Source organism: Triturus cristatus, chromosome 4_2, assembly GCF_964204655.1.
Source record: "Triturus cristatus chromosome 4_2, aTriCri1.1, whole genome shotgun sequence".
NCBI classification, from domain to species: Eukaryota; Metazoa; Chordata; class Amphibia; order Caudata; family Salamandridae; genus Triturus; species Triturus cristatus.
Genome location: NC_140586.1, coordinates 946,535,708 through 946,607,796, shown reverse-complemented (window position 1 = coordinate 946,607,796; position 72,089 = coordinate 946,535,708). Strand labels below are relative to the sequence as shown.

The following is a 72,089-nucleotide window of genomic DNA, read 5'->3' as shown; positions in this document are numbered from 1 at the left end:
AGCGGGAGAGCTGTGTGCCCCCCACAAATAATTTTAAAAAGCCCCAGGTGTGTTGGTCCCCGGGGCTTGGGGGGCCTTTGAAGCCCCCAACACAGTTTAAAATTAGCCCCGGGGGTGGCGGTCCCCGGGGCTGGGGGGGCTATGTGCCCCCCAACTATTTAATCAAGCCCCGCGGAGGTGGCGGTCCCCAGGGCAGTGTGGGGGGATTGGGGCCCCCCCACACATTTTGTTCACTGCCCCCGGGACCTGGCCCACCTGGGGGCATCATTACCACCGCGCTTCGTTTTTTTTATTTTCGCCGACGGATCCGCGGATCCTCTGCACATCTCGTCGATTTTTAGAAAACATAAAATGCTTTTTTTGGACCTGGGGCTCCTTGTGCGGTAGTTTTTTGGCTTTCTTGTGCATCGGTTACCGAGGCACAAGATGGCTGCCAACACCTCCTCGTTTGGAGTGATGACAGCCAATTAGCATAAAGCTCATGGTCGGGAGGATGCACAGATCCACCGCGGCCATAGATATCGAAACTTTTATTTTTGGATTTTCTCAGCAACTACTGAACGGATTTACACCATTTAAAAACAAGCATTGGCATAGCCAATAGGTCTCGCTTTTGGGACCTTGTAAGTATATTTACTTTTGCTATAATCGCGGCACGTAAAGCGTGGGTGCCGCGATTATAGCAAAAGTAAAGAAATAGAAAAATCAAAAAGAGTAAAGAAATAGACCAATCAAAAAGAGTCTGCCTGTACCAAAACCCCGACGTCTCAAGGCTGGATTCTTATCGATGTCAAGAGGCTGTTTTTGTTTTAAAATGTGATGCTGTTCACCTACTTGTGTTAGTGGAAGTCACTATCAGTGTAACGCAGAGCCAAGGGGAGGGGTGGCCCTGCCTCTTCCAAGCGCAGGACAGGCACACCCTTGGCCCAGGATTAGTTCCAGCATGGCCCACGCTGCGGGAGTGAGAGCAGCGCTTTATAGCGCTAGATGGTCTTGCAGCTGATGGTGCCTCCAGGCACGAAGAGTCCTGGGACCTGTAGTCTCCCTGCACAACAACAACTACAGAGGCTTGCGCTGTGGGAGTGAGAGCAGTGCTTTTTAGCACTAGATGGTCCTGCAGCTGCCGGTGCTTCCTGGCACAAAGAGTCCTGGGACCTAGAGTATCCCCCCCACAACAACAATTATTGCGTACCGCGCAGCGGAAGTGAGGAGCTGACCAGAGCGCCCCACTAGTTTTGAAAATTGTGCGTATATTCATCAACCGGCACAAAAGTTATTGGGAAAACAAAAAACGCTTTTCCTATGGAAACTAGGTCCTAACTATAACTACCTACTGGCGCCCGCCAGTAGGTAATATATATATATATATATATATATATATATATTCACTGAAAAAACCATAGGTTTCAAACATGTTATAGTTAGCGGAAATTTTACTGATAAAAAACCAATGAAATTCCCCCGTTATAGCTAGTGCAGGCAAATAACTCACGCGACCGCAATCCTCTGCTGATGACATATGTGTCTTTATGAAAAAAAAATATTTGTAATTTATGTATAGCTAAAAATTTATGGAAGAAGACATGGGCAAATAAGTGTCTAAATACAGTATTAGCATCAGCAGAGGATTGCGGTCGCGTGAGTTATAGTTGCCTGCACTAACTATAACGGGGGAATTTCATTGGTTTTTTATCAGTAAAATTTCCGCTAACTATAACATGTGTGAAACCTATGGTTTTTTCAGTGAATTTGCAAGGTTTTTTAAATGCTAATTCCTAACTATAACATGTGTGAAACCTATGGTTTTTTTCAGTGAATTTGTACGGTTTTTTAAATGCTAAGTTACTTTACGCCATTCGTGGCGTGCGCGCCCACCTAACGCAGTTCGTTCCGTGCGCGCACGGTGCGCTTCGCAGTTAGTGCCGTGCACGCACGGTGGGCACGCGGTGCGCTACGTGCACCGCGTGCCCACGTTACGCTAGATGGGCCATGTACGCACGATGCGCTTCGCGCACCGTGCGGACACGGAGGACATATGATGCGCTTCGTTGTGAAAGGTAATATTTTAATTTTTCACTATTAATTTTTACCGTACGCGTACGGTAAGCGTAATCGGCGAAATTATCGAAAAAATGAAAATTCTGTTTTTGGCTTTAGGGGAACTTTGGGGAATCCCTCAACATGGCTAGGTGCTAAGGAGCTGTCTAAACAGCCCCTTTACATGTTTTTGCTCTTTGTTTTTTTAACCCCCTCTCAGAGTGCGAGAGAGAAAATGGCGGCCGCTACTTCCTGGTTTCGACCGATTCGAATGTTTACTAAGATCTAACAGCCAATCAGAATCGCGCTCGCGCACGTCACCGTACGGTAAGCGCACCGTAAGCGCACCGTAAGCTGGCTCAGATATATATTGATTTAAAGGCTATTTTCTCAGAATCTACTGAACAGATTTACACCAAACCTACAAAAGGCACTTCCTTGACCTGTAGACTACCTCTCTGCCAAATTTCAAGGAACTCTGTTCAGCCGTTCGGGCTGTAGCTGTGTCTAAAGGTCCTATGGAAAAATGCATGGGAAAAACACGTTTTGGGACCCCCCTTTTATCTCAGCCCCCGCTTGACGAATCCCCCCGAGACTTTCAGGGTAGGAGCGGAGCATAGCGCCCCATTAGTTTTGAAAATTTCGCGAGGATTCGTCTACCGGCGCCAAAGTTATTCAAAATAGAATGTTGCGGTTTTCCTATGGAAACAGGGTCCTAACTATAACTACCTACTGGCGACCGCCAGTAGGTAATATATGAGAGGGAGAGATGTATATATATATATAATAGTGAGGACTTATATAATTTCCTATAATACATACTGTCTAAGTTCTTCTTGTTGGATCTGCGCTCTGTCCTTTTCTGTGTTGGCAGTGATTTAAATATGTCTTTTACATCTTAGTTTTTTATGATATGACGTAATATCTAATTGGTGCTCTTATCTTTGTATCAACCCTATGAAATTTGTACATTTTATTCTGTACTCACGTTATGATCTAAGTGTCTCTCTCCGCATATTTGTTCAGGCTTGAACAAATCTTACCTACTGCCTCATTCAATTTTTGAAGTAATACGTTTTTTACTTTTGGCACATTGCACTTTATTACTCTCTCGACTTCCAGGTATTCTATGCCTATTGATAGACCTGACAGTCTTCTTATCAGTTCATCTTGTTTATTGCTGCTACTATGACTATTTTTTGCACATCAGATTCAGATTGGAATTTTCCTTCTTCCAAATGACTAAGCAGTGGATATATAACTACTACACTTTGCACTTGCATTTTTGCACTTATAATATGAACATCGTTGCAATTTAGAAACACCTGATGTTTTTGAATGATATGGGAACTTTAGTGGTTAATTCTGTATTTCCGAAATTTTGTTTATTTACAAATATGGTTAAATAATATGTCGTTTTTAGTATATTTATGATGAGATTTTCTATTATATTTATTGTACTTAAAATGTGATACTTAAATATTTATGTGTTAGCAGCAATTAAGTATCTGACTTTATAAGATTGCAATCAGAAATTACTATTTGATTCTGATGTATACATATACTTATTCTCTTTTTTTGAACTATTTGTACTGTTGGTAGTTTCGTGGCAAGTTACCATGTATTTTGAAGTCTGTTGTTTAGTTTTATGCACATAGTAGTTTCGTTTCTAAAGGAATTTGTGCATGTGCTTTAATTTAACTATGGTTGTCCCAGAGCGCGTCATGTGATCAAGCTCGCGGATGCGAGTGAAACGTGTCATGGCGGACACTATGTCCGATGAGTACATTGGATAATTCTCATGCCGAATAAATTAATGTCTGCACTGAATCCGGACTCCTGTTGGTTCCTGTAAGCCTGAGCATATCGAAGAGGTCCTTGCCAGCGTTTTCCCCGCCCATGTTTGCTAGTGGCGGGGCTGGATTATTTTACTGATATATATGCACGAGGTGTTCTATCTCGCAATTTGAATTACACTAAAAAGCCAGAAGATGTCCGCAGACACACTTAGGGACCGCGAGTTAGCAGCTGAGGGGATGTTTTCGGACTCCCCCGAGGACGGTCAAGGAACTGGAAAAGTGACCACGGAAGAACCCCGTAAGAGCATGGGGCTGAGAGATAATTTCCGAGCTTTGGAAAAACTGAAAAAGCAGGAGCAGGCAAAGTGGTGGGAGGCGCGGTCATTACAGAGGTATCTCGATGTGGGGAGAATTCCAAGAGGCCTTCGGATAATGATCGCCCCCAGCTACGAATCCCCGAATCCCCTCATGATGGCCGAATGGGGAGAATGCAATCTTGAATCATCGAGGCGACTTGTTACAATATTGGTAAAGTACGCGGAGATTGACAGGGCAGCTCTGCAAGAAAAGATCGAGCTCATGGAAAAAGAATTAGAACCACTAGGTGACCCACAGGTCAAGCAAAAACTGGTGGAGGAGATGAACGCAAGACTTAAAAAGGAGGAGGAAAAGATAAAGAGCCGCAAAACCTTCAAATTTAGGCGTGATCGTGACGATTATGCAAATGGGCAAATATTCACATTTGCAAGGAGATATGACTCTATGCGTGTTGACACAGCTAAAAAGCGTATGGGCAACAAGGAGGATAGAAGAAATCACCAAGAAGCAACCAACGCTTCCCCATCAGCATCGGAGCTTAGCTCGGCCATGGAGAGCGGATCAGAGTCCGACAATCCGGCAGCGAGGGCCGAGGCAAGGAGTATCAGATTAACTTTGGGGGAAGAGTTGGACATTTTAAAACGAAGCAGGAGGGAAACATTGCGGCCACGCACCCAGGCAATCGAAAAAGTAGGGCAACCAAACGAAGAAGGGAGCGCAGGCAAGCAAAACGAAAACGTCAGAAGGCGTGGGAGGGGCAGAGCACGACGGTAGGGGATCAACTGCCGCCAAACCTATACACTGATCCTTCATCCTCTGAGCAATCCAATACCATTGTTAATCTGGCAGGTATTGATCTCTCAGCTGCGGAACGACAACTTCTATCATTAGGACTTTCCTATTGCCCAGAATCCAACTTTAACTATACCCAAACCCGCGCAGATATTTATAAGTTCATTCGTAAGCTGAAGTTAAAGAAATATCATCATCAGCGAGGAAACAATGAAAGACCAGAAGAATTGGGGGGCCCGGTCACGATGCCAGAAATGCACGGGCTGAGAGGCTCTGATTATGAACTATTTGAAACTACGCGGGGTTTGGAAAGAGGTGACAACCCAGTCAATGATCAAGCTCAATGTGAAAATATCACAACCAACACGCAAACGTCACAGATCCCAGGAACGGATATGAAACCTTGGACTCCGTTCCGCCCAAAGTCTAAATTTGTACCTGTTATGGCGAGAGACTCTATAGACGTTTTCAACGAACAGATAGTGGCGCAAATTAAGAGGCTCAACATTGCAACCAATGAAACAAGTAAAAAGAAGTTTTCCAACCAAGAGAGAAAGTATTGGCAACTCATCAAAAAATTAAAAGAATATCAGGAGATCATCATACGCAATTCAGACAAAGGAGGCAATTTGGTGCTGTGGCCACTAAAGGAATATCTTGAAGAGGCTCACAGCCAATTAAACAACACAGAGTGCTATAGAAAAGTAGCACCAACCAAATTTAAAACAACACAAGAGACGCTCTTTTCCCAGCTTGTTGCTTGGAGAAGCACGGGTTTACTCAGTTGGGATGAATTCAAATATCTCAAAAAAGAAAATGCTACCATCCCCGTCATCTACTTCATACCAAAATTGCATAAAGATATGAAGAAACCCCCGGGACGTCCTATTATTTCTGCGTGTGATGGACTTTTAGAAAATTTGTCAAGATACATAGATTTCTTTTTGCAGGACTTTGTGAAAAGTTTGAAATCATTTGTACAGGACACAAGTGACTTCCTAAGGAAAGTGCAACATATTAGATGGAAACCTTCGTATTTAATGATTGCACTAGATGTATCTTCACTTTATACCTGCATTAGAAATAATGACGGTATCAGAGCCATAGAATTTTTCTTGATGAACAGACCAATTGAATTCTTTCTGCACAACAAGATGTTGGTTAAAATGCTTCTTTTTTGTCTTGAAAACAATCTGTTTTTATTCAATGGTGTTATGTACCAACAGATACAGGGAGTGGCCATGGGGGCCAGCTTCTCTCCCAGTTATGCCTGTCTATTTATGGGCTGGTGGGAGGAGCTGGTCCTCATGCAGCAACATGAACAAGTATTTAATGAAAAAGTAATCTCCTGGCTCCGCTATATTGATGACCTTTTTATAGTGTGGGAGGGTGATGTTGATAGCGCCACTGACTTCATTGCATTGTTGAATGACAATACACTCAACTTAAAATTCACTTCACACATCAGCAAGGTAAAGGTCACATTTCTTGACGTGGAAATCAAGATAATCAACAATAAGATCTCTACTACCCACTATAGGAAACCCACAGCGGGTAATACATTATTACACGCTTCGAGTGCCCATCCTCCACATCTAATTAAGAGCATCCCCTATGGGGAGATGCTCAGGATCAGACGTATATGTAGTGAGGATAATGAATGTACAATCAAACAAGGCGAAAGCCGGGCGAGATTCCTTAATAGAGGCTACAATACTGAGATTATAGAGTCTGCCATTATTAAATCTAGATCATGGGCAAGACAGGATCTGCTAAAAAAGAAAGAGACTGTATTAGACTCGAAAAAAGAGCAGGAACCCATTCGTTTGATTTTAGGATTTTCACGACAGGAGAAACAGATCAGGAATATTGTAAGAAAAAATTGGCCTATTGTGAAAGATGACCCTATAATGGGAGAATTGCTATCAAGTAGTCCCTCAGTTGCCTTTAGAAAGACTAATAGCATGGGCATGGCTTTAGTCAGAAGTAATTTGGAAATAGGCAACAAGGGCTCCTGGTTGACAATGAGAAAGGGATTCTTTAAATGTGCATCTTGTAAAGCATGTAAATATGCCATTAATACCAAGAACTACGTTCCAGCATTTGGTTTTAAATCGTGTGACATTCAACATTATCTCACATGCAAGACCGAATTCGCTGTCTATGTGCTCACCTGCAGATGTAATTTGAGATATGTAGGGAGCACGAAATTACCGGTCCATAAAAGAATCCTGCAACATCTAAGAGCGATTAATAACAATGATGAGAGTTACCCGGTCGCAAGGCATTTTAAAAGTACTCACAATAGTGATCCAAAATTCCTGCAGTATTATGTTATTGACACGGTCACCCCACAAAAAAGAGGAGGGGATAGGGAATCCAGGCTAAGGAAATTAGAAACATCATATATTTTACGCTTGGATTCTAAACACCCGATGGGGCTTAACAACAGTGAAGACCTGTACACGTTTTTGTGAATTTTGAAAAATTGTTTACGATATGATGTGTGTTGACATTGAATATGTATAATGGAAGGATAATGTCTATTTTAGTCTCACGCTGTGTATGACAGTCCGTAGGGACGAATTAATTATATGCTGGAGGTTTTGCCTCTTTGTTTTACCTTGGTCTCCTTGGAGGGTTAGACGGAAGTCTCCATCACCATAGTTTGTTTTTGGACATGAATATTTTAGGTGAGATTTTAGGATGTTGTACATGGTTATTTATTGAATATAAAATGAGGTTTTAGGAATGTTTTTAATCAAATAGAAAGCATATTATATGCGTCTATTAAGTAATTTACGATTCCTGTTGGATCTCCTAGAAATAGCTCAATTTAATTATTAGTACATATCATCTACAACCTTAATGCACTTTATATTTGTTTATGTAATTTTGCTTTCTGTTCAGATCTGGCCTTGGTTTAATATTGCGCCAGACTCGGGTCAGAATGGAAAATGGTAACCTTCCAAGGTCATCATCTAGTTTTCCTTGTATGAATTTAGTCGTTTATTTTTGGATGAATTTGCACTGAAATGTTGAGGTGAGGGCACTGTCACAATTTTGTAAAATAATTATTTTTAATGGACATAATGTGAAGCACATATCATGCATTTATGCAATTATCAAGTGTCATATGATGTGAAAATCAGCATTAGGATAACACAATGGCATTATGTGGTTATCGTGTTCGCCGGGATTTACACACAGAATGTTGATAGAAATGTATGTTTTCTATGTCCATTGTTTGATGCACTAGCACTTGCACTTTAAAAAGAGCGGTCATCAGCCAAAGTGTTGTCATGTGATCAAGGGCGGGATCGCCCGAAACGCGTAATGGCGGAGAATGGCTGAATAAATAACGAATTGCACGAATAATACTGGGTCTACGCTCGTTTGTTTCCAGCGAGGGAAGAGTGAGGCGAGTGGAAGTGATATATATATATATATATATATATATATATATATATATATATATATATATATTTATATTATCTATTGGCGGTCGCCAGTAGATAGTTATAGTTAGGATTGTTTTTCCATAAGAAATCTCAAAATTCTATTTTGAATAACTTTGGCGCCGGTTGACGAATCCTCGCGAAAATTTCAAAACTAATGGGGCGCTCCGCCCAGCTCCTACCCTGAAAGTCTCGGGGTGATTCGTCAAGCGGGGGCCGAGAAAAAAGGGGGGTCCCAAAACGCGTTTTCCCGATGCATTTTTCCATAGGACCTTTAGTCGAAAGTACAGCCCGAACGGCTGAACAGAAGTACTTGAAATTTGGCAGAGAAGTAGTCCTCAGGTCAGGGAAGTGCCTTTTGCAGGTCTGGTGTCAATCTGTTCAGTAGTTCCTGAGAAAATAGCATTTAAAAGCATATAAATATCTATCTGCGCGTACCATGCGCGCACCGTAAGCGTACGGTGCGCGCACCCTAACGTGCGCGAGCGAAATTCTGATTGGATGTTACATGTCTGTAAACATTCGAATCGGTCAAAATCAGGAAGTGTCGGCTGCCATTTTGTCACACTGAAAAGGAAAGGTGGAGAACGTGAAAAGGGGGCAGGGTAGGAAGTTCCTGACCCCCTAGCGTTTGTCAGGGGGTCACAGTGGGACCCCGAAGGGCAAAAAAAAAGATTTTAATTTTTTTCAAAAATTCGAGAGGTGCGCGCACGGCAAAAATGTTTTTTAAAAAAAGATGTAAAAAAGAAGATTAAGGGCCATATGTAGGTAACATACTATTTACCGATTCATAAATACCGAATTTTACCGATTTGGTATTTATGAATCGGTAAATAGTATGTAGGTAAATAATCGGTAATAATTACCGATTCGGTAAATATCGGTATTTATGAATCGGTATTTACTGAATCGGTAATAATGCATCCCTTCCCATTCATTCCTATGGGCCTGGAGGCCCATAGGAATGAATGGGAAGCCAGTTACTATTACCGATTAGGTAAATACAGAATCGGTAATAGGGGAGGCATTATCATGGGTGGCAGGGTGTCACATTGACACCCTGTTGCACCCCTGATTCGTGCATGTGTGCACATGTGGCGCACATACATGCCCTAAGGGCATGTATGTCTGCCACATGGCACTTTACAAATAGCACAAAAATGCTTTTTGAAAGGTATTCGTCATTTACCATCAACTTGTAGTTGGTGGTAAATAACGAATCCAGACAGCAATAATGCACTCACTTGAGTGCCCCCTACATAGCATTTCTGGATTCGGTAATTTACCGAATTGGTATTTTACCGATTTCTTAAAATTCCGATTCGGTAAATACCGAATCCAGAAATCAGCCACCTACATCTCAAGTGCCTCAATACCAGTCGGTAACAGGATATTTACCGATTTTAGGCCGTTACCGACCGGTATTGAGGTACCTACATATGGCCCTAAGTGTTTAGATATTAGGTGGCTCTAAAAAGAGCCGTTGTGTTTATTGAGTGTTTTTTGGTACCTACAAGTAAGTACCGATGCAGAGTCTAAAGTTCAAGAGGAAGACTCTGTTCCCTTCATCATTGAAATGTACACCGTCTCCTCTATAAATGCCTTGCATGTTGTAACGCAAGTTGTTGTGGTATATAGAACCCATACCATAGTCTCTGAGGAAAGCAGAAACAGACTTATTGACGTGCTTTCTTGCTTTGTCAATCTGCGGACAATGTTGGTTGGACCAGTTCCACTTTTGCCTTTGGCATATATTAGAATATATAAAGGCAGTTTGTGGAAAAAGTGACATCAATTGCACAAAGGTGTCCTTAATAAGCATTTCCAGACCTACCCCTGTTAAAGTGCCTAGGTCATTTCCACCACAGTGCACAATAATAAGGTTAGGCTGTGGGAGATGTAGAAAGGTTTTCACCAAAGGCATTAATTGGTGCCACTTTAACCCTCTCTGACCAATCAATTTAATGTCTACATTTGGCAAAGCAAGATCTTTCACAATACCTCTTTTTTCTGCAAACTTTTCACTCCAGAAGACATAGCTGTGACCTATAATCCACACTGTGAACATCTTCCAAGGAGATCTGGATGCACTCAGAAGGTGTCTTTCAGTAGAATGGCAATATGAAAAGAAAGATAGATGTAAAATGGAGGCTTACATACTTTTTTCAAAATAAAAAGAAATCATTGGCTGTTTCAGACCATTCAACACTAAAAACTAGGCTGTATGTTTAAATTTTTAAAAACATGTTTTGTATTGGTTCAGAAAAATGTGTTTCCACAGAACATTAGTTTGGATTTGCTGTTAGGTTTGAAAAGTCAAGCACTCTTGCTCTTTCGATTTGAAACATTGTGTGCTGAACTTCTGACCTCTCTGCTCACACCAGTGTTCCATGACCTGTTGCTATGGTAGCAGGCAGAAGTCATGTTGGGTGAAGGGATCATTTGGAAAAGGGTTGAAATTTGCAACCAATAGAAATGTGTGATTCCATTTGAAAAAATGTGGGAAACACTGTGATTCGAAGTTAACATGCATATGTGTGAAAAAAGAGAGGGAAACATTGCCATTTACTGGTTCTGCTGAGAGGTGTACAGTTCAGAGATTCTGGCTCTGATAATCTGCTGTGTGAGTGGCATATTTCTTTCTCAACTAACTACTTTTAAAGGTGAGTTATGAATTTGAGAGGGAATGTATGTGGTATAGTTGGATATAAATAATAGAAATGTGATTCTTCTTATAAAGTTGTGTTCTACATTTTATGTTAAGGAAGATATTTAACTGCCTTGAACATGTCAGATATTATGGAGTATGTCTTCACCATAAGTTAAGGTGTACTGGTATCAACCAAAAAAACTGTTTTGTGCCTAGACTCACACCATGAGTCTGTCTGTACACAGGAATTTTTCACAGAGATGTAATTTGTGTTGCTGTTGGTCTGTTTGACTTGCACTAGCAGGAAAGGGGCAGCTTGTTTTCAAGAACTGTGATGGTTAGCATTCAGCAGAAATCACTTTCTCACAAATGAGAGGCAAATGCTAACACATTTGAAATTAGCATGGGACATTTTCCTACCACTTTAAAAGTTGTGTTTTACATTTTATGTTAAGGAAGATATTTAAGTGCCTTGAACATGTCAGATATTATGGAGTATGTCTTCACCATAAGCTAAGGTGTACTGGTATTACGCAGGAATACTGTTTTGTGCCTATAATCACACCATGATTCTGTGTGCACACAGGAATTCTTCACAGAGATTTAATTTGTGTTGCTGTTGCTCTGTTTGACTTGCACTCGCAGGAAAGGGGCAGCTTTTTTTCAAGAACTGTGATGGTTAGCATTCAGCAGAAATCACTTTCTCACAAATGAGAGGCAAATGCAAAAACATTTGAAAATAGCATGGTACGTTTTCCTACCACTTTAAAAGTTGTGTTTTACATTTTATGTTAAGGAAGATATTTAACTGCCTTGAACATGTCAGATATTATGGAGTATGTCTTCACCATAAGTTAAGGTGTACTGGTATCACCCAGGAATACTGTTTTGTGCCTAGAATCACACCATGAGTCTGTGTTTACACAGGAATTCTTCTCAGAGATTTAATTCGTGTTGCTCTTGCTCTGTTAGACTTGCACTCGCAGGAAAGGGGCAGCTTGTTTTCAAGAACTGTGATGGTTAGCATTCAGCAGAAATCACTTTCTCAGAAATGAGAAGCAAATGCAAACACATTTGAAAATAGCATGGTACATTTTCCTACCACTTTAAAAGTTGTGTTTTACATTTTATGTTAAGGAAGATATTTAACTGCCTTGAACATGTCAGATATTATGGAGTATGTCTTTACCATAAGTTAAGGTGTACTGGTATCACCCAGGAATACTGTTTTGCGCCTAGAATCACACCATTAGTCTGTGTGCACACAGGAATTCTTCTCAGAGATTTAATTCGTATTGCTCTAGCTCTGTTAGACTTGCACTCGCAGGAAAGGGGGAGCTTGTTTTCTAGAACTGTGATGGTTAGCATTTACCAGAAATCACTTTCTAACAAATGAGAGGCAAATGCTAACACATTTGAAATTAGCATGGTACATTTTCCTTCCACTCCCGCAATGGGTGAGGTAGATCCTACATGTTCAAAACTCCAATTAACCTTTACCACACATGTACTCTTACATACATCTCTGCAGTCTTCATGCAGTTGTGCAAGCGTCCATGCAGATCTGTGTTGCACCTGACAATACATGGTCTACAGAAGCACGCTCTTTGCACACAGACAGGTGCTTCTCCTGCACTCTCATGCTTACTATTCAGCTCTGTGTGGTATTTCAGATAGCAGTGTGTAATGCTAACACATTCAATGTCACCAAGGCTCATTTCTTTTGCTCTACTCTAATCACTCACCCTGTAACACATGCTGATGGTCTCGAGTAGCTGTTAGGATGTGTACTCTTTTCTGCCTCTCTAAAATATAAGGAAAATGTGTCAGGCTGCCATAGTAATTATCACTTACTCTTCCACAGTAGTAAATGTGCTTTGAAATTGCCAAACTAAAATCGTTTTTTGCCTAGAATCACACCATGAGTCTGTGTGCACACAGGAATTGATGTTACAGATTTAATACGTGTTGCTCTTGTTCTGTCAGACTTGCAGTTGTAGGAAAGGGACAGGTCATGTGATAGGATTTCAAAAGCTCTGAAAAAAAATCGTAATGTATTAAAATTACATAAAGGTATTTTTTTTTTAGTTTCTTTCAGGTATTGCTGAACAACAGTGAAATTAATTAAAGATGCCTATAAAGTCAAGAAAGAGAAAAGAACAGAAACAACATCTATATTTGAAGAAAACTGGACCAAAAAAAATAGTTGAAGAACCTCATGTTGGAAAAAAGAAAAAGTCTTCTGGTAAGCAGACTAAGGATTTTTTTTTAAATATCTTCAAACAAAGAAAAAATGTTAAGAATATATGCACTGCAAATAGTTTTTCAAGTACAAAACAACAACAGAGTTGACAGAAAATACGAAAAGCCAATGTTGAATCAGAAGTAAGAGTGACTTAACACGAAAAATAGATTTTAAAAACATTCGTAGAAAAATGTTTCAGAGAAGAGTGATGTTAAATTTGCTAAAGGATGTGAAAAAATATAAGAAGAAAACCAAATTTTATAAAAAAAGAAATATATTGAAAAAATTGTTGCTAAGGCTTTGGAAATAAAACGAAAACTATTCATTTTAATTTTGAACAGGATGCGTAGATTAGAAAAATTAGTAAAAGCAATGAAGTCAAATAGCAAAAGGAAAAGAGTAGTGAAAAAAAATAACTTTTGTAAAGTGTTCTTAGGAGAATGGAAGCATAGTTCAAGTACTGAGCCATTTTTTAATGAAGAGAGTTATCTTCAAAGTAATAGTTTGTTGCATGCAGTTGACACCAATGGTCGAGCTTATGAAGTTAGAGATGGTTGTGTAATGGAAAAGGAGAAAATGGTTCCAAGAAATGAGGAAGAAGTGTTAGCTGATGAGGTTATAGGGAGACGTCCTAAAGCCCCAGTGTACACTTGGAATTGTAGTAGTATTTGCACTGTGCGACAGGAATCTATTGATAAATTACGTGACTTCCTAAGAGAATATAGTAAAAAGAGTGTTAAACAGAAGATTAAGGTGCTTCAAAGACTACACCCATGCAGAGTGAGAGAGAATACTGGTTTGCAAGGACATTCTCTTGCTTGTCTATCTAGGAAAGTTTGCCAAAGTGTTTTTCACCATTTTAGGATGCTGGCTGTTCATCATACTGAAATGAGAAAGTTTGTGAGAACATTGTATTTTGCTAAAAGTCCAGCACTAAAGTTAAATGAGTTGAATAGTGCTCTGTTCCGTGGATCTGTATCAGATGTAGTGAAGGTTACTGATGATATTCAGTTTTGTTACTTTGGTCCAGAGGAAGAAAGTGCAGGAAATGACACAGTTATTGAGGAAAATGTGGAAGAGAATGTAGAACTCACTGTTAGTAAAAATTTTGAAGATGAAATGACAAAATTTGCTATCATCTCTAATGAAAGACCAAATATTACCAAATATTACTTGTATTTGTTGCCGGAGAAGCCATTACAAAATTCAAACAAGGAATGTTGATCTGTATAAAAAAAGTGAAAATGAAGATAAATATAAGTGGAAGGATTTTGCAACATATATATTTCTGGAAAATAAATTTGATTTGGGTGAAGATCAGCGTATTTGTAAATACTGTTAAGTTAGAAGAAAATAGAATGCCAGCTAGAGCTGTACATAATAATTTAGAATTGGTTGATATTCCTGCAGAACTTTCTGATTTAAATACTTATGAGTCTATACTCATTCAATGTGTCCATCCGTTTCAGACCATAGTGCGTATGGAGCCAAAAACAGGTAAATTACCTCCTTCGGATTTACAAAGAGGTTTAAAAGGAAGAGTTGTCTATTTGCCATTGGATTTCAAAAAAAATATGGAAACAATTGATGCAGATAGATTGGAAACTGAACCATTAGTTATTCTGGTTAATGGAGTACCAACAAAGAATAAGAAAATTTGGCAGGAGCTGGTAGATGTACGAAAAGTACAAAGAGCAAATTTATATTTGAAAAGAAATAATAAATGGTATGAAACAATTTATATGGATGAAGATGAAGAAGTTTTACTAGCAGACTCAGGAATACCAGCTGGGCAAATTGAAAAAGTGGATCAGTCAAAAGAAGAAGTAATTTATGAACATTTCAGCATACATCCTCTTCATTCTAAAGAAGTTATGGGAAATACTATTGATCTGTTTCAGATGAAAAAAGCACAAGGAAGTCCCGTGAGTGTATGGGAGGAGAGCTTGGAAGCTCGTTGTTTTCCCCAGCTGTTTCCTACAGGAAAAGGTGGACGATATGATGAACGTCCAGTACAGATTCCTGCTTCTGAGTATCGGACTACAAGATTATATGTAGAAGATCCAAGATTTCGTCAAAGTATTCCATATTTGTTCCATCTTTTATTTGAAAGTGACTTGTCTGTACTATCTTATGCAGTAAATCAAATTTTAAAAACTGGAGTACATCTACATAATGTGTCTGCAAAGGATTTTATGAACAAAGTGCAACAGCGAGATGATCATTTGGAATCTCAATTGATAAATTTGATGGCTTGTCAGCGAGAAACTAATGAATATTGGTACCGACGCCATGGAGAATTGAAATGTATGTTACGGAATTTAGGAACTCCTACATGGTTCCTTACCCTAAGCTGTGCTGAGTACGCTTGGGATGATTTACTGGATTTTCTTCGAGAGGCACATTCAAATATTGAAAACATCCAATACAAGACAGCAGGAGAATTGTGCTCATTGGATCCGGTTAATGTTTGCAGATATTTCAGTCATAGATTTGAGACTATGATGTCCTTCATCTGCATTAAAAAAAATCCACCTCTTGGAGAAGTTGTGGATTTCTTTTGGAGAAAAGAGTACCAAGCAAGAGGTGCTCCTCATATTCATATGCTGTTGTGGATCAAGGATGCCCCAAAATTTGGATCAGATTCGGAGGATGCAGTTTTATCATTCATTGAAGAATATGCAACATGTGCTATACCTAAAAGCACAGAATAAAAAAACTTAAAAGGGCAAGTTTTACGTTTCCAAAGACATTGGTGTGGAAAATACTGTCGACGAAAGTACAAGAGTAAAGATAAATTCTACACAAAAAGTCGATTTGGATTTCCACGACCTGTTCTTTCAAAAGGAAGAGTAAACAGTTTTATGTCAGCTGTGCGACATACTATTACAAGAAAATCGCCTAAGAATACCTACAACCTAAGAAGAAAAGAAGAGTCAAAATATATAAATGACTACAACCCAGTCATTTTATCCATGTGGAATGCTAACATGGATATACAGTATGTAGCTGACAATTCTATTGCTGTTGCTCGATATGTCACATCTTACATCACCAAATCTGAGAAAACAGAATTGAAAGAAATGTGGGAAGAGATTTCTCACGAGAAGACTGTCAGTAAAAAGCTATACAGTTTCAGTTTAAAGATGTTATCGTATCGAGAAATTGGATCCTACGAATGCTCAGATAGGTTATCATCTGCAAGTCTGTACTCCAAATCCAGAATAATAATTTGGGTAAGTTTAGGCCTTGCAGGAATGAGAAATCGGGTACTGAAATCTGTTTGAGAAATTGAATATTTAGCAGAGAACGAACCTGAAAGTACAGACATTTTAAGAACAAACATGTTGGACACATATTACCCACAAAGAAGTCATCATCTTGAGAACATGTGTCTATATGAAGTGCTGCAGAACTACATTTATAAACGGAATACCACAGAAGACATCAACAATGGAAAATATAAAGTCACTGGTGAGGAAGGATGTTTGGTAAAACAAACAAAAGGAAGTTTGATTAATCACCGGAAGCTGAGTTGTGACACTACTGACAAAAAGGAATTTTACTACTTGGCACTTTTACAGCTGTTTAAACCATGGCGTTCAGAGGACGAACTACTTGGAGATTTTCAGAGCTATGAAGATTCCTTTAATGCTTGCAAAGATAGCATAGAATGCAGTACTTTCTCAACTTATGTTCAAATGTTAAATGAAGAAATTGAACAAGAAGCAACAATTGCAGCTGAAGTAGCTAGAGACAGTTCTCAAGTTCTGGGACGTTCAGTCAAGATCCTCTAGGACAACCAATCGTAGAAAATGAAGCTGCAATAGCCATGACTGAAGTCGAAACAGCTATGAATCAAGCTCAGGAAGATTTAATAAAATAACCAAATATGGAACAACAACTGAATGATGAACAACAACAAATTTATGAGGAAGTCAGAAAAAAAATTGATCACAGATTACTACATGAAAATAAAGAGTGCTCATGCACATCGTTTCAACCAATCAGAATGTATGTGAGTGGACACGCCGGAACTGGAAATAGTTTCTTGATTAAAGTAATTAGAAGCTACCTACAGCAAAAAACAGATTCAACTTTGTCTTGTGTTGTTACTGCTCCAACTGGGTTAGCAGCATATAACATAAAAGGAATTACCCTCCATCGTTTGCTAATGTTACCAGTAGAGCACGAGAACAAAATACAATACCACAAGCTAACAGGAGAAGCATGTTTTGAAGTTGCAAGAGTATTGAAAAAAATGAAAGTTCTCATCATTGATAAGGTAAGCATGGTATCAAACTTAATGCTTGCCTTTGTGCATTTAAGAATGCAGCAAATTCTAAAGACAAACTATGATGTGCTATTTGGAGGAAAACATGTTATAGTTTTTGGAGATCTTCTGCAGCTTACTCCAGTTAAAGGACAACCAGTATTTCAAACCCTTACACATGAAGACACGAAAAAGTCATTAGGAAGTATAGGTAATGTGAATATTTGGACATACTTTGAGTATAAAGAACTCATTACCAATATGCGGCAAGCGAATGATGAGGATTATGCAAGTATTCTCAAAGATATCAGAATTGGACTACTCACAGAACATGGCAGAAAAGCTTTACAGAGTTGATTGCTATGTAATGTGTTTCCAACAGAACAAATAGTTCCAGAGAAAATATACAAGAACATTGCTGGAAAAAATACTGTAATCTGCTTAATGCCAACACTACATGAATGCTCTATATTCAATCAAGAACTTTTGAAATTGGGAAATGAAGAGATTGTCAAACTGGAAGCTGGGGATAAAATACAACATGAAGGAATAACTATTATATTGACAAACAAATTGACAAGTAAATTGGATTCTCTAGAGAAAAACATCTCGAAAACAGCCGGTTTAGAAAAGAATCTTTATGTATGTATGAACTGTCGAGTAATTTTAAGACGTAATTTGGATGTAGAGAAAGGTTTAGTGAACGGAGCTATGGGTAAAGTTGTGGGTTTTGTTAATTACCAGAAAAAAGTTGGAATTGAATTTTTAAAAATAAAATTTGATCAGATTGAAGAGGTTAAAGACATTTGTCATTGTTCAGTTCGTTTCTTGCTTGTGAAAGACTTATATGTACGTAGGAAGCAGTTTCTGTTTTCTCTAGCATATGCAGTAACTATTCACAAATCTCAAGGATTAACTGTAGATAGTGCATTTGTAAACATTGGATCTACTGTGTTTAAAGAAGGTATGGCATATGTTGCTTTGTCACGCGTGAAAAAAATATCTGGTTTATTCATGATAGACTTTGATGACTCAAAAGTAAGTGCTGATGCAAACTGTGTAAAGGAGTATAATAGATTAAGAAGAAGCTATGCTCCTCATTTAGGTCAGTATCCTGTATTTGAAAAACGTGTTGTTTGTCGGAAAAGGAGATTTGAGAATATCTGTAATGAGGATGTACAAAAGAGAAAACCAAAAGAGAGTGATGTGACTGCAAGCAAAAAGAAAAAGAACAGTGTTGAAGAGGTTGTTGGTTGTCATTTTGAAAATAGCTCTGGTGTCAACTGCTACGCAAATGTAATGCTCAATGTTGTATTTTATCTTCAAATTTTGCAAGAGCAGATAATAGTAAATCATGAAAAAAGATTCTGTTCTCTACTAAGTCTCCTTTATGAGAAGCTGAGTAATGATAAAACTAAAATAGAAAGTGTTTCTTATGTTAGAAATCTTTTAGATGAATGTTCTGTGTTGTGGCCCACCGGTTGCGCCAGAGAGCACTGCCAGTCCGAGCGGGAACCAACCGTGGTCGGCGGGCATGACGGGAACTACCATTCCCATGAGGCAATGCGTGCTGACGCGCGTGACGTCAGCACGCTGGACGCTCCGGCGCAGAAAAGGAAACATCCGGCTGCAGTCAGGTGCCGGTTATTTTGTATCCAGGTCGGAAGTACAAGCGGAGAACAGCGTTCTGGTAGGGGTGCTCTGCACCAAAACTGTGGTTCTTTGCTGGCTTCTGTCGTTCAGGCATTCGTTGGTTGTCTCTGCGGTAACAAGGCGAGGTTCGCCTTGTCTTTCAGGGTCCGAGTACAGTGGCCCCGTTGGATGCCGCGTTGAGGCGTGCGGGGTCGCCAGTCTCCGTGTTGGTTAAGTCCAGCACTCCTCGCGAAGGGGAGCTTGTCTTTGTTTGTCCCTGCCCTAAATTTCCGTGGCCCCGTTGGATGCCGAGCTACGGCGTGCGGGGTCGCAAACACCTAGGTCCGGTGTTCACTCCGGTCATTGCTCTCAAATGCCCCAGTCCGCCTCTTGACACACAATAGGGCGGAGGGCTTTATTAACTTTATTATCGTCCTTGTATATCGTGAACTCTGCCTGTTGGTAGTTTAACAGTGTGACAGAGGTTCGTCTTGAGAACCTGTGGGGGCGACCAGGAGAAGTATCCTGTTCATATGCCCTGCTGCATTTTATGTGTGTTCGTTTGTACTCCATACAGGGGTGGAAAGGTGATTGCTGGCATACGTCCTTCCCCCCTGTACTGAGAAGAATCCAGAGTTCATGGTAGGTCCTTTAGCTGAGGGGATTTACGAGGGGTGCAAGCATAATACGACCTCTGCTGATTAGTATCTTGTCTGTAGGGTTCCAGTTGCCTTGCGATCAGGTCATTCCAGTCTCCTGTTCCCCGAGAGCATTCTTTCTTTTACAGGTAAAAGGGGAGTTAGGGAAGAACGGGGTGATAGAGAGATAGGGATTGATGTAACCATTGCATGTTGTTCTTTCTCTTTCAGATCTCCCTCCCAGCTGTCCCCTTCCTTTCCATCCCTCGCCTGATCACCCTTCTGTGTCTGTTTTATATCTATCAGACCAAGGGGTTATCGGGAGGTGGACCCCTTATAGCATCGTGCGACTCTGAGGACACTTGGACGGTGACAAAATAACCGGCCCACGGATAACTGTCCTCCCAGTCGCACGGTGGGATGGCCACCTTAGAGGATGTCATAGCTGCGTTGGCCTTGTTGCAGGCTGAGGTAGCTGCCTCTAGAACAGAAACAGCAACACTACAGGCGCAGGTAGATCGCATGGAACGCAATCCCTTTGATGCAGGCTTACCCCGCGCCACCCCTACGGCTCCCGTTGTTGTGGAGATTCCCACGCCAGTTCCATTAGCTACTCCTGAAAGGTTCAGCGGGAAAGGCGGGAAGTTGCAAGTCTTTCTCACGCAAGTAATGTTACATTTTACCTGTAGGGCTAGGGCGTTTAACACCAACCATTCAAAGATCGCCTTTCTTCTCTCGTATTTATCTGGGGACGCAGCTCAATGGGCAGTCCCGTTGGTGAGAAGAGACGATCAGCTCCTCTATGATTGGAATGCATTTCTGGTGGAATTCGAGAAAACATTCAACCGTCGAGCCGCCACGCTCTCGGCCGACAGAGATCTACTAGAATTGCGACAAGGCAATAGGGATGTCATCTCCTATATTAACGATTTTAGGAGACTGATCACGGAAACCGAGTGGCCAGAAGAGAAGCAAGCGGCTCTTTTCCATCAAGGGCTAAGCGAAGACCTGAAGGATGTGGTGGCGCAGATCGACCCGCAACCGGTCACCTGTGACGCGCTCATCAGTTTGGTGTTAAGGTTGGATCATCGCCTAAGCATGAGAAAAGGGGATCACAGACGGCGGGAGAGACCGGTGCCTACTGTGGAACCTACTAGGGCAGCAAACCACCCAGTTTCCTCAAAACCCGAGCCTATGGAAATTGGAGCCGTCCGTTCCCCGCTCACCTCCGAAGAACGAGAGTATAGGCGGAAGAGAGGCCTATGCTTGTATTGCGGACGGAAGGGGCATTTCATTCGGGAATGCAGTCTGCGGCCCAAAGCTCCACGACAGGAACAGAAAGCTGCGGTTACAAGAACCACCCTCTCAGAGGCGGGAAACGCTCCAGCTTAAAGGAGGAAGAAGGGAATCTTTTGAGCGCACTGTACATCCCTTCGTTGGAAGACTTGAAGACCAAGGAAAGAAGCCATTTTTATGTGGACGTGCACATTTTGGTGCAAGACAGGTGGTTGCCAGTCCGGGCGTTATTGGATTCTGGGGCCACGGGGTGTTTTATGGACCAGGATCAGGTGGTACGGCTCGGAATAACGTTACAGGAGAAAAGCATGCCGGAGATGGTGTTTGCGGTTGATGGAAAAATGTTGGATTCAGGACCGGTGAGATACCATACGGGACCTTTATCGGTAAAACAGGGGAAGGAGCACCAGGAGTTGATTTCTTTTAACGTTATTCCAGCACCCCATTACGGAGTGATACTAGGGTTGCCTTGGTTATGCCTCCACAACCCTCTCATCAATTGGCTCGAAAAAACCCTGCAGTTTACATCTGACTACTGTCTAGCGAACTGCAACATTCCCGCAAGAAACCCTGCCATTTCATTGGCGACTTGTTACCAGGTGGCGACCGCAGTCGAACAAGTAGTAACATTACCCGAGGTCTATAAAGAATACAACGATGTCTTCGACGAGGACAACGCCGAAGGCCTGCCTCCCCACAGGGCGTACGATTGCCAAATAGACCTGATACCTGGGGCGGTCGTTCCCGCGGGACGGGTGTATGCCCTAACGGAGCCAGAACATAAGTACCTCAGGGAGTATTTGGATAAGTATTTGGGCCTGGGGTTTATAAGAGTATCAAAATCGCCAGCAGCGTCGCCTCTCTTCTTCATTCCTAAGGCCAATGGCGAACTTCGCGCGTGCATGGACTACAGGGCGTTAAATGCCATTACCGTGAAGAACCGGTATCCGCTACCACTAATCAATGTTCTGTTGGAGCAGGTAAAGGAGGCAGTGATCTACACGCGATTAGACCTGAAGGGGGCATACCATTTAGTCCGAATGAGGAGAGGGGACGAATGGAAGACTGCGTTTAAAACCAGATTCGGACTCTATGAGTATTTAGTTATGCCCTTCGGGCTGTGCAATGCCCCCGCGGCCTTTCAATTCTTCCTAAACGATGTGCTCCACGAATATCTGGACCACTTTGTCATAGTGTACATCGATGACATTTTAATCTACTCCCAGGACACCAGGGAGCATACGCAACACGTAAAAACCATCCTTCAAACCCTACGAAAACACCACTTATTCTGCAAAATCAGTAAGTGCGAATTTGGGGTGACGTCTGTGGAATTTCTAGGGGTGAACCTCACGCCCTGGGGGCAGGAAATGTCAGAAAGGAAGGTATTGGCAGTTAAACAATGGCCTACTCCCCACAACCTCAGAGATGTACAGTGTTTCTTGGGGTTTGCCAACTTCTATCGTCGCTTTATCCACCACTTCTCAGAATTGGCAACCCCTCTCACTCAGCTGTTGCGCAAGAAGTCGGTGTTCCAGTGGACCGCTGGGGCCCAAAAGGGTTTCGATGAGCTAAAAGAGGCGTTTTCTACGGCCCCGGTGTTGGCTCATGCACACCCGGAATATCCATTCATCGTGGAGGCCGATGCCTCCGACACAGCATTGGGAGCTGTGTTATCCCAGAGACATGTCGAAACAGGGCAACTGCATCCAGTGGCATACATGTCACGAAAATTGAATTCCGCGGAGTGCAATTACAACGTCGCCGAAAAAGAACTACTTGCCATCAAAGACGCCTTCAGTGAATGGAAGCATCATCTCATGGGTGCCAGACACGTGGTTACGGTCTATACCGACCACAGGAACTTACAGTTCATGACGGCAGCGAGACACCTAACCCCCCGTCAACTGAGGTGGACTCTCTTTTTTGCAGGATATAACTTTCTTGTTACGTATAGGCCTGGAAAGGAAAACAAAAAAGCAGACGCTTTATCCAGGCAAGCTTCCCAGGCCACTCTCCCTAATCCCCCTAAAGGAGCCATCATCAGCCCTGAACACGTGATAGGTGCGACGTGCACAGATCCGTTCTTGAGAAGTGTATCCCGGAACGTCCAGACAAACCGATGGAAGACCTGGCTGAGAAGCAATCCCAGCTGGAGCTTGATACATGACATACCGATACGGGGAAAGCAGATACTCCTGCCCATTCGGGCCTTACGTCTTCAAGCATTCAAATGGTGTCATATTAAACCCTGCGCAGGTCACAACGGCAGAGAGAAAACCCTTGACAGAGTCCTGAGGCAATTCTGGTGGCCTTCGGTACGGGAGGATGTGGGCACTTGGGTAAAGGAGTGCAGAGTATGCAGTCAAATGAAGGCATCCCATTCCAAACCAGCAGGTTTGCTACAACCTCTCCCCACACCTAATCTCCCATGGGAAAACATTTCGGTGGACTTCATCGTGGGAATGCCTAGCAACAAGGGATGTACCGTTATCACGGTCATAGTGGACTATTTAACAAAGATGGCACACTTCGTAGCCTGTGAGAAACTACCCACGTCAGGACAGTTGGCACATCTACTACTAGTGAACGTGGTCCGCCTACACGGTCTGCCTCGGAGGATTGTCTCAGACCACGGAGGCCAATTCACAGCAAACTTCTGGAAAACCTGGTGTTCATCGTTAGGGATAGAATCCAACATCTCCACTAGTTTTCACCCGCAAACCGATGGACAGACCGAAAGGGTCAATCAAACCCTTAAGCAATACTTAAGGTGTTACTCCAGTGCTTCAAAAAACGATTGGGTGGACTTACTCTGGTTAGCTGAAGTGGCGTATAACAGCGCATCACATGCATCCACCAAACTTACACCTTATTACTGCACATATGGTTTCCATCCTTGGTTTTCGCCCTTCCTTAATCCAATACAAACAACAAAGGTTCCAGAAGCGCAGAGTAGAATAGAGCGCATTCAAACCACCTTACAGAAGGCAAAAAACAATTTGCGAGAGGCTAAGCACAGATACAAGGCTTCCGCCGACAAACGTAGACGGCCGGGACCTGTATATAAAGTGGGAGATTATGTGTGGTTATCCACAAAAAACATCCGGTTCAAACGCTATAGCGTATTCAACCCCAAGTACATAGGTCCCTATCGGGTGGTGAAATTGGTGAATCCGGTAGTGGTTAAATTTTCTTTGCCCTCCTCATTGCACATTCATCCGGCTTTTCACGTGTCCCTAGTGAAGCCAGCGCTGGTGAAGCCCAATAAGGCCCCTGCTCCAGTCATTGTAAATAGCGAAGCGGAGTACGAGGTGAGAGGGGTTCTGGATTCCAAGATACATCGCTCCAGGTTGTGGTATTTGCTGGCCTGGAAGGGATATGGGGAGGAGGAAAACTCTTGGGAACCAGCTTCCAGTGTCCACGCCCCTGCACTGGTGGCTCAATTCCACAAGAAATATCCAAAAAAAGCTTGTTTATGTCAGTGCTCTTCGGGGGAGGGATGTACTGTTGTGGCCCACCGGTTGCGCCAGAGAGCACTGCCAGTCCGAGCGGGAACCAACCGCGGTCGGCAGACATGACGGGAACTACCATTCCCATGAGGCAATGCGTGCTGACGCACGTGACGTCAGCACGCTGGACGCTCGGGCGAAGAAAAGGAAACATCCGGCTGCAGTCAGGTGCCGGTTATTTTGTATCCAGGTCGGAAGTACAAGCGGAGAACTGCGTTCTAGTAGGGGTGCTCTGCACCAAAACTGTGGTTCTTTGCTGGCTTCTGTCGTTCAGGCATTCGTTGGTTGTCTCTGCGGTAACAAGGCGAGGTTCGCCTTGTCTTTCAGGGTCCGAGTACAGTGGCCCCGTTGGATGCCGCGTTGAGGCGTGCGGGGTCGCCAGTCTCCGTGTTGGTTAAGTCCAGCACTCCTCGCGAAGGGGAGCTTGTCTTTGTTTGTCCCTGCCCTAAATTTCCGTGGCCCCGTTGGATGCCGAGCTACGGCGTGCGGGGTCGCAAACACCTAGGTCCGGTGTTCACTCCGGTCATTGCTCTCAAATGCCCCAGTCCGCCTCTTGACACACAATAGGGCGGAGGGCTTTATTAACTTTATTATCGTCCTTGTATATCGTGAACTCTGCCTGTTGGTAGTTTAACAGTGTGACAGAGGTTCGTCTTGAGAACCTGTGGGGGCGAGCAGGAGAAGTATCCTGTTCATATGCCCTGCTGCATTTTATGTGTGTTCGTTTATACTCCATACAGGGGTGGAAAGGTGACTGCTGGCATACGTCCTTCCCCCCTGTACTGAGAAGAATCCAGAGTTCATGGTAGGTCCTTTAGCTGAGGGGATTTACGAGGGGAGCAAGCATAATATGACCTCTGCTGATTAGTATCTTGTCTGTAGGGTTCCAGTTGCCTTGCGATCAGGTCATTCCAGTCTCCTGTTCCCCGAGAGCATTCTTTCTTTTACAGGTAAAAGGGGGAGTTAGGGAAGAACGGGGTGATAGAGAGATAGGGATTGATGTAACCATTGCATGTTGTTCTTTCTCTTTCAGATCTCCCTCCAAGCTGTCCCCTTCCTTTCCTTCCCTCGCCTGATCACCCTTCTGTGTCTGTTTTATATCTATCAGACCAAGGGGTTATCGGGAGGTGGACCCCTTATAGCATCGTGCGACTCTGAGGACACTTGGACGGCGACAGTTCTGGATGTACACAGTTTACACAAGATGTCCAGCAAGATGCACAGGAATTCTTGATGTATAAGCTTATGGTACTGGAAGATGAAGGGGTAGAAATAGAAAATATATTAGGTGTCTCATATAAATGGGAACATTGTTGTGAAAACTGTATGAACACATGCAGCAGTAATGTTGATTCTGAAAGGTTCATCTATTTAACATTACCAGAGAGTAAAACAGTGACTTTTAGTAAATTAGTTAAAGATGCAAATCACAACATGGAATGTTCTCAATGTAAATCAGACATGTTATCAGCGTTATTTTTACATAAATATGGACAGTATGTAATTTTAATGATGCAACGTTGTAGAGCAGATGGAACTAAAATGGAAACTTTACTAAAGAAGTTTGTAGGAAATCAATTATCAATATCAGGTAAAACTTTTGTTGCAGTTGCAATTATTTTTCATGATGGACCTTCTACAACTTCTGGTCATTACACAGTTTATCTTAAATGTGAAAAAGGATGGACACTGTGTAATGATTCTCAATTGATTTTCAAGCAACGTTTGCCTTATGATTTACCAAATTGTTACTGAATTTTTCTAAAACCAAAATTTTAGATACAAATTCCAGCAACTGAAGAAACCATTATTTCAATTTTATAGGATTAACATTGGATATTTCACTTACAAAGGATTTTAAAATTACCATTTGGCTCAAGGAAAGGTAAAGGTAACAATTGTGGACTTGTTTGACAGATATTATTTTGGTGTACGTGCTTAAGCAGCAAGATTTACAGACGTTATTTATTGCAAATAGTTATTGTTCTTAGAAGGTATTTTTAATATATTTGTGACATTTCTATCAAGGTCTGTTTTATTGAGAAGAGATTCTGGGCTTTTTTTAAACAATCTTTCAGATTGTGTTTTTTTTGCCCGCTGTTAAATGATGAAAACAATTGATTTCACTATTTTCAGTGAAATTCAATACATTCTGAAAACAGCAAAAAAAGGGCAAAAAATTGCTGTGATAAATCTGAAAAATATGTACTGCTTAAGAAAATGTATTGTTGAATATTAATACTTTTTTTCTTTTTTTCAGATCTTGAAAGAAAATTTAGGAAATGTAATCCATTTTACTTGCAATTAAAAAAAAACATTTAAAAATGTGTTTAAATTTAAAACTAAGGTGGAGAACATGGAAAGGGGGCATGGTAGAGACTTCCTGACCCCCTAGTCTTTGTCAGGGAGTCCCTGAAGGATCACAAAGGGTGAAAAAAACAAATATTTTGTTTTAAAAAAATCATAGGGTGCGCACACCCTAAAAAAAAAATCGATAAATAGATTTAAAAAACAAGTTTTTGTGTTTAGATTTTAGGTGGCTCTAAAAAGAGCCCTTGTGTTAATGTAGGGACAGAGGAAGAGAAAAACGAAAAAATGAAAAAAACTATAGCCTGGTGCATGAGTGCTGCTCTAATTTCCGCTCAATGAAATCAATACTGGTCTCACCAATAGAAATGACAGCATGACAGTCCAAGCACCGTGTATACAGCCTTGCATAAGAAGGGCGTATATCCAGAGGTGTAGAAGTAGGAGAAGGCACCACCGCAAAAGAAGTGCTCGGCTGAGCTGCCAATGGTGTGCTCGGCTGAGCTGTTGCGGATGTACTCGGATGAGCTGCTGGTGGGTTTTCACTAACAACTCGAGTAAAAGTCGCTGGATGCACTTTTTCAACGTGCCTTAAAATTGTGTGAATACTAAAAGAGTATTTCTTATTAGCATTTCCACGTGATAAGGTCCGTTGACAAAGAATTCAGGTGACTTTTGGTGCATTCACCTTCTTTTGGCCTTCTGGAAAAGTGACAAACTGCCATATGAAGGAGTCTTTCTGCTTCCTCTGACTCTGTCTCACAAGAGTATCCTGTTCAGTCTCAGAAGATGGCTGCTACTCTGCCATTGTATCCCAAAAACAGATTAGCTCCTTCTCCAAGTGAATAAGAAGTAATAATGAGGGGAGTGGGTGTGGTGTTGGAAGAATCTGGAACTGAAACTACTTTGAACCAATGAAAAGTGTTGTTTCTTGATCACATGACTTGCCATGAGGGGAGTGGGTGTGGTGTTGGAAGAATATAAAACTGAAACTAGTATGAACCAATGAAAAGTGTTGTTTTTTAATCACATGACTTGAGGTGCGCGCTCGGTGCGCGCACGGCGGAGCAAGTACACATGCGCGAACGTATTACGCGCGTACGTAGCGCGCATACAAAGTGCGCGTGCATGCGCGTATCTATTACGCGCATATGTAGCGCGTATACATAGCACGTGCGCATGCGCGAACTTACTACGTGCGCATGCACGTACGCATTATGCGCGTACGTTGCGTGCGTAAGAAGCACGCATGCGCGAACATACTACGCGCGCATGCACGAACTCAGCGCGCGTAGTACGCGTGCATGCGCGAATGTACCGCGCAGAGCACACACGACGTACGCATGCGTACATGGACAACGTACGCATACGTACGTTATCTACGTACGCATGCGTACTTAGTGCACGCACCGAGCGCGCACTATGACGTACGCATGCGTAAGTAGATAACGTACGCATGCGTACACGAAAAACGTACGCATGCGTACTTAGTGCACGCACCGAGCGCGCACTGACGTATGCATGCGTACGTAGATAACGTACGCATGCATACACGAAAAACCTACGCATGCGTGCTGGGTGCGCGCACCGAGCGCGCACGGCAAAAAAAAAGAATGAATTAAAATGTATATAAGTTAATAGAAGATATTAACTATGCTGTTTAACTTTCTCCAAATGCAAAAAAAAAGCTGAGCCATTCCAAATTAAAGGATACAGATAATCTATAAATATATACATAGGTAACTTGTTGTAAAAGAAATATATTAAAAAATATAATAAAAAATTTGCATTTAAAAAACCTTTGAAATTCACTGAAAAAACCGTAGGTTTCACACACGTTATAGTTAGGAATTAGCATTTAAAAAACCTTGCAAATTCACTGAAAAAACCATAGGTTTCACACATGTTATAGTTAGCTGGACATTTCACTCGTAAAAAAACAATGAAATTCCCCCGTTATAGTTAGTTCAGCTAACTATAACTCGCGCGCCCGCAATCCACTGCTGATGATGTCACATATTACATCACTCATGACATGGTCAGTGACATCACTCATGACATCACTGATGGCATCTCAAATGACATCACTGATGACATCACTGATGACGTCATCCATGTGATAAATTACTGCATCTTCTCACACCCTAATATAACCTTTGATACACTGAAACAAAATTTAAGAGTTCCATTCTCAAAACAAAACATACTGCAATTCCAATGACTACATACCCACTTATTAACTCTTAAGTCTACATACACCTCCACTCATTCACCTGTACAGTCACTCATACTTACAGTCACAACATACAAAACTATCATACGCATTTATATACCTATATAGACATTCACACACTACCAATCATTCATAGAGGTAATCTCACACCTAGTCAGTCATGCAAATAATCACACTCCCATTTACTCACCTATGCGGTTATACACACTCAAGTTCACTTACTCATAAAAATAGTACCACATTCTTACGCTCTTATAGAATCATTGATACAAGCACACACTCATCCATACAGTCACTCTCACAATCACACACTCTCACATCTACCCACTTATATACTCTTACACACATATATACTGCCTTTCACACATGTCGTTAGTCACAAATGTACCACTGAGATATACATTCAATCCCTAACACACCCATACATACACTCCCTCAACCATACAGTCCATCACAGATGCACTCTTAAAACCATGCACCCATAGAATCACCCACTCACACATCTATGCTATTTTTGTGAGCAAGGGAACTTGATTGTGTATAACTGTATAGGTGAGTAAATGGCAGTGTGATTATTTTTATGAATGACTAGGTGTGAGAGTACCTCTATGGATAATTGTTAGTGTGTGAGTGTCTATATAGGTGTGTGTATAAATCCATATGATAATTTTTTATGGAGTGACTGTAACTATGAGTGACTTTTCACGTGAGTGTGTGTAGGTGTATGAAGACCTAAAAGTTAATATGTGGGTATGCAGTTATTGGTATTGCATTATTTATGGATATGAGAATGGAACTCTTTAATTTTGAGTTGGTTTATCAAAGGTTTTATAAGGGTGTGAAAAGATGTTGTAATTTATCACATTGTTGACGTCATCAGTGATGTCATCAGTGATGTCATTTTAGATGTCATCAGTGATGTCATGAGTGATGTCACTGACAATGTCATGAGTGATGTAATATGTGACGTCATCAGCAGTGGATTGCGGGTGCGCGAGTTATAGTTAGCTGAACTAACTATAACGGGGGAATTTCATTGTTTTTTTACGAGCGAAATGTACAGCTAACTATAACATTTGTGAAACCTATGGTTTTTTCATTGAATTTGCAAGGTTTTTTAAATGCTAATTCCTAACTATAACGTGTGTGAAACCTATGGTTTTTTCAGTGAATTTGCAAGGTTTTTTAAAAGCTAATTTCTAAATATAACGCGTGTGAAAGCTATATTTTTTTGTGTTTTTGCATGGTTTTTTGAATTTTATTTCCTAACTATAATGTGTGTGAAACCTATGATTTTTTATTGATTTTATTCTTTTTTACATCATTTTTTTCCTTTTTATTTTTTCCTTTACACACTATTCTACCTATGTATATATTCATGGTTTTAATTTATTCTTCAATTTATAAAGATTCACCTTTTTTAAATAATTGGTTAGATATAGTTGTATAACATAGTTAATATCTTCAACAAACCTTTTTTTTTTTTACTGTGCGCGTACGGTAAGCTTACCGTAAGCGCACGGTTCGCTTTATGTACGGTGAGCGTACGTAATATTTCTACTCTGTTTGCGCATGCTTACGCAATTTGCGTAGGCGTCCGTACTTCCTACGCGACGCGTAAGCGCATTCTTTATACGCGCACGCGCGCACATTACGCGGAAGTGTTCGAGCGTGCCTGTAATGCGCATGCACTCGTGCGCGTGTCTTTCGTACGCGCATGCGTACTTTTACCGTACGCACTCGGTAAGCTTAACGTGCGCGTACGGTTGGTCATGTGATCAAGAAACAACACTTTTGATTGGTTTAAACTACTTTCAGTTCTAGAATCTTCCTACACCACACCCATTCCCCTCATTACTGCTTGTGATTTCTTAGGAGAAGGAGCTGAATTGTCTTTGGGATACAATGGCAGAGCAGCAGACCTCTTCTGAGAGTGAGCAGGGCAGCAGCATCATCAGGCAGAGAAGGAGGAAACAAAAGAATTCTTTTGTTTGGGAGTATTTTACTTTTCCAGAGGGGCAGAAAAAGGTAAATGCTCCATTAGTCACCTGCTCACTTTGTGAGCGTGTCTTATCTAGAGGTAACCCAAGGAAGAAGTATTCCTTTGGTAACCACACTATGCTGAGACACATAAGGGATGTAAATCCCAGGACTTTTGCTCGACATTCTGAAGCAAATCCTTCAGAAAGTCACCCGAGCACACCCGCAGAAGCTCAGCCGAGTACATCTTCGGCAGCTCAGCCGAGCCCTTCCTCTGCGGTGGGAGCATCACCCTCTTCTGCTCCTCTGGAAATGAACCCTCGATTTCTGAAGGTACAAATGAGGTGCACCAGATGTTATGGTCTAATTCAGTGTTTTTCAACCACTGTTCCGCGGCACACTAGTGAGCCGCGAGATGTTGCCTGGTGTGCCGTGGGAAAAATTAAAAAATTCGAAAGATTTAAAAAAAAAAAAGTCAAATTTTTGCCCACTAGGGCGGCGGGCGCCGGACTGTGTCCTGGGTATGGGGGGGGGGGGTTTGACCCCACCCTCGGCCAGCAGGGGCACCGATTGGCGCTCCTCAGGGGGACACCCTCCACTTTTCTGATGTCCGGGCTGTGATTGGTCCAGACTCCAGCCTGGACCTATGACAGTAGGACATCATCTTCCGACTTCCTTCCCGCACGAGCACAGTGTGCGCAGCAGCGGAGAGAAGAAGACGTCGCGACTCGAGTCACCAGGAGGACCGGAGCACGAGGAGACAGACGGAGACCAGGACTCGGCGGGAGTCGGCACTGCAGAGAGACCGCATCTGGATCCAGACCAGGTCGCAGGTGCAGCGTGAGGTGAGGAGGTCATCTGGAACCAGTCGGTCACGGTCGGGTCTCGGAAGAGAGACGAGTGAGTCCAGCCCTGTGCAGCAGCAGCCCGGTAAGTGAGTCCTCCTGTCAGTCCTCCTCCTCCTCATGCCTATAGTACCATCTGTGCCATGCCTATACCATCTGTGCCATGCTTATTCCATCACCTGTGCCTATTTTCCATCCGTCCTGGGTGGGGATCAGATCGGATGGGATCGGATGAGAGCGGACAGGCGATCCGCTCTCATCCGATTCCCCATAGAGAGCAGCGGGGCTCTGACATCTCCCTCTCCGCACACAGTGCGGAGACGGAGCTGTCATACGCCAGCTCAGCGGGGATCAGCGGATCGATCCCCGCTGAGCAGAGAACGGTCCGCAACGTTTTTGTTTGCCATTAAAGAAAAAAATATTAAACCATGCTTGAATGTCGGAACTGGTTACTAAAATTTTTGAATCCCACCACTGATGTTAAGGACTATAAATAGCTCCGGTGTCACTGTTACACTAACAGGAGGAGGACAGGAGGAGACATCGCAGTAGATCGCCGATGAGCAGAAGAGCGCCAATGGATCTGGATTTGGAGGAAACATGAGCAGAAGAGCAGAAGAGCGCTGACTGATGGATCTGGATGGAGACATGCGCAGAAGAGTGCTGAGTGTGACGGACAGCGGCTATCTGGAGGAGACAAGCGCAGTAAGTACTGAGTGACAGTGAGATACTGAAGTGATGGACATGTTTTTGAAAAGGAAAGAACTGGACTCTGAACAAAATTTGGAGCCAGATGAGAGCCCAAGTATGAGTGGGGATCAAAAGAAAGCTAAGATGGTTAGCTCAAGCAAATTCTCTGGCACAACGCAATATAGCGAAAGCTATATTTCATTTGGATTTACTTTCACCGGAGATGCAAACAAACCAACTCCACTGTGCGTGGTGTGTGGTGAAAAGCTAGCTAACAGTGCTATGGTCCCAAGCAAACTTAAACGCCATCTCCAAACAAAACACCCTTCGCTTCAAAACAAGAATGCGGACTATTTTGTTCGCCTGCGTGAAAACACGGAGAAACAGGCAACTTTCATGAGAAAAACCACAAAGGTAAATGAAAGAGCTCTTAAAGCTAGCTATCAAGTTGCTGAACTTATAGCCAAGTCAAAAAAGTCGCACACTGTGGCAGAGACATTAATACTTCCCGCCTGCAAAGCTATTGTAGAGGAGATGCTCGGACCTGAAGCAGCTAAGGAAATAGCCAAAGTCCCTCTCTCAGACAACACAATTTACAGACGTATTAATGACATGTCTGCAGACATCGAAAGTGTGGTTTTGGAAAAGATCCGTATCAGTGAGAAATTTGCATTGCAACTTGACGAGTCTACTGATATCAGTGGACATGCTCAACTCTTGGCCAATGTGCGGTTTGTTGATGGTGATGCAATTAGAGAAAACTTCTTTTTTTGCAAGGCATTGCCAGAAAAAACAACAGGAGAAGACATTTTTCGGGTCACATCAGAATACCTTGAACAAGGAGGACTTAAGTGGGAAAACTGCACAAGTGTCTGCACCGATGGAGCTGCAGCCATGGTCGGGCGCACCAAAGGCTTTGTAAGCAGAGTGAAGGAAAGAAATCCAGATGTGATTGTTACGCATTGTTTTTTACACCGTGAGACCCTCGTAGCCAAGACTTTACCAGCAGACCTAGTTCATGTGTTGGATGATGTTGTGCGCATGGCAAACTTTGTAAAGTCACGACCCCTGAAAAGTCGCATATTTGCAGCTTTGTGTGAGGAGATGGGAGCGAAGCATAAAACCTTGCTGTTTCATACGGAGGTCCGGTGGTTGTCGCGTGGCAAGGTCTTGGTTCGCGTGTATGAGCTGCGGGAGAAACTTAAAGTGTTTCTGACAAATGAGAGGTCAGATTACGCAAAGCTGCTTGCAAGTGATGAGTGGTGTGCAAGGCTGGCATACCTGGCAGATATATTTCATCATCTGAATGAACTGAACACACGAATGCAAGGCCGAAATGAAAACCTGCTTACAAGTACAGATAAAATAAATGGATTCCGTTCAAAGGTGCAACTCTGGCATCAACACGTGGAAAGTGGCAATCTTGAAATGTTCACACTCACCAAGCAATGGCAAGGTGTTCACACTGCTGCACCGTGTGAGATAATAGTTAAACATTTAAAAATTCTCAAGGAGAAGTTGTCATTTTATTTCTCTTCAGTCTCCACTGAATGCCTTGACTGGGTTAGGGACCCTTATAGCTCAGCATCAGTTGGTGGAAAGGACATGACTTTACAGGAGCAGGAGGAACTAACTGAACTGAGACAAAATCGTGGTTTCAAGCTAAGATTTGCTGATCTACCTTTGGACAGTTTTTGGTTGGATACTGCCAAGGAGTTCCCCCTTCTGGCAAACAAAGCTATTTTGACATTGCTCCCATTTTCCACTACATATCTGTGTGAGATGAGCTTTTCAAGCATGATTGCTATAAAAACTAAATACAGAGAGAGACTGAGAGCTGTTGACGAAGAGCTACGTGTGTGTCTTTCTTCGATTCCAGCCAGAATATCAGCTTTGTGTTCAGCCAAACAGGTCCAGGTTGCGCACTGATCAATAAAGTATTTTATAATTTTTCATATTTCTGTTTACTTACTATTTCATAATAAAGTAATTATAAAATACTTTCTTTGTGTTTATTTGATTCCTATTCAAGAGAATTACTTTATATATAGTCAATATAGGCACAGAGTTATATTTTTTAACATTTTCTAAGGGTGGTGTGCCTCGTGATTTTTTTCATGAAACAAGTGTGCCTTTGCCCAAAAAAGGTTGAAAAACACTGGTCTAATTGTTCATGGGGAGAGCAGTGTTTCCCTAATAAACAATAAGATAGACCAGCACATCTGTGGTCCTTGTTAATATTCCCATTCTTTCTTTCCTGTGTCCCTGTATTAACACAACGGCTCTTTTAAGAGCCAACCTTACCTCACAACTTTTTTTAAAAAATGTAAATTAATTTTTTTTTTTTTACCGTACGCGTATTTTTTTTTTTTTTTTTTAAAAAGAACAATTTTTTTTTTTACCCTACAAGGTCCTTGAGGGAGTACAATGGAAATGAGAAAAGCAGAGAGAGGAGAAGTGAAAAAAAGGGAGCATGAAAATAAATGTGTAATAAAAACAGAAATTTCATACTTACCTGACCAAAAAAATAACATATTTATTAATAAATGCTTCATTTAAATTGCTAGAAAAAACGTTTATTTTAAAAAAAAAAAAATTCTCAATCTGAAAAAAAAGAAAAAAGTATTAATATTTAATAATACATTTTAGAATACAGTACACATGTTTTCATATTTTAAAACAATTTTTTGCCCTTTTTTGCTGTTTTCAGAATATATTTCATTTCACTGTAAATCGTGAAAGCAATAGCATTCATCACTTAACAGCGGGCAAAAAAAAATAACAATCTGAAAGATTGTTTAAAAACAGCCCAGAATCTCTTCTCACTAAAACATACCTTTATAGAAATGTTACATATTTTTTAAAAATATCATCTAAGAACAATAACTTTTTCCACTAAATATCGTCTTAAAATTTTTGTTGCATAAGCATAATCACCAAAATAATATGTGTCAAAGAAGTCCACAATACAAATTGTTACCTTTCCTTTAGGCCAAATGGTAATTTTTAAAACCTTTTTTGATGAAATTTCCAATGGTAATCCAATAAAATTGCAAAAATGATTTGTACAGATGTTGCAAACTCTATCTAAAATTTTGGTTTCAGAAAAATTAAATAGGAATTTGCTAAATCAAAAGGCAAACGTTGCTTAAAAAGCAATTGAGAATCATTACACAGTGTCCAGCCTTTTTCACATTTAAGATAAACTGTGTAATGACCAGAAGTTATCGTAGATCCATCATGGAAAATTATTGCAACTGTAACAAAAGTTTTTCCTGAAATTGATAATTGCTGTCCTATAAACTTCTTTATTAAAGTGTCCAATTTTGAACCATCAGCTCTACAACGTTGCATCATTAAAATTACATACTGTCCATATTTCTTTAAAAATAACGTTGAAAACATGTCAGATTTACATTCACAGCCTTCCATGCTATGATTGGCATCTTTATCTAATTTACTAAAACTCACTGATTTACTTTCTGGCAATGTTAAATAGATAAACCTTTCTGAATCAACATTAGAGCTGCATGTGTAGAAACAGTTTCCACAAGTATGTTCCCATTTATAAGAGAGACCGAACATATTCTCAATATCTATGCCTTCATCTTCCAGTACCATATGGACATACATCAAGAATTCCTGTGCATCTTGCTGGACATTTTGAGTAAACTGTGTACGTCCTGAACATACATCTAAAAGATTTCTAATTTTATTAGCACTTTCTATTTTAGTTTTATCAATACTCAGTTTCTCATAAAGGAGACTTAGCACAGAACAGAATCTTTTATCATGATTTACTATTATCTGCTCTTGCAAACTTTCAAGATAAAATACAACATTTAGCACTACATTAGCGTAGCAGTTGACACCAGAGCTATTTTCAAAATGACAACCAACAACCTCTTCAACATTATCCTTTTTCTTTTTGCTTGCAATCACATGAGTCTCTTTTTGTTTTCTCTTCTCTACATCCTCATTACAGATATTCTCAAATCTCCTTTTCCGAGAAACAACACGTTTCTCCAACACAGGATACTGACCTAAATGAGGAGCATAGGTTCTTCTTAATCTATTATACTCCTTTACACAATTTGCATCTGCACTAACTTTTGAGTCATCAAAGTCTATCATGAATAAACCAGATAATGTTTTCACTCGTGACAAAGCATCATATGCCATACCTTCTTTGAACACAGTAGATCCAATGTTTACAAAAGCACTATCTACAGTTAATCCTTGAGACTTGTGAATAGTTACAGCATATGCTAGAGAAAATGGAAACTGGTTCCTACGTACATAGAAGTCTTTTACAAGCAAAAAACGGACTGAACAACGACTAATATCTTTAACCTCTGCAATCTGATCAAATTTTATTTTTTAAAATTCAATTCCATCTTTTTTCTGGTATTTCACAAAACCCACAACTTTACCCATAGTTCCATTCACTAAACCTTTTTCAACATCCAAATTTCTCCTTAAAAATACTCGACAGTTCATGCAAAGATATAGATTTTTTTCTAATCCAGCTGTTTTCGAAATGTTCTTCTCTAGAGAATCCAATTTATTTTGCAGTTTGCCTGTTAATGTAATAGTAATTCCTTCATGCTGAATTTTATCAACTGCTTCCATTTTCTTAATCTCTTCCTTTTCCAATTTCAAAAGTTCCTCATTGAATATCGAGCATTCACGTAGTGTTGGCATTAAGCAGATTACAGTATTATTTTCTGCAATATTCTTGTATATTTTCTCTACAACTATTTCTTCCTTTGGAAATAAATTATGTAGCAACCGACTCTGTAATGCTTTTCTGCCAACTTCTGTCAGTAGTCCAATTCTGATATCTTTCAGAATACTAGCATAACCTTCATCGTTTGCTTGCCTCATATTGGTAGTAAGTTCTTTGTACTCAAAGAACGACCAAATATTCGCATTACCAATGCTTCCTAATGAATTCTTTGTGTCTTCATGTGTCACAGTATTAAACACTGGTTGTCCTTTAACTGGAGTAAGCTGTAGAAGATCCCCAAAAACTATAACATGTTTTCCTCCAAATAACACGTCATAGTATCTCTTTCGAATTTGCTGCATTCTTAAATGCACAAAGGCAAGCATTAAGTTTGATACCATGCTTACCTCATCAATAATGAGAACTTGCATCTTCTTCAACACTCTTGAAACTTCGAAGCATGCTTCTCCTGTAAGCCTGTGATAATCTATTTTGTTCTCATGCTCCACTGGTAACATTAGCAAGCGATGTAAGGTAATTCCTTTTATATTATATGCTGCTAACCCAGTTGGAGCAGTAACAACACAAGACAAAGTTGAATCTGTTTTTTGCTGTAGGTAGCTTCTGATGACTTTAATTAGGAAACTTTTTCCAGTTCCAGCTTGTCCACTCACATACATCCTGATTGGTTCAAATGATGTGCATGTGCACTCTTTATTTTCATGTAGTAATCCGTGATCAATTGTTTTTCTGACTTCTTCATAAATTTGTTGTTGTTCTTCATTCAGTTGTTGTTCCAAATTTGGTAAGTCTATTAAATCTTCTTGAGCTTGATTCATAGCTGTTTCAACTTCATTCATGGCTATTGCAGCTTCATTTTCTACAATTGGTTGTCCTAGGGGATCTTGACTGAGCGTTTCAGAACTTTGGCTGTCTTGAGAACTGTCTCTAGCTACTTCAGCTGCAATTGTTGCTTCCTGTTCAATTTCTTCATTTAACATTTGCACATAATTTATGAAAGTACTGCATTCAATCGTATCTTTACATGCATTGAATGAATCCTCATAGCTTTCAAATTCTCCAAGTAGTTCGTCCTCTGTACGCCATGGTTTAAACAGCTGTAAAAGTGCCAAGTAGTAAAATTCCTTTTTGTCAGTAGTGTCGCAACTCAGCTTCCTATGATTAATCAAACTTCCTTTTGTTTGCTTCACCAAACATCCTTCCTCACCAATGACTTTATATTTTCCATTTTTGATGTCTTCTGTGGCTTTCCGTGAAAAAATGTAGTTTTGCAGCACTTCATAGACACATGTTCTCAAGATGACAACTTATTTTTGGGTAATACGTGTCCAACATGTTTGTTTTCAAAATATCTGTACTTTCCGGGTCGTTCTCGGCCAAATATTCAATTTCTGCAACAGATTTCAGTACCCGATTTCGCATTGGTGCAAGGCCTAAACTTACCCAAATTATTCTTCTGGATTTCGAGTACAGACTTGCAGATGATAACCTATCTGAGCATTCGTAGGATCCAATTTCTCGATGCGATAACATCTTTAAACTGAAACTGTATAGCTTCTTACTGACAGTTTTCTCGTGAGAAATCTCTTCCCACATTTCCTTCAATTCCGTTTTCTCAGATTTAGTAATGTACGATGTGACATACCGAGCAACAGCAATAGAATTGTCTGCCACATACTGAATATCCATGTTAGCATTCCACATGGATAAAATGACTGGGTTGTAGTCATTTATATACTTTGACTCTTCTTTTCTTCTTAGGTTGTACGTATTTTTTGGAGATTTTCTTGTAATAGTATGTCGCACAGCTGACATAAAACTGTTTACTCTTCCTTTACAAAGAACAGGTCTGGGAAATCCAAATCGACATTTTGTGTAGAATTTATCTTTGCTCTTGTACTTCCGTCAACAGTATTTTCCACACTGATGACTTTGGAAACATAAAACTTGGCCTTTTAACTTTTTCTCTTCTGTGCTTTTAGGTATAGCACATGTTGCATATTCTTCGATGAAAGATAAAACTGCTTCATCAGCATCTGTTCCAAATTTGGGGCATCCTTGATCCACAACAGCATATGAATATGAGGAGCACCTCTTGCTTGGTACTCTTTTCTCCAAAAGAAATCCACAACTTCGCCAAGAGGTGGATTTTTTTTATTGCAGATGAAGGACATCATAGCCTCAAATCTATGAATGAAATATCTGCAAACATTAACCGGATCCAATGAGCACAGTTCTCCTGCTGTCTTGTATTCGATGTTTTTAATGTTTGAATTTGCCTCTCGAAGAAAATCCAGAAGATCATCCCAAGCGTACTCTGCACAGCTTAGGGTAAGGAACCATGTAGGAGTTCCTAAATTCCGTAACATGCATTTCAATTCTCCATGGCGTCGGTACCAATATTCATTTGTCCCACGCTGACAAGCCATCTGATTGATCAATTGTGATTCCAAATGATCATCTCGCTGCTGCACTTTGTTCATAAAATCCTTAGCAGACACATTATGTAGATGTACTCCACTTTTTAAAATGTGATTTACTGCATAAGATAGTGCAGACAAGTCACTTTCAAATAACAGATGGAACAAATAAGGAATACTTTGACGAAATCTGGGATCCTCTGCATATAATCTTGTAGTCCGATACTCAGAAGCAGGAATCTGGACTGGACGTTCATCGTATCGTCCACCTTCTCCTGTAGGAAACAGCTGGGGAAAACAACGAGCTTCCAAACTCTCCTCCCATACACTTACGGGAGTTCCTTTGGCTTTTTTCATCTGAAATAGATCAATAGTGTTTGCCATAACTTCTTTTGAATGAAGAGGATGTATGCTGAAATGTTCATAAATTTCTTCTTCTTTTGACTTGTCCACTTTTTCAATTTGCCCAGTTGGTGTGTCTGTGTCTCCTAGTAAATCTTCTTCATCTTCATCTATATAAATTGATTCATACCATTTATTATTCCTTTTCAAATATAAATTTGCTCTTTGTACTTTCCGTACATCTACCAGCTCCTGCCAAATTTTCTTACTCTTTGTAGGTACACCATTAACCAGAATATCTAATGGTTCAGTTTCCAAAGTATCTGTATCAATAGTTTCCATATTTTTTTTCAAATCCAACGGCAAATAGACAACTCTTCCTTTTAAACCTCTCTGTAAATCTGAAGGAGGTAATTTGCCTGTTTTTGGCTCCATACGTACTATGGTCTGGAACGGATGAACACATTGAATGAGTATAGACTCATACGTATTTAAATCAGAAAGTTCTGCAGGAACTTCAACCAATTCTAAATTATTATGTACAGCTCTAGCTGGCATTTTATTTTCTTCTAACTTGTTGTAACAGTATTTACAAATACGATGATCTTCACCCAAATCAAAACAATTTTCAAGAAATATATATGTTGCAAAATCCTTCCACTTATAATTATCTTCTTCTTCACTTTTTTTGTAGAGATCAACATTCCTTGTTTGGATTTTATAATGGCTTCTCCGGCAACAAATACAAGTAATATTTGGTCTTTCATTAGAGATGATAGCAAATTTTGTTATTTGATCTTCAAATTTCTTATTTACGGAGGGTTCTACATTCTCTTCCACATTTTCCTCAATAACTGTGTCATTCCCTGCACTTTCTTGTTCCGGACCAAAGTAACTTAACTGAATTTCATCAGTAGCCTTCTCAACATCTGATACAGTTCCACGGAACAGAGCCCTATTCAACTCATTTAACTTTAGTGCTGGACTTTTAGCAAAATACAATCTTCTCACAAATTTTATAATTTCTGTATGATGAACTGCCAGCATCCTAAAATGGTGAAAAACACTTTGACAAACTTTCCTAGATAGACAAGCCAGAGAGTGTCCTTGCAAACCAGTATTCTCTCTCACTCTGCATGGATCTAGTCCTTGAAGCACCTTAATCTTCTGTTTAACACTCTTTTTACTATATTCTCTTAAAAACTCACGTAATTTATCAATAGATTCCTGTCGCAAAGTACAAATACTACTACAATTCCAAGTATACACTGGGGCTTTAGGACGTCTCCCCATAAACTCATCCGCAATCACTTCTTCCTCATTTCTTGGAACCATTTTCTCCTTTTCCATTATACAACCATCTTTTACTTCATAAGCTCGTCCAGTGGTGTCAACTGCATGCAGCAAACTATTACTTTGAAGATAACTCTCTTCATTAAAAAATGGTTCAGTACTTGAACTATGTATCCATTCTCCTAAAAACACTTTACAAAAGTTATTTCTTTTCACTACTCTTTTCGTTTTGCTTTGTGACTTCATTACATTGACTATTTTTTCTAATGTACGCAACCTGTTCAAAATTAAAATGAATAGTTTTCTTTTTAATTCTAAAGCCTTAGCTACAATGGCTTCAATATCTTTTTGTCTCTTGTAAAATTTCGCTTTTTTCTTATATTTTTTCACATCCTTTAGCAAATTGGACATCACTCTTCTCTGAAACATTTTCCTACGGATCTCTTTAAATGCTGTTTTTCTTTTTAAGTCAATTGTTATTGCTTCTGCTTGTACATTAGCATTTAGTAAATTCTCACTTTTGTCCTGTTGTTTTCTACTTGAAACAGTTTTTCCAATGGGGACATTTTTTAAATTTTTCCTTTTTTTGAATATATTTTTAAAGAATTCCTTTGTCTGCTTACCAGAAGACTTTTTCTTTTTTCCAACATGAGCATCTTCAACTAACTTGGGTCCTCCAGTTGTCTTCAAATATACATGTTTTTTCTGTTCTTTTCGCTTTCTTGATTTTATAGGCATCTTATATTTCCTTCACTGCTCTGCAGCAATACCTGAAAGAAACTAAAAAAAAAATACCTTTTTGTAATTTGAATATATTACTATATTTTTTATGAGCTTTTCTAATCTTAGAATACTATCTACCCCTTTCCTACAAGTGAAAAACACAATAAAACCAACACGAATTAAATCTCTAAGAACAATTCCTGTGTGCACACAGACGCTTGGTGTGATTCTAGGCAGAACACGATATTTGATTTGCAATTCAAAAGCACACTTACTAATGTTTTTTTGCAACTGATATTACTCTAACAGTCTGACACATTTTCCTTATAGTTTAGAGAGGCAGAAAAGAGCACATGTCCAAACAGCTTTTTCAGAGCATGTACATGTGTAACCTGGCTGACTGACTACACTCCAGCAAAGGTAATGAGCCTTGGTGATGTTCAATGCATTAGCGTTCCTCACTCCTACCTAAAACACCACACAGTGCTGATTAGTAAGCATGAGTGTACAGGAAAAACAGCTAGCTCTCTGCTAAGAGTGTGGTTCTGGAGACTTTCTACTGTCAGGTGCAAGAGAGACTTGAATGGACCCTTACATAACTGCATAAACACTGTAAACATGTATGTAAGACTATATGTGTGGTAAGGGTTAATATGAGTTTTTAGCATGTAGCAACTACATGACCCATTGCACAAGTGGAAGAAAAATCTACCATGTTGATTTCAAATATGTTAGCATTTGCCTCTTATTTGAGATACTGTTTTGGGCTGAATGCTAACCATCACATTTCCAGAAAACAAGCTTCCCCTTTCATACAAATGCAATTCTAAATGAATCAGAGTGACACGAAATACATCTCTGACAACAATTCCGGTGTGCTCACAGACTCATGGTGTGATTCTAGGCAGAAAACGAAATTTGCTTGCCAATTTCAAAGCACACTTACTACTGTTTTTTTCTGCAAGTGTTAAGTACTCTAACAGTCTGATACATTTTCATTACAGTTTTCAGAAACAGAAAACAGCACATGTGCAAACAGCTTTTTGAGACCATGAACATGTGTGACCTTTGTGACTGACTACACTCCAGCAAAAGAAATCAGCCTTAGTGATGTTGAATGTATTAGCGTTACTCACTGCTACCTGAAACACCACTCACTTGTGAATACTAAGCATGATTCTACAGGATAAACAGCTGGGTGTGTGCTAAGAGTCTGCTTCTGCAGACTGTGTATTTTCAGTTACAAGAGACATATGCATGGACACATCCAAAAAGAACCAGAGTGACACGAAATACATCTCTGACAACAATTCCTGTGTGCTCACAGATTCATGGTGTGATTCTAGGCAGAAAACGAAATTTGCTTGCCAATTTCAAAGCACACTTACTACTGTTTTTTTCTGCAAGTGTTAAGTACTCTAACAGTCTGATACATTTTCATTACAGTTTTCAGATACAGAAAACAGCACATGTGCAAACAGCTTTTTGAGACCATGAACATGTGTGACCTTGGTGACTGACTACACTCCAGCAAAAGAAATCAGTCTTAGTGATGTTGAATGTATTAGCGTTACTCACTGCTACCTGAAACACCACTCACTTGTGAATACTAAGCATGATTCTACAGGATAAACAACTGGGTGTGTGCTAAGAGTCTGCTTATGCAGACTGTGTATTTTCAGTTACAAGAGATATATTACATCCATAACAGCATAAACATTGTAGTAATGTATGTAAAAGTACATGTGTGGCAAGGGTTAATTGGAGTTTTGTATATGTAGGACCAACCTCACCCATTCCATGTTTAGTAGCAAAATCTGCTATATCTATTTCAAATGTGTTATCATTTGCCTCCCATTTGTGTGATACTGATTTATACTGAATGGAAACCATCACAGTACCCAAAAAAAAGCTGACCCTTTCCTACAAATGGCATTCTTACAGAACCAGGCCAACAGAAATAAAATCTCTGACAACATTCAAATCCTCCCCTTTCCTACCGATGCAATTCTAAAAGAACCAGAGTAACACGAAATACATCTCTGACAACAATTCCTGTGTGCTCACAGACTCATGGTGTGATTCTTGTCAGAAATCGAAATTTGCTTGTCAATTTGAAAGCAAACTTACTACTGTTTTTTTCTGCAAGTGATAAGTACTCTAACAGTCTGATACATTTTCATTACAGTTTTCAGAAACAGAAAACAGCACATGTGCAAACAGCTTTTTGAGACCATGAACATGTGTGACCTTGGTGACTGACTACACTCCAGCAAAAGAAATCAGCCTTAATGATGTTGAATGTATTAGCGTTACTCACTGCTACCTGAAACACCACTCACTTGTGAATACTAAGCATGATTCTACAGGATAAACAGCTGGGTGTGTGCGAAGAGTCTGCTTTTGCAGACTGTGTATTTTCAGTTACAAGAGACATATGCATGGATACATTCAAAAAGAACCAGAGTGACACAAAATACATCTCTGACAACAATTCCTGTGTGCTCACAGACTCATTGTGTGATTCTAGGCAGAAAACGAAATTTGCTTGCCAATTTCAAAGCACACTTACTACAGTTTTTTTCTGCAAGTGATAAGTACTCTAACAGTCTGATACATTTTCATTACAGTTTTCAGAAACAGAAAAGAGCACATGTGCAAACAGCTTTTTGAGACCATGAACATGTGTGACCTTGGTGACTGACTACACCCCAGCAAAAGAAATCAGCCTTAGTGATGTTGAATGTATTTGCGTTACTCACTGCTACCTTAAACACCACTCACTTGTGAATACTAAGCATGATTTTACAGGATAAACAGCTGGGTGTGTGCTAAGAGTCTGCTTATGCAGACTGTGTATTTTCAGTTGCAAGAGACATATGCATGCATGCATCCATAACAGCTTAAACATTGTAGTAATGTATGCAAAAGTACATGTGTGGCAAGGTTTAATTGCAGTTTTGTATATGTATGACCAAGCTCAGCAATTGCATGATTAGAAGCAAAATCTGCTATATCAATTTCAAATGTGTTAGCATTTGCCTCCCATTTGTGTGTTACTGATTTATGCTGAATGGAAACCATCATATTTACAAAAAGAAAGCTGCCCCTTTCCTACAAATGCCATTCTTACAGAACCGGATCATCACTATTAAAATCTCTAACAACAATTCCTGTGTGCACACAGACTCATGGGTTGATTCTAGGCACAAAACAGTATTCCCCAGTGATACCAGTACACCTTAACTTATGGTAAAAACACACTCCATAATATTTAACTAGTTCAAGACAGTTAAATATCTCCCAAACCACAAAATGTAAAACATAACTTTTAAAGAAGAATCACAATTCTAATATTTATATAAAAAATCACCACATACATCCTGTCTCAAACTCATATCTCACCTTTAAAATTACTTAGTTGAGAAAGAAATGTGTCACTCAAACAGCAGACTATCAGAGTCAGAATATCAGAGCTCTACACCTCTCTCCTCTCTCCAGAACCAGTAAATGGCAATGTTTCCCTCTCTTTTTTCACACATATACATGTTAATTACAAATCTCAGTGCTTCCCACATTTTTTCAAATGAAATCACACATTTCTATTGGTTGAAAACTTCAACCCTTTTCCAAATGTACCCTTTCCCCAACTTGACTTCTGCCTGCTACCATAGCAACAGCTCATGGAACACTGCTGTGAGCAGAGAGGTCAGAAGTTCAGCACACAATGTTTCAAATCCAAAGAGCAAGAGTGCTTCACCTGTCAAACCTAACAGCAAATCCAAATTAATCTTCTGTGGGAACACAATTTTCTGAACCAATACAAAACATGCTTCTAAAAATGTACACATACAGCCTAGTTTTTACTGTAAAATGATTTGAATCAGCCAATGAGTTCTTTTTATTTAAAAAACATATGTATGCCTCCATTTTACAACTGTCTTTCATTTCATATTGCCATTCTACTGAAAGACACCTCCTGAGTGCATCCAGATCTCCTTGAAAGATGTTCACAGTGTGGATTGTAGGTCACAGCTATGTCTTCTGGAGTGAAAAGTATGCAGAAAAAAGAGGTATGGTGAGAGACCTTGCTTTGCCAAATGTAGACATTAAATGGATTGGTCAGAGAGGGTTAAAGTGGCACCAATTATTGCCTTTGGTGAAAACCTTTTAACATCTCCCACAGCCTAACCTTATTATTGTGCACTGTGGTGGAAATTACCTAGGCACTTTAACTGGGGTAGGTCTGGAAATGCTTATTAAGGACACCTTTGTGCAATTGATGTCGCTTTTTCCTCAATCTGCCTTTGTATATTCTAACATATGCCAAAGGCAAAAGTGGAACTGGTCCAACCAATTTTGTCCGCAGATTGACAAAGCAAGAAAGCACGTCAACAAATCTATTTCTGCTTTCCTCAGAGACTATGGTATGGGTTCTATAAACCACAACAACTTGCGTTACAACATGCAAGGCATTTATAGAGGAGACGGTGTACATTTCACTGATGAAGGCAACAGAGTCTTCCTCTTGAACTTTAGACTCTGCATTGGTACTTACTTGTAAGTACCACAAAAAAACACTTCGCTTACCGTACGCGCACCCCGCGATTTAAAAAAAAAAGTATTTTTCATACTTTTGTGACCTTCTTGGACCCCCTAATAACGCTAGGGGGTATGCAACTCTCTTCGTTGCCCCCTTTTCACGTTCTCCACCTTTGTTTATCAGTGTGAGACACACAAAATGGCGGCCGACACTTCCTGATTTCGACCGATTCGAATGTTTACAGTCATGTAACCACCAATCAGAATTAAGCTCGCGCACGGCACCGTGCGCATACGGTAAGCTTACCGTACGTGCTCGGAGCGCGCTTATAGATATATATATTGATTTAAATGCTATTTTCTCAGCAAATACTGAACACATTTACACCAGACCTACAAAAGGCACATCCCTGACCTGAGGACTACCTCTCTGCCAAATTTCAAGTAATTCTGTTCAGCCGTTCGGGCTGTAGCTTGGACTAAAGGTCCTATGGAAAAATGCATGGGGAAAACACGTTTTGGGACCCCCCTTTTTCTCAGCCCCCGCTTGACGAATCCCCCCAAGACTTTCAGGATAGGAGCGGAGCGGAGCGCCCCACCTATTTTGAAAATTTCGCCAGGATTCGTCAATCGGGCCAAAGTTATTCAAAATAGAATGTTGCGGATTTCCTATGGAAACACGGTCCTAACTATAACTACCTACTGGCGACCGCCAGTAGGTGATATATATATATATATATATATATACAAATCTTCCAACATCTGAGAGCCATAGTTAATTCAGACATGACATACCCAGTGGCGAGGGATTTTAAAGCTGTGCACAGTAACAACTTGAGTGATTTGAAATATTACGTCATTGGTGTAGTGCCCCCACTGAGAAGAGGTGGAAACAGGGAGAAACTGTTAAGAAAACTAGAATCCAAATTTATATTGGAGTTGGATACCAGAGGACCTAACGGATTGCATAATGGGGCGGAACTCCACAACTTTCTATAATTGTTATACCACGCTGTGATATCTAGAGATTTGTTTATTCTGAGTATATTAGAAGTTCCAAGATGTTAGGTGAATTTGCTGCCAGTCCTTCCCTTCTGTCCTTAGCTGACAGATTTTAATTCAACGTTTAGCACTTTATTCATATATTTGCACCAGCACTCTTTTGCACTTTCTTATTTTAAAAAGACTATCTTACATGGATTTTACATTTTAATGAATAGTTTCATTACATTAGATTTTTATCACACTGCATTTACAGTAATGAAGTTTGAATTTTGAAATTGCTTAGATATACAATAGGACGGGACTGGAGTTTTTTGGAATGAATGATACATTTGCATCATTTGCACAGTATGTTGACAATAGAACCAATGCAGTTTGCCAAAATGAAATGTGAATTGCACTTTGTTATCATTAATATAAAGGATAGAACCATATTCTATCCATATGGCACTCAAAATAGTTGGTCATAAAGGGGTTTCAATCAGCATTTATGCACTTTATTTACCTTGGATGAATGCCATTGCATTATTTTGCACAGTGTGTTGGCAATAGAACTAATGCAGTATGCCAAAATGAAAAGTGAATTGCACTTTGCACTTTATTATCATCTATTCAATGGTTAGAATCGCCTTCTTTCAAAATGGCATTCAACCTAGTTGTTTATGTAGGGGTTCCTACCAACACTTATGCACTTTATTTACCAGCAGTAGATTTTCAAATATAAAACCCAAGAACCATATAAATAGAGTCTATATTAATAAAGTTTTTTAACATATGTCTAACCTCCAATTTTTCCATTTATACACTCTTCCATGTCCATTCATATGTATATTGATTTTTCGTTTTTCCTATTTTTAAATTTCAACGTAATGGTAAAAATTTGTTATAATCATTGGTCTACGTAATTTGAGAAATTTTTTGCAAATTACGTTATTTAATTGTTTTTGTGCTGTGTTGTTGGAGAATAACAATCCATGTAGAGTACCCCTCATTTACCCTCTTATTCTTCACTCCGTCTCTCAGAGACAGAGATTATTACACTTCCGTGGAAGGCCGACGCACTTGATAAGTAAATTATGTTAACACCTTATATAGTCCTCTTCACCGGAAGGCCCAGTCTTGTTAAAGACTGGGTTAATAAATAAAGGCAAGCAATGCATTATTCCACGGTGGTTTCTGTCTACATTACCACGTCATTTATTGCATCGATTTTTCGTTTTTTCATTATAAGCAGCGCTGTTCTTCCTTCCTGCTCACCTGGCATTTCTAAAGCCCTGAACAGATAACGGCCCAATGGAGTTTCCGTGTTTTTATGAAACTCTGCTGAATGTCTTGCACCCGGACTGACTTTAAATAATTTTTCCTTCTGGGCTAGCACTACGGCTCCGGTGAAAGGCTGCTTGCAGCGTTAAGATCTAATAAAGGGGAAGGCAGCAAAACAAAGCGCTGGGAGATTGGCCGGGGCCTATTGTGGGAAAAGCCAAATACCTATTGAAAAGAAGTAAATGAATAGCGCTGTTCAAGACAGGAGAGGAAGTCATGGCGGCCGGCATGCTTGCGCGGAGGGAGGGAGGCAGGGGGTGGGTCGCGGGTGGGGAATCAAAAAATAAAAATAAAATGTACCTGAGTGCCGGGTAGCGCACCGCCTCCGCTCCTGGCCGGTCACTCTGTAATGGTGACTGCTGTTTAGCCATTGTGCACATAAAGGTAACTTTGGTGCCAGGAGGCATTTAATGATCCTCAGACAGACCTCTCACACCAATGATCCACTTTCTATTGAGCTCCTGGTAAATTCAGCCATTCAAAAACTGAGAGCTTACCTGCAGCGGCAGCCGGGTCCGCGTGTTCCTGCTGCAGGAACAGGAAGCAGCCAGCAGGCAGCTTACCTCCCCTACCCAAGCCAATCACAACACTGCAATGGCAGCGTTGTGATTGGTGAGGCGCAGTGGAGAGCGCCCCAGCCGGGCCATTTTCTCTATGTAGGATGCATGCAGCCGCCTACATAGAGAAAAAGGGGGAGTGTGCATGACTGCTTTGCTCGGCCCTGGGGCTGACCAAACAGTCTGTACCCACAACAGTGGGTAAGCCACTCCCCCCCTGATCTCGAGGAGGACCGCCCACCCGCCAGCCCCAACCAGGCACAGAGGCACTTCTGGTTTCTCGCAGTGCGAGAAACAGAAACATAAATGGTAGTTTTTACCATTTAGGTTTCTGCCTTCTCACACTGCCAGAAAGCAGTGGGGCGATGCCCCAATGGGGGAGCCGCCACTGGTAACCCCCCCCCCACTTTTTGCCAGACTACTGATGCACTTTGACTTGATGTGCCTGGGTCCCTGCCAATCAGGTTCCCACGGCCTGTGTTCTTCCTCAAAAACTGTACCTTGTACCCCCAATTAGCACCTCTCTGGCCACATGTCAGTCCCTTATAAAAGGTACCATGGGTACCAAGGGCACTGTGGCCAGGGAAGGCCTCTAAGGCTGCAGCACTTATTGTGCCACTTAGAGGCCGGTACATATACACACACACACACTTCCACTGTAGGCTGCGTGTTTTGGTGCAGAACAAAGTGAAGAGTCAACATGGCACACATCCCTGTGTGCCATGCCTACAACCCACTGCCCGGGCAAGGGTCAACCACCCTTCGAGCTGGGTCCAATATACCAGTGGTGAGGGTATAGGTGCATGATCCCTGTACCCCTACAGTGTCTATACCAATTCCTAGACATTGTAAGTGCAGTAATGCTCTTAAAAGTATAAGGTGCTCGGAGTTTGTCATTACAAACTCCAGAGCACCATAATGGCTTTACTGAAAACTGGGAAGCTTGGTATCAAACTTCTCAGCACATTAAACCCACACTGATGCCAGTGTGGGATTTAATGAAAAATGCACTCAGAGGGCATCAGAGATCTAGCTCCTCCTCAAGAAACCCTCGGCAGACCCGACGGACCTGAAAAATTACCGACCCATCTCTCTCCTCTCCTTCGCAGCCAAAGTCACCGGGAAATTCGTCAATGCCCAGCTGATTACCTTCATCGAAGAGAACGCCATCCTCGACTCTTCCCAGTCCGGATTCCGAGGTAACCACAGCACCGAGACTGCCCTCCTTGCCGCCACTGATGACATCCGCGTGCTCCTCGACCAGGGCCATACTGCGGCCCTCATCCTGCTGGACCTCTACGCAGCCTTCGATGCCGTCTCCCACCACACTCTTTCAGCCAGACTCCACGATGCCGGCATACGGGGAACCGCCCTCGACTGGATCCGCTCCTTCCTTGCTGGCAGAACCCAAAGGATCTGACTCCCACCCTTCCTCTCCGAACCCAGAGATCAACTGCGGAGTACCCCAACGATCATTGCTCAGCCCCACGCTCTTCAACATCTACATGGCCCCCCTTGCCACCATCGTTAGACAGCATGGGCTCAGCATAGTATCCTATGCCGAAGACACTCAACTCATCCTCTCCCTTATGAAGAACCCCGAAGGGGTCTCGAGGTCAATAGCCCATTGGCACCACTCTGCACCCGGCCGCCGTAGTGCCGCTGAGGATGTAACGAGAGTGAATCCTTGATCCTGAGGGAACCCTTGTTCTAACCCCAGGAACTCAACTCCAAAGACTGAGTATTTTACCTGGTAAGAGTTAACTTCATTTTCCTCCATACGAAACCATCAACTGTTTTTCTCAGAAATATTTTCTAAGTGTGGAGTTGATTTGTATGGAAACCTGAAAAATAACAATTGTACCTAATTTATTTTACTTACCTTTTCTCTAGGAAAAGTCCCAGTGTGATATGTAGGCCTAACACACTGAATAGAAAAACTAACTTTAAAAGTGATCTAAAAAGTAACTAAAAAGTAATCTGTACAGTAATGTCAATACCTTGACTTACCTGTATTTCAAACAACTGCATTTGAACTTGCATTCACTTGTAAACACTGCATAATATTTTGCAAAGCATTTATTTCACTTACCTGTGCCAGGCTTAGTTTGGGTCTAGAAATAAAATAACAACAATATTTTTATACAAACAACATTGGTCTGAGTTCAGTCTTTGAGTGTGTGACATCATTTGCTGCCTGAGTGTGCACAACAAATGCTTAACACTACCCTCTGATAAAGCCTTACTGCTCGCTCACACTGCCACAAATAGTAAGGTGCTATCCACTTTTACCTCTGCCTACCTTTGGGGTTCCACTGGACTCTGTGCACACTATACCTCAGTTTGGTATATTTACAGAGCCAGCTTCCTACGCACACCCCCTCCCAGAAACCTATTTAATGCAGGCCGCAGCGCAACCACATTGAGTAGGTCCCCAGGCCAGCTCCCCTGTGTTGCTGCAGGCCGAGCCTCACTCAAACCTGCACCACAATGCCAGTCCGTTTCACCTTTGTAATTACTCTATTGTTACAGCGCAATCTTTTTTCATTCCCTAACTTTTGCCTCCCTCATTCTTATAACTTTTGCCTCCTTCATTTCCCATAAGTTTTGCCTCCTTCGTTTTTCATAACTTTTGCCTTACAGTCTAATTCTAATTCTCTCCCATTTCTTACTCCAAGTCTAACTTTTTGCCTCCTGGTTGTGCTGCTTTTTTTCAGCCAAATGCTGAATTTGCTGCCTTTTCTCCCACTCTCTCCCAAGCTCCCTCTCATGCTGCCCCCTTCCTGTGACCCTGTCCTCGCATGCTTCCCCACTTTCGGTGACCCCGTCCAGCACCCCGCCATCCCCCAGGAACCTACGTAATGCAGGCCACAGCGTGACCACATTGAGCAAGTCCCCGGGCCAGCTCCCCTCCGCTGCTGCAGACCGGGCCTCACTCGAAACTGCACCACACTGCCAGTCTGTTTCACCTTTGTACTTAACTTATTGTTACTTGTAATTAACTTATTGTTACAGCGCAAACTTTACCTTTTTTCATCCCCTAACTCTTGCCTCCATCATTCTCATAACTTTTGCCTCCTTCGTTTCCCATAAGTTTCGCCTCCTTTGTTTTTCATAACTTTTACCTCCTAACTATGCCTCCTTTTTTTCCACAGGAAATATTTTTGGGAGTTCATGCAATTACATGGTCCAGAGAGGCCGCATTTACATACGGATATATTAGCAATTATCAGCATGGCATCAAGTTTTTCCTTTTGCAAACATAATCAACCAGAGAAAGGACTGAAATATAACTTGTCTATGGTATTATGCTCCAAACCCCAACTGTGCCGCGCCCCCAACTGTCCCTCCACATAACATATCATACATCCGGACCATAGGATCGGGCCTCCTCATCGAGAGATTGAGTGAGAGATGGCTGGGGGGCAAAGGTGAGATCCCAATAGTCTGCCCATCGCTTCCAAATTTTGAAAAGTTTCTGAGGGCATCCTCAAGCTCGAGGAACGGGAATATCCATCCCATGCAAAAATCCATTCCCCTCTTCCTGATGCCTACAAGTGCCAGCGTCTCTGCCATCCAGACTGTAGCTATGTCTTGCTTAGCAAGTGTGAGGCCTAGAAAGAGGAGATGACATTGGTATCTGTCTCCCCTATCCCTTCCGTGTTGTGGAGTAAAGTCAGTCTAGGGGACCTAGCGAGTACCCATTTCAGTACCTCCGTAAGGCAGGCCAGTCCCTCTTCCAGAATCTATCTAGGGCCGTGCAAAACCATAAGTTGTGTAGAAAGGTGCCTTCATCGGTACCACAGCGCAGGCATATTAAAGACGACACTAACCGCGCTCTCCAAAGCCTATGGCGCATATAGTAGGCCGTATGCAATAACTTGAATTGGATTAACCTGAAGCGTGACGAGCTCGCTGGCCAACTGGGAGATTCCCTAAGGGCTTCAAGCGTGAAGGCGCAGTGAGTGATGAGTGTTTGATATATTTTCAACATTTTAGGAGCCCTGAGTTCTCCTAACAGTAGTTTGCCCTCCAGTGGATTAAAGTTGGGGAGAGTTGTAAAGTCAGAGATGTATGGCAACAATGCATGATGAAACTGCAGGAATTTATCGAATTGACTGCGAGGTATGGAATATTCCTCCTGCATTTCTTGAAACGACTTAAGGGTGCAGCAACACATGACATCGCTTAGAGCGGAGATCCCAATTACATCCCAGCCCGAAAACCTCGTAGAGAAGTTAGTTCAGGGAGAAGTCTACTGCGCCACAGCAGGGTTATGTGCATAAGACGACCCCATCCGGCAAAGAGATTAGTGCCATGCTAATGTAACGCCCTGAACGTCTCAGGATCGTTTAACAGACACTACAATGAGGACGCAACCACTTGTGAAGGGTTAGTTCTTTTAATGAAGGCAAATAAAATACAAAGAACAAACAAAAGTTATAGTCACTGGAATCCTCCAGGCTAAGTACGTTACCAGCCCACAGCACGGATGGTCCTAACCGTCCTCTGCATATACGCCGATCCCGGCGTATGCCAACAGAGGGCAGAAATGAAATGGCCGACAATGCCAATCGGTAGGCTGTGAGGGGCACGAAGAGTGTTGGGGAGAATCGAGGAGTCAGGGAAACACCCAGCCGGGGTCTCTACCTGAAGGGAGCAGCCGCTCAACCTCTTCCTCAGACTGCACCGGGACGCGGAGTCACCTCCTGGTGATGCGTCACCGATACCCCAATCACAAGCAAGAAGACTGAACCGAGAGCAGCCGCTCGATCGATCCTGTGGACTTCCGAGTCTGTAACGCGGCAAACACCTCCTGGTGTGCGTTACAGCTGGCAGTCCCTGTGTCACTGGTCGGGCTGGGAGTTACGACTCCAACCAGCAAAAGCGCCACTGCGCTTGGACTCAGCCGAGTCAAAAAGCGAAGCTCAATGGTTGACCGGTAGAGCTTCCGGGTCCTTCACAGGTGACGATGGGGCAAGACACGGCCCAGGGAATAACGACTCGACCTACCTCCGTTCTTGCCTTACTGGAGCACCACTCCGGAACACTGCTCTTCACGAAGCAGGTACGTCGGTGTAAACACAATATCCGACAGCCTTGTACCTCCCGGTTCCTCCCTTTATAGGGCGTGTTTTCCTTGAGTTATGTAACAGCTCTCCTGTTTACATAAGGGCGTGTTTCCCTTGAGTTATGTAACAGCTCTCCTGTTTACATAAGGGCGTGTTTCCCTTGAGTTATGTAACAGCTCTCCTGTTTACATAAGGGCGTGTTTCCCTTGAGTTATGTAACAGCTCTCCTGTTTACATAACCTCTCAACCGCTAAGCATCCTGGGAGATGTAGTTCGTTTTCGCTGGTTACCGTTTTCCTCCCCTCGTATGACAGGAATTCTTGACAGCTAATATCACCAATCTAGTGGCAGGAGGAAGGACTCTCACATCTGAGTTAAGTATGCGTGGAGAGTCGGGTCTCCTAATGACCACAGCATATGCTGGATCATCTCTGGAGCCATACCACCAGCCGTTGAGTACCTTAAAGTGTGAAGCTGCATGATACGATTGAGGGAGATCATACAGTTACACAAACAATGATAAAATTGTGAACATTGACAAGTGTAGACTGAACAAACAGTGGCAGAGAAAAAACATGGAACAACACCAAATAACAAAATACACAATATAACCATTGTTTCCTCTCTTAGTTAGGCCACGTTTTTAAGCGTCTACGGCGTTTCGACCCACGGGTACTTTGAGGGACATCTTCAGGACAAAGACTTCAAATATGATAGCGTCCACTTTCTTTTCTACAAAAATGAAATGTATATATGGATTTGCAATAAAACATTTTTTTTTGTTTTTATGCTCAGCACCAAGAATGTGACAAGAAAATAGGAAACAGGGATTTTAAAGACAAAAGCAAATAGAGCAAGACCTAAAACCCCAGGATTCCAAAGTTTGTGAAAAGAATCAGAAAACTGTGAAAAAGATGAAAAAAGAGAATGTACAAAAGGGCTAAACAGTCACCTCACTAGATCTCCGTAATAAACATGAGGGCACCAATCTTTGTGTGTCGGGCAAAATTGCCTTGTTTTAAGAGGAGATTCTAAAGCTGTCAAAGATTAAAAAGATAAAGGCATATGTTTACCAAAAAATTGTAGGTTAGGGTTGGATACTTGCCTAAAAGAAGGTTATAAGAATATAAACCCTCATACCTGTCGGTATGCCAAAAAGAAGTCTCACGGCATAATTTAGACCTTAATTAATAAGAAACTGAGCCGGCACAGGATGCGAAATTAGTGAGAAGATCAGGATGTCGGTATGCCCAACCGTCAGGTAGCTGTCACAGTCAGAGTGAATAATTCAATTACTGCAAAACATTCACAGTAGAAATTCTCAAAAATGGATTAACTCCCAGTAGATTAAACAGAAGACCCACTAAATATTCATATCTAGTCACTCCTATCATCCAAACCAGACAACCCGTGATAGTGGTCCAAGGGTTGTGCTTAAAAACTATGCGCATGGACAGAAATAGCACGCCTTAATATTAAATGAGACCAAAACATACACAGGCTCCTACAGGCTGGAATAAGAGCAGGAAACTATGAGGTTACCGATATCTCTTGTATGGCCACAGATGCTGTGACTAACATCTAGACCCGAGAAGAATCTTTATACCCAAGGGTCTCTATTCGTTTCACAAAAATCTAAACAAGGCCAGAAACTAATTACACAAAACATACATACACATAATGAGACATACTGTCAAAAGAATCGTAGGAAGGGACAATTTCTCCCTAATAAGACCATCCAGGCTGAAATTCATAAAAAAAAAAAGATGAGATTAGTTCTAAAATGAAAAGCAGTTCAGCAAGTCATGCTTCTCCAAGAATCCACTTACTTCCAAAATTTTGTATTCCTGTGCGCCGTGTCCCGTCAGTATTTCGAATCCGGAAAACTTAGGACCGATACAGAAAGTGGACCAGCACGTCGTTTTTAAAGTGTGCCGTCATAACCATAGTAAGAGGACTTGGTCGTGGCATTAAGACTCGGTTCAAAAACGCAAAATAATCTAAACGAGTCGAAGCTGAAATATTATTGTCAAAAATTGTTAATGAAATCGAGTGTATTAGAACATGTCAAGGAAATGACATTCCGGGGTCGATTTCAACCATTGTGTGCAAGTCTATAAACCGCACCCATCTTCCGTGGGCAAAAAGTACAGAAAAGTAGAGAAAAAGGGAAAAAAGGACCTGATTCCCAAAGCCTCAAAGTTTTAAACGTGCAGAATATTAGACACATTAGCAGTACAACCCAGTTTGCTTATATTATTGTCTGCTATGTTGCCAAAAGTAAATATTTTTTCATGAAGCATGGATTATTGGCATTTTGGTACAGTGTAATCTACTGGTTTGATGGAAATACATCTGTGTCATGAGTATATATTTTCCAAATATATCGCATTGCGTTTGACAACAAGGATTGTATTTAGCAACAGGAATAGACATGTAACACAGCAATGCCCTCATTCAATCTCATATATAATTAATTAAACCTTTTCAGAGAGAAATGGGAGACATTATTACCCAAAAACAGAAAACTGTGCATATCAAAAAGAATTTGATTTGAACAATTAGAATCACAGAATATTCGAAAGGAATTATGATATCCACAGTATTGATGGTTTTGCATTAATTCCAAGGAAGCTCTAGGGCACACACATGAAATTAGTCAATACCCATATCATAGATACGTTTACGTGTAAAGCTACTAGAACAACTACACTTAGCACCAAAAACATTATTGCATCCAAATTAATAAAAAGAATTCAATTTAAAACATCTTCAATGACAGAATAGGGTCTCTATATCAAAGGAGATCTCAGTGTATCTAACAAGCTAGCTGAAAAGTACAGCTGTACATGCTTCCAGACTGTTGAGCCCCTTATTAATACTGTCACAGGGGAACATCCAGCGACATTTGCTTTGGTTTAGCATACCTGTAATGTCACCGCCCCTGCGTGGACTCTTAACCAATTCAATCACCTGCCATTTTAGATCAGCTGAGGTGTGATTGTATTCCAGAAAATGTGACACCAAAGGAGCATGCTCATTTCTGCACCGAATGCGGCTTTTATGTTGGGAAAGACGACTCTTAATGCGTTGTGTGGTCTGCCCCACATAAATTAAATTGCAAGGACACCAGATGGCATACACCACATTCTGCGAATTACAATTGGTGTGGTCACGCAAATCATGTTTGATGTTACCATGTATGAACTGTTTAGTGTTCATAGTGGAGTCACACATGAGACAGTTACCGCATCGGTAGTGGCCCAGGATCTTATTGAGGCCCCATAAAATAGTCAAATCAGGGGAGCACTTAACGGGTAGAGCGGCACAGACCAAATGGTCATGAATAGTTTTACCCTGTTTAAAAGAAAAAAAGGGGCATTTCTTTGGTAATTCCAACTGCCTGCACCAGGGGCCAATGACGTTTCACAATCTTTACAATTTGATTACTTTTGGTCCCGAAAGTAGAGACACAAGTTACACGTTCAGATGTTTTTGGAATACGTGGTGTCAGCAGAAACCCGCGGTGGTTATACGAAGCCCTCTTAAGCGACAGGTTGATCAGTCGTTTTGGGTAACCACGATGTTCCAGTTTTTTGCAAGTATTTGGGCCTCTCTAAAGTAATCCTCCCTAAAATGGCAGTCCCTGCGTATACGCAAGAACTGGCCAAAGGAGAGGCCATCTTTGAGGCCCCTTGGGTGATGGCTAGTATATTCCCAAAGGGTGTTCCAGGCCGTTGGCTTGGTATAGAGCTCAGTGGCCAACTTTCCATCGCTCAGAATTATAGTCAGGTGTAGAAAGTCAGCACTCTCACTGCTGGCTTGTGAAGTGAACCTAAGATTCTGAGAACAAGTATTCAGCCATTTAAGGAAGTCCTTCAGGGTCACAACATCGCCAGTCCAAATAAAGAAAATATCATCGATATAACGGCGCCAATGGAGCACATTAAAAAAATAGGGATTATTAGCCTGATTGTAAATCTATGTTTGATCGAAGTTATCAACATACAAAATTGCAAAATTGGGGGCATAAGAAGCTCCCATTCATGTACCCTTAATTTGTAGATTGAACACCCCATCAAACTCAATGTAACGCCCTGAACGTCTCAGGATCGTTTAACAGACACGACAATGAGGACGCAACCACTTGTGAAGGGTTAGTTCTTTTAATGAAGGCAAATAAAATACAAAGAACAAACAAAAGTTATAGTCACTGGAATCCTCCAGGCTAAGTACGTTACCAGCCCACAGCACGGATGGTCCTAACCGTCCTCTGCATATACGCCGATCCCGGCGTATGCCAACAGAGGGCAGAAATGAAATGGCCGACAATGCCAATCGGTAGGCTGTGAGGGGCACGAAGAGTGTTGGGGAGAATCGAGGAGTCAGGGAAACACCCAGCCGGGGTCTCTACCTGAAGGGAGCAGCCGCTCAACCTCTTCCTCAGACTGCACCGGGACGCGGAGTCACCTCCTGGTGATGCGTCACCGATACCCCAATCACAAGCAAGAAGACTGAACCGAGAGCAGCCGCTCGATCGATCCTGTGGACTTCCGAGTCTGTAACGCGGCAAACACCTCCTGGTGTGCGTTACAGCTGGCAGTCCCTGTGTCTCTGGTCGGGCTGGGAGTTACGACTCCAACCAGCAAAAGCGCCACTGCGCTTGGACTCAGCCGAGTCAAAAAGCGAAGCTCAATGGTTGACCGGTAGAGCTTCCGGGTCCTTCACAGGTGACGATGGGGCAAGACACGGCCCAGGGAGTAACGACTCGACCTACCTCCGTTCTTGCCTTACTGGAGCACCACTCCGGAACACTGCTCTTCACGAAGCAGGTACGTCGGTGTAAACACAATATCCGACAGCCTTGTACCTCCCGGTTCCTCCCTTTATAGGGCGTGTTTTCCTTGAGTTATGTAACAGCTCTCCTGTTTACATAAGGGCGTGTTTCCCTTGAGTTATGTAACAGCTCTCCTGTTTACATAAGGGCGTGTTTCCCTTGAGTTATGTAACAGCTCTCCTGTTTACATAAGGGCGTGTTTCCCTTGTATGACAGGAATTCTTGACACTCAAAATAAGTCCGTGTGAGTGAGATGGTCATTAACTCAATGATAAAATCAGTAGGTACTGTCACTGGACCTGGTCGAGTCTCAAGAACCTGTCGAATGACTTCAATCCCTTCCATTTGTGGTATATTAGTGTATAATAGAAAGACCCAGACCTGATTGGGAAAACGCTACGCGCTGATCTCTAGCATAGGAGCACTACTCTCCTATAACGCTCGCACCGCGTCCTACCATCGCTGCTGCGAGGTCAGAATACGGGGGGTTTACAGTGTGTTTTTAAATTGCTGATACTCATGAAATTTGTTTTTAAAATTGTTACAAATCACATATCCGCCCACTTACCCGCACTATAAAAATTTCTGCACGCCATCTCGCTACTTTAGCGGGACTACGGGAAGACTCATCCTACCAGCGCCATTTTGGTCAGCGGTCTAGTGGCTGGCCGGATCACTAATCACTTCCCTATTTAGGTGGGGCAATGCAAGCGCGCTATCCACAATAGAAGGACCCAGACCTGATTGGAAAACGCTACGCGCTGATCTCTAGCATAGGAGCACTACTTACTCCTGTAACGCTCGCACCGCGTCCTACCATTGCTGCTACGAGGTCAGAATACGGGGGTTTACAGTGTGTTTTTAAATTGCTGATACTGATGAAGTTTGTTTTTAAAATTGTTACAAATCACAGAACCGCCCACTTACCCGCACTATAAAAGTTTCTGCACGTCATCTCGCTACTTTAGCGGGACTACGGGAAGACTCATCCTACCAGCGCCATCTTGGTCAACGGTCTAGTGGCTGGCCAGATCGCTAATCACTTCCCTATTTAGGTGGGGCAATGCAAGCGCGCTATCCACAATAGAAAGACCCAGACCTGATAGGAAAACACTACGCGCTGATCTCTAGCATAGGAGCACTACTCTCCTGTAACGCTCGCACCGCTTCCTACCATCGCTGCTGCAAGGTCAGAATACGGGGGGTTTACAGTGTGTTTTTAAATTGCTGATACTGATGAAGTTTGTTTTTAAAATTGTTACAAATCACAGAACCACCCACTTACCCGCACTATAAAAATTTCTGCACGCCATCTCGCTACTTTGGCGGGACTACGGGAACACTCATCCTACCAGCGCCATCTTGGTCAGCGGTCTAGTGGCTGGCCGGATCGCTAATCACTTCCCTATTTAGGTGGGTCAATGCAAGTGCGCAGCCTGCGCGTGCAGCGGGCGTGCCAAAGGCGCACCAAAGGCGCGCCGGAGGCGTGCCAGAGGCAAGCCTGTTTGCGCCCGTCTGCGCACCAGGCGCGCCTAGCGCCAGCAATACTGCCCGTTTGAAAAATGGCAGGATATGCTATTCTAAAGAGCTATTGCTCAGTATTGGTAAGAGGGGACAGGGGGGGCATCAAACAGTTTTAATGTGCGGCTTGATAAACAGCAGATCCCTGATAAAACACCATCAAGAGGTATCCAGTCTGTTAGAAGACATGGACCTGGATGTTTTATTTATTACAGAGACTTGGGCCAGTATGGATTCTTCCATAGAGATTGTTTTTGCCTGCCCAGAAGGCTATAAAATATTTCACAAACCCAGGGCCTCAGGAAGAGGAGGAGGGGGTTGTGGTAATTTTTAAGGAGAGATGGAACTTCGCACCTTTTCAGGTGAATGAGGTCGCAGGATATGAGCTACAGGGTTTCACCCTGCAAGAGCCATAGGTAAGGCTGCTGACGGGCTTGGTGTGCTATAGACCCCCAGGCCTGGATTCTTAGCACCAGGCATTATTCGATACCATTGCTGCTTTGACCTTGACACACTCCAGAATGTTGCTCCTAGGAGATTTTAATTTTATTTATTTATTTATTTAATGGACTTGTAACGCGCATAGCTGCCCCAGCAATGGGCGTCCCAGCGCAATCAGAGACACCGGAGAGTGGCAAGTCAAGAAGAATGTTATGCAACAGAGGGGAAGAGCCAGGTCTTAATTGCTTTACGAAAGGTCAGGTGAGTCTGGATCTCTCTAATTGAAAGCGGAAGCCGGTTCCAGAGTAGCGCCGCAAGACAGCGAAATGAGCGCTCCCCGGCTTTTGCTCTCACAACCCGAGGGACAGTTGCCAGCATCTGATTGGCCGATCTAAGGGGCCGCTGAGGCATATATGGTTGAAGCAGCTTAGCCAGGCCCAAAGGGGCCTGTTGAATGAGAATTTTATGAGCGACACAAAGAGTTTTAAATTGAATTTGTTTCTCAACCGGCAACCAATGTAGTTATGGTAGGATATGGGAGACTGATGCAGATCTCGGGAGTGCCACCAGCATACGTGCTGCGGCCTTCTGGGTCCTTTGCAGGCGCAGGATACAAGATTTGTTCGCCCCAAGATAAAATGAATTTCCATAATCCAGTCTGGATAGTATTGTCGCCTGGATGATGGTCTGACGAACTCTAGGGGAAAAGAAGCCTAATATCGGCTTCAGGCCGCGCAGTAAGCCAAAACAGGTCCCGGCCACAACTTTGGCTTGAGTGTCGAACGTCAGCGTGCTCTCAATCCAGAAACCAAGATTTTTAACTGCCTCTTTGGGCACAGGAGCTGGCTTAAGGCTGGCAGGCCAGCATTGTTCAGTCCACAAGTCACGGTCTTTTCCGAATAGCAACACCTCAGATTTGCTGGCGTTTAATTGCAGGTAGTTGTTAGCCATCCAGTCTGCCACCTCTACCAGATCTTCCTTGAACCTGCCTAGATTGGCGTTGTTCTTCTTAGAGTAGGCGATCACCAATTGGGTGTCATCAGAGTATGACACCATTGACAGTCCCCTCTTCCAAGCTACCTGAGCCAGAGGTTGCATATAGATATTGGTGCAGATCAGAGCTTCCGAATCCCCTCTACTTCCACGGACGGAATGATTTCACAGTCACACACGCATACACACATCATACGCTGGTGGGGCCCATTACACCAACATTCACCCTAAATCACACTATCCGTGCCCTGTAAAGGAGAAACACCTTTCACATATGCTCTATCTAATCTGCCTGTACTTTGAGGTCAATGCGACCAGCTAGTTGCTTGTGGATCTAGCAAAATACATTTCAAAGAATACACAATAAAATCAATAAACATGACCAGAAATAACCACCCGAGACAGGAATTCAAACAAATTATTCATTTATCTAAAATTTCAAGAAAAGCCAATTAAATGCAAATTTCATTTCTCTCATATTTACCTATTCTGTCTAAATGTCAGATCCTAAGTCAGAACCAGTCCTCTGTAGAAGAATTAGAGTCTTCTGTCATTATGTAGAGTCATCGTCCTCTCCGTCAGCATAGGGACCTCGCATCATCAGCTCGGGAAGAAGTGGCACTAGACCTCTCTAGTCTACTATTATTTATACTGAAATTTACATTCTATAAAGTTACATTTCTTTATTCAGAACGGATGAATGGCGGAAATAATGTCATCTTGGTACTTTTTCGATATTCTACGGGTTGTTCTCACGCATAGATTGTCCCAAATAATGAATAGCAGAATTGAAAGTCCATGACTAATTCGCTACTTTTACGGATGTCTCTACTAGGTGAATTTGTTTTAAAAGTGGGTTCACATTGAGTTCGTATCAACTTTTCCGTCTTTCAGGGGCTTTTGGCAGATGTCCCAGACTTGTCATCATGCTTATGGCTTTTCAGTTCATCGGAGGTGCAAGGTCACAGGCAGAGCGAAGCCTTTCTGTAAATTTCCAGCAACTCCAATGCAGGCTGCGGGTGGTGGCCATTTTATGGCAGGCTACAATGGACAACTTTAAGCAAAATAGACATAAAACAGAATTACTGCATAGAAATTATTATACAGTGTTATTCCCCTGCTAATACCCTTATGTGTGTGTATTTATCTAGCCATTTGCGACATCAAAAGCCATTAATGCATATTAATTATAAGCGCAAAATACCATAACATCACATAAGCAACATCGTTTTCTGTCAGTTTGCTCACCATCTTAGTTCACTTGTTATTTAGCCATGCAGTAGCATTCCCACGTGTAATTCTCTTGTTAATAAGGTTGATTAAACAACATTCGACAAACTTTTAATCATTAATAATTAATCAGTAGTACTTTTAGTTAGAACATGCGATAATGAAACAGGTATTCGGTTTTAGAGTAAAAACCCTGCTCCATCAATCCCTCCTTTGGTGATATATAATCACCACAAAAATCAAAACCCCAAAAATCAATTTAGTTTCCCCTTTTGGAAGAATTTGAAATATCTTCTTGTTCTTGTTTTTAGACCCTAGTTTCCATCTCATCTTCCTTTTTAGTTTCTATATACATGCTTTCTCTTAGCTCTTCTAGTTCTATTTCTTGTGGATCTCTTTCTGATTTCTTTTGTCTCTTTTTAACATTTTCTTTTGTGATTTTCTTTTTATTTCTTCTATATTTACAACACATACATCCTAATCTAAGGATCAATAATGCAACTATTACACAAGTTAATGGAAATAATATCTTACCAAATATGGTACTACCTATCTTAGCTACAAAGTTCTTAATCGCAATCATCTTATTAGCCATTTTAGTCCAGATACTTTCAGCTTCCAGTGGTACTAATTCTTCATGCAAATCAGTAATATTTTTGATGTAAACTTTTAGATCTTTACTTTCGTCAGGAATGTAAGTGCAACAATGTTGAACTTTCAGCATTCCACAGACTCCACCCTCTTTTGCCAAAAGAATGTCAAGGGCAAGTCGATTTTGCATCACCATAGCACGCAAAGCAACCATTTCTGTATTAACCAAAAGAAAGCATCCAGCGGTGCTTGTTGACAAGCGATCCACCACTGTTGACAGCTTCCGAATGCCAAATGCATTCAAAGAAATCCCCACTGCTGGAATTAAAGCTCCAAAAATATCTCCTACAATTTCTGTCCATGTTTCTCTTCTATAACGTGTTAATGTGTTAGAATGTTCAGCATCATCTACTCTATCCATGTGAAAAATCTTTGGAAAGACCAGGCCAACATAACATGTACCAAACCAATGGTCAGGCAAACGGTAATAAGCCTTGTTCCCACAAATATAATACACTCCCGGAAAAACTGGATCTTCTCCTCCTCTAAATCCCCATCCGGTTGCAATAAAGTATGTATCATGGCACTCACTAGTCCCTATGAAATAATAATCATATTGGGATCTCTTCCTGGTAATGCACAGATTCCCTTTCTGTGGGGCATCTATAGCCATAGTTGGACTGGCTCCATTTTTCAACTCCTTCTCTTTCTCAATATCCCACATTGTGTCACTCATTTTATGCCCTTCTGCTTTCTTGTGCATGTTCAACCTTCTTCTCTCAACCATGTCTAGAAAATTCTTCTCTTCTCCCTTCAAACTGCAAGTTAAATTATTTCTAAAAACATAGTCTAAGGTTAATTCTTTGGTTTCTAGAAAAATCTCACCTAAAGTGTTAGCATCCTTTTCAGGATTCAATGCTTTATTCATAGGCAATTGCCCAGGAATATTATCTACATTAGACATATTGTAATCTAATTTCCCTAACTGATAAAATATACTAATCAACACACTACAGGAAATTCCATACGTAGCCGGAAGATGATGATAAGTCACTCCTTCCAAAACAGAGGCAGGTAACTGCATGCAGACGTAGCAATCCCTTACTTCCATTGTCTTAACGTATTCATACAACAATTTAGAAAAAACATTGCTAGAAAAATCGTTAATCGACCTATCTTTATGTATATGTATATTACTAGTTCTAGTTGGAACTACCTTTAATGGACTCTTCCCTATATTAGTCTTGTTCTCAATATGACCTTCTAAAGTGTCTATAGTGACTCTAAATGAAATCAATAGAGCAAGCACGCTCCAAAGCAGCATTAATAAACCTGTACAGCAGCAGCACATTTTGCACCATCTTTTCAGAAAGGTACATCTACTTTTATTCTCAGTGTTAGCCATTTTGTTAATTTGACCGTGTCTTTTGACTTAGCCTCTTCTACTCCTCTACTGAACTTTTAAGGGCAGCAAGTACCCACCAGATTATTAAACTCTACTAATCTTAGTATTACTTCTTCTTTTCTCCAAGTGATTTTTCTTGGATTCACTCAATTTGGATTTTCATCACTTTTCACTGTCTCTTCATCATCATCAAACTGTATCAGGTCCTGAACATCCGTCTCTTCTCCAATGTCGGACAAGATAACTCTCAGGATTCCCACAGCTTCTTCTTCTGCAACCTCCTTCAGTAAAGCCTCCTCTGGACTTCTTTGGCTGTCCGTCTCTTCTCCTTCTTCAGGCAGTGCCACATACGTCCATTCCGGTGACTTGTACCTCTGGTTTGGTTTTCTTACTCTTTTAGTTCTCTCAGGTATCTTTGCTTCTTCTTCCTTGGTAGGATTCTGACTTGACACTTTGTTCACTTGTTCAGCTTTCGAAGAGTTAACTCGTGTCAGTCTGTACCTTAGTCTCTTTATCTTATTTGGCCAAAGATCTCCTTTAGCATTTCTCTTTTGCTTTCCTTCTTTATTGTTTCTTTCTCCAAGTCAAGTTCTCTTTCTCAGAACTCGTCCTCCATGAATCTCATTGTCACTTTCATCAGAGTCTGTTTCAGTTGCTACTGGTTCATTAACAGCTTTCTTTTCTTTAACAACTTCTTTTTCTCCAACAGTCTCTTTTTCCACCAATTGAGATTTCCCTACTTCTGTCCCTCCTCGGGTCTCCGACACGCAATCTTCTTGCTGTCTACTTGTCCCTTCACCTAGCTTGTTGTCGATATTCCCTACACCTCCTCTGGGTTTTTCCGCAATCTGTCCCTCTCTGTCTTTATCTGTCCCTTTTTCTTAAATATTTATCTCAGGTGGAACTTGTCCAATTTCCTCATGCGATTTAGGTGTCTCTTCTGTTGGAAGGTTCTTTTCTTTCCTTTCTTTCTTTTTGTGTTGGTCACTGTCAATTGGAACCTCAGGCAATTCTTCTGAGTCTGAGCTTGCTTCTTCAGTTTGCACTGTTCTCTTCAGAACCTCTTCTGGTGGGATGAAAGCTTCTCCTGACTCACTTTCCCCACTTTCAGGATTCTTTTTCCTTCTTACTGCCTCACTGTCTGCATCATCACTGGAATCTGACTCTTTAAAGTATTCTTTTCCAGTACCATCTCTTGGATTTGGAACTCTCAATGTGTGGCTTGCATGTATCCAATTTTTCACACCAGAGCACTTCACAGCAGTCGTTGTGGTCAAGATGACTTGTCTTGGCCTTCCCCACCTTGGAACCAGGCAATTCCTTCTTCTGTGGACTTTTATCCTTACCCAGTCCCCTGGGCTCAGATCATGGGCTGGTTTCTTTTCAAGTGTGGTGGCGTCTTCTCCAACCTGGTGAAACACTGAATGAACTGCGTCAGCCAGGCCTTTGCAGTAATCCAAAATCATGTCATCAGTTATAGTCATCAGCTTGTTCACTGGTACATATGCATGCCTCATAGCACGTCCCATGATAATTTCATGTGGACTCAAACCTGTTGTTCTGTCTGGAGTAGACCTAATGGTCATCAGGACTAGAGGCAAGACATCGGGCCATTTCATTCCTGTGGCTAAGCACATTTTGCCAATTCTGTTTTTGATATTACCGTTCATCTGCTCAACTACCCCAGAAGCTTCTGGTCGGTAGGCACAATACAACTTCTGCTGTACACTCAATGCTTCACAAATTAGACCCATGATTTCATTATAAAAATGTCCTCCTCTCTCTGATTCAATGGTTACTGGGAACCGGTACCTTGGGATGAACTCTCTTAACAGTAATTTGGCCACTGTTATCCCATCATTTCTTCTTGTTGGGTACGCCTCCACCCACCTTGAGAACAAACAGACCACCACTAGGACATACCTCAACCTGTTGACTGGGGGCATTTCAATGAAGTCTATCTGCATTCTTGTGAAGGGTCCTCCCTCCCTGCCTATTGGTCCTAGGCTCACCACTGTTTTCTTTCCAGGAATGAATTGCTGACATATCAGACATCTCTGGCAGAGGCTTTTTGCTATCAGTCTGAACTTTGGACTGTACCAGGTTTGCTTAAAGGCTCTTATCATAGCATCCCTTCCCAAGTGTCCTTGGCCATGATACATCCTTGCCATTGTTGATAGCATGCTGTTTGGCATGACTGGTCTTCCATCCCTATAGACCCACACATGATCCTTTTCTCTAGGTGCACAACCTGCCTTCACCCAATCTCTCATTTCATCATCTTCTGCCTCATCCTGCAGCTGTTTTACTTCCTCCCATGTTCCCACTTCATTAGTAAACATTAATGAACAAGAAGACATTTCCTGTTCTTTGCTCCTGTTAATTGAGTGATTGTTCCTTGCACAATATTGTGCTATGTCATTGGCAAACTTGTTACCAACTGTTACAAAATCGTCACCATGACCATGAGCAGCACATTTTACAACTGCTAGTTCTTTAGGCAGCTGTATCGCCTCTAGCAGTTTTCCAACCACTTCAGCATTCTTTATGGGAGTTCCACTTGAGATCAGGAAACCTCTTTGTAGCCATAGCTGGCCAAAATCATGGACAACCCCGAAGCCTACTGGCTGTCAGTCATCACAGTCACTCTCACACTTCTGCCAATCTTGCATGCCTTTGTCAGTGCCACCAGTTCTGCCACCTGAGCGGATTTAACTCCTTTCAAGGGTGATGCTTCCACAACTTCCGAGACTTTGCACACAGCATATGCAGCACTCAACACTCCTTCCTCTGTTCTCAGACATGATCCATCCACAAACAACACATGATCACTTTCAGGCAGTGGCAGATCTCTTATGTCTGGCCTTGGCTTTGTGCAGTAATCAAGTACATCCAGGCAATCATTATCAACATCATTTCTCACTCCCACACATTCAGCATCAGGCTACAGTGTTGCTGGATTCACATTCACACATCTTTCCAGACTTACATTGGTTGCACCAAGAATGACTTTCTCATATTTAGTCAGCCGACTATGAGACATGAACTGTGTCCGGCTCCTTGTTAAAAGGATTGCCACATCATGAGGTACAAATACCCGTACAGGGTATCCCATTATGATTCCCTCACTTTGTTCCAAACTTTTACAGGTAGCAGCTACTGCTTTCAGGCAACCTGGCAAACCCACAGCTACTGGGTCAAGAGTTGCTGAGAAATAGGCAATTGGCCTCCTCAGACGTCCATGTTTCTGGATTAACACTGAAAGTGCACATCCATTTCTCTCACTACAGTACAGCTCAAATTCCTTTTCATAATCAGGCATCCCTAGGGCAGGAGCTTCACAAAGTCTGTCTTTCAGCTCTCTGAATGCAGCCATTTCTTCTGGGTTTAGTTCTAATGGGTCTTTCACCTCACTTTTGGTCAATTTAATCAATGGTTTGGCAATCAGGGAAAAATTACTTATCCACTGACAACAGTAACCCACCATTCCCAGGAACATTCTCACCTCTCTTTGTGTCATTGGGGCTCTCATCCCCCTAATGATTTTGATTCTGTCAATAGTCACTTTTCTCAGGCCTTTCTCAATATTGTGTCCCAGATACTGGACTTCTTTCTCACAGAACTGCAATTTGGCTGGAGATACCTTTAACGGATTAATGGTATCTATTTCACAAGCTTCACGTGTTTTTGATGCCACAAGTAGGTCATCAATATATTGGACCAAGACTGAATTTTCAGGCATTGTCAGACTTTCCAGAGATTTCTTTAGCAATTGATTAAATATTGAGGGGCTCTCTGTATACCCCTGTGGAATTCGGCACCATGCCAAAATCCGCTCTCCAAATCTAAAAGAAAATATTGTCTGGCTGTCATGATGCAATGGGATTGAAAAGAAAGCATGACACAAATCAATTACCGTGTACCATTCTGCATCATGGGGAATCTGATACAAAATCACTGATGGATTTGGCACAATAGGACAACATGGCACAACAATCTTGTTAATCTTTCACAAATCTTGTACTATTCTGAACTTTCCATTAGGTTTCTTCAGTCCCATTATTGGTGAATTAAATGGGCTGCTCAATATTTCTCTTAACACCCCTTGCTGGATCATCTTCTCAATTAAGGGTGTTATTCCTTCAATTATTTCAGGTGTCAATCGGTATTGCGGTATGTTTGGGTAAACCACTCCCTCTTTTACAGTAATCTTTACTGGATCTACATTTCTCATCAGGCCCACATCTTCTCCAGTAAAATCCCAAACTGCTGCTTTCACTGTCTGTTTCAACTCTGGGGGTAATGCATCAGGATTAAATATTGCATATGTTCCCAAAGCCTCACATTCTCTGTTATCCATGGTCATTCTGTATAGCACATCCTCATCAGGTGTCTCAAAGGTTATACCATCTGGAGTACAGAAAATAGTGCAATTCATTTTGCACAGCAGATCCCTGCCTAACAGGTTCACTGGACTGGTGTCACACACCACGAATCGGTGCATGTCTGAAAATTTCCCTATTCTAACCTTTACTGGTTCAGTAAGTAGTGTTTTGATCTGTGTGTTGGACACACCAACCACTTGGATCGCTTCGTCCGAGAGAGGAAGATTCTTTATATCAGCTGACCTGACAGTTGATCTCGTGGCCCCAGTATCAACTAGGAAAGTGATGCTTTCACCATTAATTTTCCCATCTACAAAAGGTCCTGCCTGGTCTATTTCCAGAGTTGCGCCAAGTACGCACTCCTCCTCTTCTCTTCGGCACCGTCAGAAGTCTCCCTCAGAGTCACTTCCCTCATTTTTCAGCCAATACTGAGATACAGCGCTTGCGCGTTTTGGTTTGATTACCTGCTCTTCATCGTAGAACCCAGATTCTTGGCTGTACTTCTGGGATCCTTTTCTCTGTGGCAAGGGTGGTTTTGGCACCTGATTCTGCTGCTTATCAGCCTTCTGCTGTTGTCGATGCTGGCCACACCCCTCACTCTGCACCTGCGAATTCAATGATGAATTATCATCGTTAGTGGACGGTGGATTCTTACACTCGGATTTCCAGTGCCCCAATTTTCCACAGTTGTGGCAGGGGAACTTTTTCTTTGCTTCCTCTATATTCCCTTTTCCTTTTCCTGGACCAAACCTGGGTTTATTTCCTTGGTTATTTGCCTGTTCAACTAGCTGAGCTTCCTGTCTTTCTGCAACTTTCACCTGTGCCCACATTGCCTTTTCTTTTAGCTTTCTCTGCTTTGCCTCAATCTCATCACTGAAGTATTTTGCATGTCTCAAAATCTCATCAATCTTCTTACTCTGCCAATCCACGGTATGCTGCCGTATCATTTCAATGATTTCAGGCCGCAAACCGTACACAAATCTGTACACAAAATGACTCAGATCCTTGTCACCCAGGTGTTCATCTCCACTGAACTGCTTAAAAGCTAGTATCAGTCTTTCATAGTAAGCATGGACTGATTCTTTCAATTCCTGATGTGTTCGGTCTATTTTAACCCAGTCTGTCTCCTTGGGGGGTACTTTATTTTTCAAGAAGGCCATAACCTGCTCGTACTTTTTCATTACCTCCGGGTCTGGAGCTCCTGTTTTTTGATCTCTCGGGTATTCCTTAGTAGGCCAGTCTATGACTATTTTACATTCTGCCCACAGGTCTGCTGGTACAATTATATCAAACAGACTATTCAGGTCAATCCACAGTACTTTTGACAGCTTTACAAATCTGTCGACTTGTCTGTACCACTCAACAGGCTTTTCCCTTAGTCGAGGGAAATCATTTGTAAATGATAAAATATCCTGTCTGGTCCATGGGACATGTACGTACCCACCTCCTGGAATCTCTCTCATGGGGTAAGCTGTCACTGCCTTCTCTTTTTCTGTTAGGGGAAATGCTGAGTAAGTTCTATCTGCTCCATCCTCTCGCTTTCGATACCATCTGTCTTTCCATCTTTCTACATCTCCCCATTTCTTCAACAAGGCAATCATTTCCTTAATGTGTCCTGTTCGGCCTGCATTGTTCAGATTCTCAATATCCTTGTCTGAAAAATCCACTCGGTATGTTTTCTGTAAAGCTTTCACCTTATCCATGTCAATTCCCACTTCACTGGCTATTCCTCTCAACCTGTCTTGTATGTTCTTTGCTCTCCATGTGATGCTTTTACATAAGAAGAGGATCTCCCCTTCCTGATAATTCTTCAGTGTTTCTGTAGGTATGGTTCCTACTATAAATTCTTCCATTTCCATACGTAGCCTAGCTACATCCATTCCCTGTGACTCTTTCTCCTTTTTCTGTTATGTTTTCAGCCAATCATTCAAATCTTCAGCAGTTATCACAGATTTTT

General features: G+C 41.5%; 1 protein-coding gene across 1 annotated transcript; it reads left to right on the top strand.

Annotated features, from left to right (window-relative positions):
• The first annotated feature begins 32,753 nt into the window (after positions 1 to 32,753).
• LOC146839049 (zinc finger BED domain-containing protein 5-like) lies at positions 32,754 to 57,815 on the top strand. The gene is made up of 2 exons (XM_085600001.1): positions 32,754 to 34,059; positions 57,715 to 57,815. Exons 1-2 carry the CDS (start codon positions 32,754 to 32,756, stop codon positions 57,813 to 57,815), a joined length of 1,407 nt encoding a protein of 468 aa, XP_085456127.1.
• The last annotated feature ends 14,274 nt before the right edge of the window (positions 57,816 to 72,089 follow it).

Excerpts from the sequence above, each read along its gene's own strand:
- LOC146839049 (XM_085600001.1), top strand. The coding sequence starts at position 32,754 with ATGGACATGTTTTTGAAAAGGAAAGAACTGGACTCTGAACAAAATTTG. Across the intron at positions 34,060-57,714 it reads AAATGAAAACCTGCTTACAA|ATCAGCTGAGGTGTGATTGT; the intron begins GTACAGATAAAA and ends CTGCCATTTTAG.